Genomic DNA, 72,089 nt, shown 5'->3' on the forward strand with positions numbered 1-72,089 from the left:
AACCACTGTTAGTACACGTTACTTATCTTCATATCATGTTTACACTGCTAGTTTTAGATTATTGATACTTGACAACTGTTAAATTACCTATATTCTTCATTTTCAATTCGTCTTCAGTTATTTTATCACTTTAATATAACTAGTATACTAGTTTTTGCATTTTGGGGAATAAATATTTATTTTATATAATTAAATTTTATAACTAATCATTAATAAAAAAATTATATAGTAATTAAAATTGGTAAGAGATAAATATTTTAGAATATATACATTATATTTAAAATTTATATTAAAACTTTAAATTTTAATTTTATTAATTATTATTTTCACAAAAAACTATTAAAGTTTTTTATACATAAAAAACTATTAATGTTAAATTCAGAGATAGAGTTAAAAAAGGTCATAAATTATAAGGGACAAACAATTACAAAAAATAAAAGAAGAGTAGTTTAATATGATTGAGATGGATTTTTTTGGCTAATGATGGAGATAATGTATGTATAACTTTTATTATTCATAAAAAAATTCATTTTTTATTCAACTGTGATTTGCTCTCAAACTTTTTTAAGAAATATTAAAGTTTTTCTATTTCTTATTTGATTATCCGTCATACACTATTTAATAATTTTGTGTAAGATATAATTTATGAAGTTGTTATATTATTTTTTGTACAATTTTAATATTATAATTTGATTTACCACTATTTAATACAAATATAATAATGTAGATTTTTTTGTAAATAAAGCCAAAATTTATAGTTATTGTTAAGTGAAAAACCTTTTTTATGTTATTAGTTTTAAATTAATGTAATTTCAGTTATTAGAATGCGATGAAATTTATTTATGAGTATTTAAAAATTTATGAAACATTTATATTGAATATGTTGACCTTTAATTATTTTAGGAACTAATCAACGTGCTATTGCTGTTAGCAATATCTTTTGTATCATAGTTTTGTTGTTATTTGTATTAATTTAATCCTATTTTAATTATTAATATATTTTTTATTCATTAAAAGAGGAATTTATATGACACGTATTATACGGTCAATTCGCTTTCATTTATGTATTTATGCATTATGTTTTCTTCTTGATTATCTAATTAAATATATTTAATTATTATTACTCTAACTATTTTTTAGTTTAATTATATTTTTATGTTTTATATCAACGATTTTTAATTGTTTAAAAACTAATTTGTAATATTTACTTTTTTTACATATTAACACTAATTTATACAATTTAATAATTTTATACTTATTATTTAAATATAACACCGAATTAAATTTAAAAAATTGAAAATATATTTATTTATTCGTTTCTACTTGGTGGCTCTAATTGAAAGCACTGCAATCACAAATTGATAACACAAAAAATTATGCTTGTTGATGTTTGTTGACACAAGAACTATTGATTTTATTTTACAAATAATAATAATAATAATAATATAAATTTATTTTATATTCCTAGCACTCAAATAAAATGTTATAATTTTATTAACAAAAATTCATATCTTCAATACTGATAAATGAAATAACTATATAATATATATTTTTTGTTGAGAAGTAATTATCATTTGTGTTATATCTAATATCTAATAATCATTAGTGATATAATATTTTTATGTATATTTTACTATTTTTTTATTAAAACATTCTTGAAAAAAAATATAAATAAATGTTTGGTCATGTTTTTTCTTTCTTCAAATTAATCATATGAATGTGAATCACTTCCAACATTATTATGATTATATACTACAAAACTAAACACATATCTTTCTTTTTTTCGAGGAACTAAACTCGTATCTTTAATGATTATAGAGTTGGGTTAATATTTTATATTTTCCTTTTTCTTACCACAAATATTTTTTAATATTAATAAATATGAGATATCTTTTTATATATAAAGGATGTGAATTTGAGGTTTCTAAAGTAAAAGACACTTTAGAGGATAAAATAAATGTCTAATAAATCTAAAATTTATCATTATCTCAATAGTTGAATTTCTAATAATGATTTTATCCTCTTAGATGCATTCTCCCCAGAGGAGCCAAAAATTCAAATGAACTACTTTCTCTTTCACTTACATAACATAGAGAGTGATACTTTTACTTTTCTTACTCTTTCAATTAGACATATGGATGCTGTATGTCTTCTCTCCTTTGTATTTGTATTTTACTAGTTGTTTTACCAGTGCAATGCACAAGATATTTAAGTTGTGCAAATAAAAATAATAATTTAAATATTATATTTTATTTTAAAATTATATATGATTTATTTGTTAACATAATCACATCTCATGAAAAGAATAAAAAAATTGATGATTATTTCACATTCTTTTATCATTCTTTATAATTTGAATTATTATATTTTATAATATATAATGTTTATAAACAGGGGTGGAATCAGAAATTCAACTCGAAGGGGGCAAAGAAAAAGATAATTTAATAAATAAAATTTATTTTTTTGCATACATAAAATATAAAATATAATATTATATTTATATATCTAATATTTTTTTTATAAATAAATAGAAATATAACTACATCGTGTATAAAAACAATATTATCTTTAATTTTTATATAAAAAACAATAGATGCATTTTCTAGCTCTAATTACAGAAATATATATTTATTTTCAAATATATTAATTGTATATTATCTTTTATATCTTTAATTTATTATGGAATTTAGTAACAAGACATTCAGCTATTTCACAGGTAGATATTGACCTATTAACATTTTAAGTAACGCTCACAATAATAAAAAAACAAAAAAAAACTATTCTTTTAATTACGAATAATGTTAATAATCTAAATATTATAATTTATATTGACATTGCATATGATTTATTTGTTTACATGATCACATCTCACGAAAAGAATAAAAAAATTGATGATTATTTCACATTCTTTTATCGTTCTTTATAATTTGAATTATTATATTTATAATATATAATCTATATAAACAGAGGCGGAGCAAAAAAATCAACTTGGAAGGGGCAAAGAAAAATATTATTTAATTAAGGTAAAATATGTTTTGGGTCCATGTAAAATTTAAAAATATTAATTTTGTCCTCATAAAAAATTTTGAATTAATTTGGTCTCTATAAAAAAAAATATTTTTGCTGGTCCTCAATGATAATTTTATTAGATGATTCCTTGATGTAGTTAGACTTAACTATTTTCTTTCTACCTTCCTAATTACACTTAGAAGACATTAGAATCTACTATTAATTCATCTTCCCCCTAATCTCATAAAAAGTTAAAAAAAAATCACCTAACAAATGACAAAAAATTGTAATTTTTGAGAAGTTTTAGTTGCTAGAAATTGTTTAATTTATTTTGAGAGTTTTAATCGTCATAAATTATTTAATTTATTTGTTACCAAATTACTCGTGTTGTTAATCATGTCATATTTCTAACGAATTTAGCATTGAAAACCAACAAAAATATGTTTTATTTTTATAGGAATCAAATTAATGCAAAAAAAATTAAGAAGATAAAATTGATACTTTTAAAATTTTATAGAGACCTCATACATATTTTACCCTTTAATAAATAAAATTTAAATTTTTTCATGCATAAAATATAAACAAATTAATATTATATTTATATATCTCATAATTTTTTATAAATAAAAAGAAATATAAGTACATCAAGTATAAAAATAATATATCTTTAATTATTTATATAAAAAAATAGATGCATTTTCTAGCTCTAATTACAGAAATATAGATTTATTTTCAAATATATTAATTGAATATTTTCTTTTATAATTTATTATGGAGTTTATTAACGAGAGACACTCAACTAATAGATAAGTAGATGCGTTTATTAACCTATTAACATTTTAAGTAACACTCACATTAGTAAAAACAAATTAACTATTATTTGAATTACGAATAATGTTATTAAATATAACTATTGCTCAAACTATTTAACTTTATGACATTATGAATTAAAAATTACTAACTAAATTTTTTTTCTTATTTTTTATAAATTAGTTATTTGTTTCTTATATTTACAATAAAGTTAATATATGAGAAAAAAATTAGCAAGATAGAATAAGTTTGAATAATTATATGCGGACATCTCAAATATTCTATTAAAATCTATAATTTTTTTTATCTCTTTTTAATATATCATGTTACTTATCATATTTACAATTTTTTCTCTTCTCTCTTTTTCTCCCTATTGTCAACTAGCATTAAGTTCATGTATTTTTTTTTAATAATTTTAGTTTATATACAATAATATACACAATTTAAAAAAGGGAAGGGGGGGGGGGGTCATGACCCTTGCTAGTCCCCCTCCCTCCGTTAAAAAAAATAATTTATAATGATGATATTTGATAGTATATGAAATACAGTTAAAAAATATGATTAAAATTTATATATAATGATGATAATAATAATATTGTTGATTAGGGACTAATCAATTGAATAAAAATCAGTGTTGATTTTGTTGTAACTACACACAATCTTAATAACACAAAATCCTAATTAAAAAATCTCTTAAGTTAACCTTGAGCCGAACTCTTCACTAGTTTTTTTTCGGTATGATTTGTCACTGATAGTTGCTCTCATTCTTACTTCTTTAAAAAACATTTGATGACTTAGATTAGTAAGTTTTATGTAGGCTTTTTTTTGTTTTTTTTTTTAATTTCAGTTTAAAATCTATAAATACGAATTTTTGGAATTTTTAAATATTTGTTTATTGTTGTGTTTTTTTGTTTTTTCAGCTTCTCTTTATATATGCTGTAAAAGATAATATTATTGATCTTGTCAAAGAGGAGGTACTTGGTCCTCTAAATTTCTCTCAAAAATCATTATTTACTTTAGGATTTTGTCATAGGAATTATAATAACTTTATATAAAAAATTATAATAAGTTGTATTTTGTATGAAATTGTCTTAAGAATTTTTATTTTGTTAACTCTTGTAATTAATATTAAAATTTATTTATAAAATTAATATTTAAATGATAGTTAAATATAAATAATTTGTAACCTCTTATTTTGATTTAATCTATCATTTAAATATTTATTTAATAAATAAATTTTACTATTAATATTAATTACAATGCTAACATAAATTATTTTTAATTATTTATGGGATATCATTTAGGAAAAATATCAATAATTAAAAATAATATTTAATTCAAAAACTATGCTTACATTAGTATCGTCTTATAATCCTTACTTTCAGAGAAAATTGATCCCTTTCTAAGACGGTGGTTTTTGACCCATCGTTGAAAGATTTAACTTTCCACGACATCGACTTCTACGACGGTCAATGGTCATCTTTGTATTTTTTTTCGATCGTCTTAGAAAAACTTTTTTCTAGTAGTGTAAGGGCATAGAACAGTGAGATTTAGGGCATAATAATAATAATTAAGGGTATAATAATAATAAGAGTCTTACAAATAAGTATTTTTGAAGTATTGATTAAAAAACTAAAAGGAAAATATATTTATGATAAGGATCATAAGAGAGCATACAAAAATTCATGGAACACAATTTTGTGCATCCTAATGTTTTTTTTTTCTTTTAGTTTTTTAACTAATGTGTTAAGAATAGTTAGTTAACAACAACAATGATTGAAAGACACAAACATGAATAGAAGGGAAGGAGAAGAAAGATAGTAACCCTGACCCCAAGCTCTGAAGCAATGTTCTTGTACATGGCAAAGCAATAGAGCTCAAAATCCAAGTAAGGATATTTGATTCTTTTTCTATTAGGTTCCGCGAAGGGAAAGTTGGGAGTGAGAAAAAAAAAAAAAAGGCTCAGTGGTTGCTGTTAGACTGCTGAGTGTTGATGGCTGTTCTTTGCTTTTCAACTCTGGACTCTAGCACCAAGTAGGTTATCCATATTTCATAGAAAGTAGGGGTGCAGAGACAATTAAGAGGTTTGCCTAGAAGTAGCCACCCTCAAAAGAGTGCCTAATAACTCACTCATCAAGCACTCTTGCGCCGCACAGACCAACGAAGCTAAGTGATCTGTCAGACGTTGTGGAATGTAAAAATAAATAGGTACGAGAGAGCCTTCCGCCTTAGATGGAAGGACCTGTCGAACAGAACGGAAGTGATCATGAAAATGTCATAACGCAAACATTGCTAAGATAATTATTAAAAAACAACTATATTATCTGAATGATATTAATATAAAAAAATATCAACATAACATACATATATATATATATATATATATATATATATATATATATATATATATATATATATATATATATATATATATATATATATATATATATGTTTGTACAAAGAGAAAAAAGAATGTCATTTATAAAGACATGATTGAAACTATAAATTATAATCTTAGAAGTCTTTTCTTGATATATTAATTTTTTTTCATAAAATACTGTATGTAATTTTTTTTATAAATATTGTATGTATTTAAATAATTAAGTATTGCATAACATTACGTGAAAAATATAATTTAAGTATTATTTATTTTATATTTATATTTTTTTTTCTTCATATGATTTATGGAAAGAATAATTAGATGCGTTGGTTAAGTATGAATAAAATGGACATGCTGATTAAATCTATAACTTGACAAAAAAGCAAATGTGAATTAAATGGACAATAGGAAAAACATATAGGGTCTGATGTGGGAAAAAACTTTGGGTTAGGTGAGACTTACTTCCTTTGGATTTCACTCATCTAGAGTGAGAAGAATACACTTTAGTGGATATTAGAAGAGTCAACTCTTATTTTTAATTAATGAGCAAATTTTAGTGCTAATGATTATGAACCTTTTAAGTTCACTTATTATACATTAACATTTTAAAAAAAAACTATTTATACGAATTTAATTTAAATACATTTTTGTAAAACTTTTGCACAATGTCGTTTAATAAAAAATAAGATTATTGATTTTTGTAATAATAATATAAAATTTTATTAAAAAATAATTTTTAATTAGTTGATAATATAAAAATTTGGCGGATGATGAAATTAATTTTTGTTATATTTTTTATTATATTGATTTTCTTCACTTTTTTTTTAAAAATGTATATGCCTTGCTTGTTTAAAGTAAAAAATCTATAATATTTTTTATAATAATAATAAAATAAACAAGCTACACAAATTGTGACAAAAATACCACCAAATACATAAATTTAATCAATTTTTCAATTCTTGATCTAGCCATCACACCACGATGTACCTTTACCTAGAAGCTTATATTTTTCACAATAGCAAAAAAAAATCTCAATTATATTGACACCTCAAATACTATCATCTGTAGCAAGCCCTAGATAACCATTAAACAAAAGAAGGAGGAGAACATATACAACTATAATGGATTTCTCCAAATAATAACTTCAAGCTATTAAAAATGTAGTATCAAATTATAATATAACAAAAAAAGTAAACACAAATTAGGATTTCTCCAAAAGAGTTTATATAGAGGTGCATTTACGCGACAATCAAGCAGTTAAAAATTAGGGTTGCATTAGTCATCTCAGTCCACGCGCCCTCTAAATCAACACAACTAAACAAAGTGTTTAACATGATCCTTTAGTGACTTTTCCAGCTACAGAATTTGATGCCTCTATCAGGACACCACACACTGAAAATTTACTCTCCTCTTCTACACTAGCATTACAACCATGCCTAAACTTCTTATCTTTGTGCTATTGTGCGCAAGCACCCAGTGCGGCTCGATGACAGAGATGCAAGCCTTGATGTCGATCAAGCTTAATCTCTTGATAATTATTGTTCATACTTACAATTTCATTCTAAATTCAAAACAATTATGTCACTTTCTTCTTAATTATTGCTATGTTTGGCCCCATTTAGTTAGGATTTACTTATTATTAGGAGTAAGTTTCTATCTAGTTAGTTCTAAGAAAATTTTATTAGATTTTTATGTGTTTTTGAATTGAAGACTGCTCACTCAATGAGTAGACCAGTTGCTCATCTGCTAGCTAAGCGGACATCTACTAGTTAAGCGAGCAAACCTCACTGTCAAAGGAAGAATTGAATTTAATTGTAATTCGATCAGCGAGCAAACTGAAGAAGACTTTGGAACATATTGTAATTGACTTAGTGTGCAGTTTCTTGCTGAGCGAGTTATGCTTGTGCAAAAATCACAGAATAGAGTTTCTCACTCTATTCAAGGAACTTATCATTTGGGACACAGAGGGGGACCTTGGGTTGCTTGTGTGTGAGACTATAGCTCTCCTCCACCATTCATCCTCATTCTTTCACCATTTCTTCCATTTTTTGTGCTTTTTCTTGTAATTCTTGGTTGCTTCTTATGACAATGAGGAGCTAGTCTCTTTGTTGTTGGGGATCATCCATTTACATTGTCTATATGTTTTTATTATCATTGGAAAGTGCTTTTGTGTGCAACCGAGTGGGTAAATATTGAAGAGATTTACACCAATAAGTCATCAGCAACCATATAAGTGAAGTTGATATCACACTTTAACCCAAAAATCTCAAGGCTCAAGTTTATGGGTCTTATGATCACTTATATAGTGCTCAACCTTTTCATTCCTACAAGATGTGAGACTTCACCTCACACTTGAGGGGGAGACTATCATGTGAATGAGACTCACACTTGAGGGGAAGACTGTTGGAGTACAAGTGTATGGTGAAGTTTCACATCGTGTAAGAATGAGAAGGTTGAACTTCATATAAGTGATGGAAAGACTCATAAACTTGGACCTTAAGGTTTTTGGTTAAGGTGTAGTGCCAAATTCACTTATATGATTGCTCATGATCCATTGGTGTAAATCTCTTCGGTGTTTACCTCTCTTGGTTTTTCAACAGCTTTGAAAACTAATATTTGAGAATAATGTTTAATGAATGTCTCATCTTGGAGATAAAGTGATGTTTGTTAGTCTTTTAACGTTCCTTGTTCTTACACAAACCATTTAACTTCATTTGCTAAGGAATTATGAGTAGAGTTAAGTGATTTAGCTTCTTTTACTTAGGGAATCAATGTTAGAAGACTTAAGTGGGTTGATATAGCACTAGGTTTTCATTAAATGGAGAAAAATCATTTACACTACTGAGACGTTGCCTAGTATCCCCAAATACCACCAACTAATTTGTTTAATTGTTGGTTTTAGTTGTTGCTAGCCAACTGTTCGATCTATTACTTAAGTGAAATTTGTTCTATTTTGACCCATTTAGCTTAGCATTTAGTTTTAATTCTTGAACTATTTACTTTAAGACAACATATTTCTTTGCCTAATTGTTGAATTTACAATAGTCTGGTATAAATAAGTCTCTTAGGAGATAACTTTGTATTCATTTTTGAAAATATTACACTGATTTGGTATGCTTGCCAACGATGTAACACCTTTGCGACCTTCTCAGTGTAGTCAACTCCATGTGACTAGCATGGCTTTCAGTGAAAAATGGTTTTCAATAAAAAAAAGCAACTATTTAAACTTATAGTTAAGAAACCCTAGTGTATTTCTATGAAGTAAGTTTTGTGGAGACAAAGGAAGCAAAATGAAAAAAAAAAAAAAAAAATCCTTGCACTATTGTGGCATAAGGGGCAATTCTATTTGCGCAAGTATTGCTTTTTCTAGTAGGGATTTTTACTTTTGCATCTAGTTCATTTCATTTTGGATGTTAGTTTTTTCCCCCTTATATTAGTTTGAAGAGATATTATATTTTTGTTTTTAGAATGATATGATATTTTAGTGTTATTTTTTTATCTATTATCTCATTTAATGTAAACTTAAAGATTATTGTATTTGTAGCACACAGTTATATCCAAGTCAAGAAAAAATGTTCAATACATGTGTTTTCTACAAAAGAAAATAATATCAATTTTTTAAACTCAAAGTGAGGATGTTATTCAGTCATTGATTAAAAATTTAATTGTTGAAAATTGTGATAAAATCAAAGTATATATAACAAAATCTAAACCTAATCGCAATCTCAACCCTTAATTTCCTAATAAATGGATATTATTGTATTTTATCCTCTTAAGTGTACCCTTCTCACTTTAAAGGAACCAAATCCAAAAGAATAACAATATATTACTATAAGCATCGATTTTAAGGAAAATTGGTAACATAAAGATCTCGTTTTCAAACTTATTTTAGAAAAAAGCATTAGGATTGACAATACATAAATATAACTCGTTATTCAAGCAACTAGGTAGAATTGCTAAAACACCAGTAAGGCTTGTTGTAAGCCCCTTGTCCAACTTGATTAGCCACTCTTTGTTGTTTAAAATAATTTGCTTCATTTTTTGTGTATATTTATCTAATTTTTCTAAATTCATGTAGATTGAATTAATTAAATTCAATAACGCAACTATATATATTTTGCAAGGGAACCAAAAATATTAAAAAAAAATTGCAAGCAATCAGACATGGTCATATTTGTAGGGACTTTAAAATATATTTAAATCCAACTTTATATATTTTGCAGGGGAAAAATATTACAAGGACCAAAATTATTTTTGAATCAAAATTATAATTTTGGTATTTAACTGCGAAAAAAATATTACTATTTTATGGTTAAAAATTTCACTTGAATGTATATTAATACATATATTTTTATAATTTCACACTATTTAACAACATTTACATATTTCAATTAATAATTACCCGATTATTATTAATAAGTTCCCATTAACATTATTTTTTACCAAAGTTACCTTTTTAAATAAAGTTCCAAACACAAATCACTACTCATAATTTTGCTTCTGACAAATTTAGAAAAAATAAAGTTCAGGCAAAATTAAGTTTGTAACCTGTAAGATCCAGTATAAACACACAACTTGAAAAGTCCAGCTAGGTACAACATGTCAATGTCAGTTGATTTCTTAGCACATTGGATGTTAGCTATCAGCCACACTGATTAGCAATGTTTTTGTAGATGCGTGATTGTTAAGATTGGCTATGCTATGAAGGTGTATGTGATCTTCGTGTAAGCTACGTATTTTCACCGTATGAAACTATGACCTAGAATTTGGAAATGATACTATTATTTGGTTTACTTGTTTGTACGCATTGACAGTTGTCAAGCGATCTGTAAACGAGATAACCATGTTAAAAGAGACTGGAAATTTAAAAATAAAAAATCCCATACAAACATATACCCGTGTACATGACTCTTGTTGATGTTGAAAAGGACTTTTTGAATTGTAAGCTTCGTTTCTTATAAGATGATTGATTAAGGCTGTCTAATTTTTTTACGAGGTTGCAAGTATTATGTTTATGAAAAATAATCCCGTTTGATTAGGTAAAATTATAATAATTAGTAACAAAATTCTTCTTTTAAGCACGTAAATAGTTACATATTTAAGATTAAATTCTTGTATGGGATTTAAATCTAAAATCACTCATTAATTTAAAACAATTTCATACTAATTAATTGACGTGTTTTGTAATATTAAGGCGGTGTTTCATTGCTCATTACACACTTTATAAGGAAAAAACATGAATGGAATGTTGGGTGTGCATGTGTTAGACCAAACCTTGGTTACCGATTAGAAAAGTTGTGGACTATACTTTTTCTAGTAATAAATCAAGTAAAATTAAATTCTCAAAGATATTTAATGTCTAACCTTTATTAATAAAAATTCTACATTAAGAAGAGAAATCTTGGACGAAATCCAATAAGTACTTGACACAACACGTAAATAAGGAATATTGTATATTCCTGTATTTTTGCTTTCATAATAGAACCTCTTCTGTCAAATAATAAATTAAAAAAGTAGAAATTCTTATTCAAGTTTTAATTGTCTAACCTGCCTCTGGCAACAAAAAATTGTGTCTAACCAAGGTTTTTAAAACCGGATCGACGAGACATTAAATTAGGGTTGAATGCTTCAACTGTAATTGAACTGAAATGTAGTTGAACCGATTTTATATTTTTTAATATTATATAATACTGTAAGTGATAAATTAATATAAAATTATAAGAAATTAGGATAAAAAAATTATATATTAATATATGACTAAATTATACGTTTCATAAGATAAAAATTAATAATAATTGATAAAATATTTTATATTTATGTGAAATATTTAAGTAGTACTTCTATTTATTTTAAAATATTTTAAATTAAATAATTTTTTTTGAAAAGGACAGGTTCAACACTGGTTCTTTACCGGTTTTCATCAATTCTAAAATGCCCTAGTATTTTAGAGTGTTTGAATCGACCACCACATCAATTCTAGGTTCAACTTGAATCAGTCAAAATTTCAAAATATTGGTATAATCAGCCTAAAGGTTGGCCACAAAAAAAAAAGAATAAAGAAAGAAAGAAAATGCTCAAGAGTAGCAAGTCTTACTATTATTTATTATTAGCACACGGCCAGCATTTGATTTTGTTGAAGTGGAATAAAAATTCTTCACTCCTGATGTTTTTGTGTGGGCTGCTTAACGAAATTCTGGTATGGCCCTTTAAAATTCACTCTCCAGACAATTAGATGTCGTGAAAGTCTCAAATACTATTATTATTATGAAATTGTTGGAATAATTCACACATAAATGCACACTTTTGAGGAGGCAGAAAATTTACACCCTTGCTTGAAGGATCACACGTTTACCATGAATCCAATATAAGGTCAGACACAGTTGTACCTGTAGTTGTAGGGATATTAAACTTGCTCCAAATTCTACATAAGCACGAGCCAACGAAAACATAAAAGGGATTTTTTTTTTAATGGAAGGTAAAAAGGAAAAGAATCAATAGAGAAGAGTTGTCATAGACAAGAGGTCTAAGTCAGTTGATGGAATAGTTGGTGTGAATTATTATAAATCCTTTAGTACTTATCTTCGATTCTTAGGAATAAAAAAAAGATTTATCACAACAAACTTAAATCCCAAGTTTCATAATTTAGACTTACCTCTGTTTGCATGGATGGTATAAGAAGTTTACATAAAAACTTATTAGCACACATGTCAACTAAAGTTTATTTATTTTTTCATTTTTTAACTTCCAAAATTAATCCAACCATACCAAAGTCAATGATAACATTAATTATAATAGCATGATTAGGACTTTTCGAATTGTTCTTAACAGTTAGAATCAATTATAATAGAAGTGACATGCTAGCCACACGTGTCTTCTACTATTCACAACATTGATTTTAAAGTAACACCAAATTCTTTTCACATGCACACATTCAAATAATAGTATAAAAGTAACTACACCCTGTAGTTTCAACATCAATTATTCTACAGGCTGCACCCTAAAACATCAATTATTCTACAGGCTGCACCCTAAAACACCAAAAAAAAAGTGTGTGGTTTTAGTTGTCTTAAATGACACACTACCCAGTTTTTGACAGAAGATACCAGTGTAACATGAGACAGCTGACAATGAAATGGACCTCTTGCTGCCAAGTCACTTTTGCCAAGTATTAGTTGAGTATGGAATAATATACCTGAATCAGTGTCAATAGTAATCTCCTCCAAAAAAGTAAAAAAAAAAAAAACAAATAAAAAGAAACATTTTATTAAACTTAGAAAACGTGTGTGTATACATTCAGAATTTACAAAGAAGGAAAGATGTGCTTGAGTTTACATGCCTATTCACTTTCTCCCAAAGTCCAACTCAGACATGAACACCTTTTTAACTACTAACAAAATTAGCAAGAGAACAAGAGTTTATGTGCAAAAGATTTATCTGATAAACTCTTCACTACCCTCAAAATGACTAGAACAACATGGTTAGTTCAAACATTGAGATTTGAGACCATCACCTAGCTGATGAGCCACCAAGAGAAACAGAAGCAAGTGATGATGCCCAAACCCGGGCGCTCCTCACCCTTTCATGAAAGTTCCTGGTCTTGCATAGTCTTAGCTTGGTCCAAATCCTCTTGACATCAATTACATTAAGAACACGTTCCATCACTTGGCCAAATATTTGCAAGTTCAAATGAGAAGCATAGGAAGTCCAGAATGCTTTGAGGCGTGGCATAATCGTGGGAAATACAAAGAGAATAATCCTTAAACAGAGAAACAATATAGATAATGCCAAGTAAGGTTCCCTGTTAAATATTTCTTTGAGGGAGAAGCCCTTCATAGTTGAATGTTCATCACTCAAAAAGTTGCTCGGTTGACCAACAACAGCATTGTCCTTGGCTTCTAATCCTGAGATGAGATATGGTAAGGTCATATTATCATTTATCGCTCATTGGAGTTTGAAAAACTCTGTAAATGGCTCTTGTTTTCAACAAATTACAAACACCAAACTATCAAATTACAATAAGGTGAAAAATGGTGGTCCAGGAAATTCTGCCTGAAATTACAAACAAGGTTCAGGATATGCTTACCTGTGTTTCTCTCATAAAATTCTACAAGGGAGTTGAGATTTTTTGGACCATGATATCTCACCCTAGATGTCTGGTTCACCAGTAAGATTGCAGGTAAGCTATGGATTCCATATTTTGAATATAAGCTGCAGGAAAAAACACATGAACATTAAGACATTTATGAAGTTTGCCAAATTGATTATGGCATATTCTACCAAATCCATCTACACATTACAAAGTAGCATAACATACCACCAAAGAATCTAGTTTAACATTATTTCATGGAATAGCCTGCCAAATGCAAGCTGAGGCACTGCTGAACAAAGAATGGACCTGAATACTAAAACTAACATACGAACCCTAAAGTATGTATGTGGCATACAGAGAAGGAAATAAAATTCTTAGTTATCTAGATACTATAGAACAGAAGGATATATTTCTTCAAAACCTGGGCAAAGCAGAAGATTGCTCAAGTGCTACATGTTGTACTTGAGGAAACATGGAACTAAGAATCTCAAATTCAGGAAGCATTCTGCGTGAAAAACGACACCAGGAAGCATAGAAGAGTATAGAAATGTATCCAACCCTCTTTCTGCCAGACAAAACCCCTTCTATGAAATTCCCATCCACCTGAACAAATCAAAACAATAAATAAAATACAAGACACCAGAATAGGCATAGTTATACAAATTAACTAAATGAATAACCAAATCGGCAAAACAAATCAATTTTCAAATTAATGAACTATCAACTTCAAAGAAAAATAAGCATTTTCAGGAAACTCTAAAACACAATGACACATTAGAATCAAAGCCAAAAACCATTACTGGCCCAGGCACAATCTGTGCTTTATCTTGCATTAATGGGGGAAATTGAGTTCCAACATCCCTTCAAAAGGAGGCTGTTAAGCCATGTAATTCTTCTTACTATTTTGCATCAACTTAATTACCAACAAAATAAACTGCAATATTTTCAGAATTGGCACACATCAAGTAATGCTACACGGGCCATTTAAACTGGTTTTGTATCCAGTTCTACTTGCACATGAACAGACAGACAGAAAAGAAAAATCTTAGCAGAAACGCAAGCTGCTGAAAGAAAACACAAACATAATAATACTGTTTTCTGACCAGTTTTTGTCTATGAAAGGGATGCTCTTCCTACTGTTTTAATACACCAAAAGATATCTTCTCCTCTCTCTTCCTGGGTTTCTCTACTCTCTTTATACATTTCCACTTGCTGGTTCTGATACCTCAATTAATTCAGGACGGGCCTGTTAAATCCTAGAAAACTTGTGCATCATGCGCATAAGTCCTTGAGTACAGTGCAACTATATTTTCAGGGTAGGTGATTAAACTCTACGAGTCGGAGAACGGGTCAAGGTTCGTGATCATACAAGTTCATGTGATTCGTGAGATTGTGGTTCGTGATTTGGCCTACCTAGATCAATTTTTTTTTCTTCATTTGGGGGGAAGGGGGTATGAGACAGTGCAAGATTCAAAACGGATGAAAATTAGTAAGAGATTAAAAATTAACAAATAAAGTAAATTGTTTCTTGTGATTGTTAGATGCATAAAATCAAATTAATAATATAAGTCTTAAGTTCACTTCAGTCTATGAAAAGAGCCCATCCATTTAAAATCGATTTGCTTTTAAAATTAAAATTGGAAAGTGATTACCATAGTCTAAATTCCTATCAATAGGATATAGCCCAATTACTCTGTCAGAAAAATCGAGGGCAATTGGCCAATAACAAAGTTAAATCTCAGCTACCATGTAAAATTTAGAGTCCGCTTGGTATCACCCTATTATAGGAGATTACGGATGAATTTTTCATACAATGTTTTATAAGGTGAGTTGGATGATTAAAGAAGGAAAGAGGGAAAAGGTTACAAGTTCGATTCCCTCTACTAACAAAAACTAACAATTAACATTTTCCTATAAAAAAAATGTTTCATATATATTTCATCCATAAATTTTTCACCCTTTTTTAAAACTAAGAACGACCCTTAAGGCAATCTTTTCTTATTCTTTTTAACCAGTTGCAAAGATGCATTATTCTTTACAAATATACAAGGTTATAAGGTCTTTTCCTCATTCTCAATATTTTAGTTTTCAAGACCAACAAAAATATCAGCAGAGCAGGATATAAAAGCAAAATATCTGGTTTCATACAATGAAAATCTCACACCAAGGAGAAAGATTGAATGTAATTGATAGCCATTAAATGAGCTATAATCCACTAAAACTTAAAAAGGGAAATAAATTTGAAAATTCAAAGTCCACAGTGATTAAGGATTTTAGCTGAAGCATTTATTCATAAGAACAAACAGAATCACCTGGGACAAATATGAAGACTTCTAACACTCAGTTTGGTAACCTGAGCTTCACCAGGTAAACTTAACAAATAATGAGCAATGAACAAACTATAGGTTATATATATAAATGGACTTTGAATTACATCTCAGTCTAACTACAAGCTTAGAAGTTATCACTTATCACATTTTTAAACATATAGCCTATGGTAATGAAAACTATATTAAGAGACATTGACTTTATCAATAATGTCAGTTTCTTTTTTCACCCTCAAATATTAGAATCAGGAAAAAAAATTAAAATATCATCTATTTTCTTAACTGTAAACGGCATACTGTTTTTGCTGATAGATTATGAAACAAAAGGCTCAGCAACAGCAGAAAATAAATTTGAGACATTATTTGGGCATGTCTGCAGTTGCAGTGTAAATGACTTGTTTGAAATCATCAAAATGTCATCTATTTCCATGAGGAAAGTAATTATTGTCATTCAAAAGATTTGAGATTTCACAGAGATTACATTTTTCCTACAAGAGATTTTGATGATAAGTGTCTCATCTTGCATTCAGAAGATCCTCTAGGAGATAATATAATAGTATTTGCCAAGTTTTTTTTTTTTTGACAGCATAGTATTTGCCAAGTTAAATAATGCATTACATGACAAATCATCTGTAAAACACTAATGTTAAAACTGAGCATTTAATGCAACCTCCCCATCAATGCTATGGCCTTGTTTGGATAAACTTCATACTTATAGGAGAAGAAAAATAAGATGATAAATGTATTGAGTTTCTCCATAAGTTAAAATCAACTTATATATGTTTTTAGAGAAGTTTAATGAAAACAATTCAATAAAACTTTTTAATAGGTAAGTTAATTTTAACTTTTTTTTGTCCTATAAAAACTTATGGAGAGCTTCACTCAAGCAATTAAAACAAGTAAACTCTATTGATAGACAGAAAGGTGATCTCCCTAGATTGTTGTGGAGGGAATCAAATGGATGCCACATGGATGCATTTCAGTACAAGTAAAATCAATCAATTAGACCTCAGTTTTCAGTCTGCTAAAAACAATAGATTTTTTTTTGTTTATTTAGATTCCTAGGATTGGACCACGGAATAATACCTAGGAAGGAATCAATTAGATCCCCAATCTTAAACTCACAGCAACTACTTCTCTAACTAACCCTGATACTTATATAATATCCAAAAGCAAAAAAAATACAAGACTAAATTTTGTCCAGTTGGTAATTTTCCTTCTCTATAGAGCTAATGGAAGTTTTCTAGGACCATAACATCACAATGAATTCCATCATTTGATTTGACTTCGAAAAAGCAGTTCTAACAAACATATATCAACCAAATACAGAAGGAAATTATCCCAACACACTATCCTACAATACTATACCCTCAACTTTCCTCTATAATCACAAATTTCACAAAATGATTCCCACGTAGCTTGGCAGCAGATGATAGCCAACAAAACACCTAATTAATATTCCGATTCCCCATTTTCAAATTATCAAACCAGAACCTTATTCTCCAAACGAGGACACCCATGAATTGAAACAACATCAATCACAAGCGAAGCATTGGCATAAATCAAGAAGCCACGACAAAATCAAATACATCAATCATATCAAGGAATAATAACAAAATCCAATAATCAAAATCACACAAAAGATCAAAAGAACACTTTAAAAAAATTGAAGGGACAGTGATAGAGAAAGGTACCCGAAGAGGAGGGTCAGGGGAGACGGCAAGGGAGCACTGAGATTGAAGCTCATAGAGAAAGGAAGCAGAAGGTGGAAAAGGAGAGCAATAAGAGGATGGTAGAAGAGAGAGACAAGTGATGAAGAAAAGAAGTGAAGTGGCCATTGAAGGTTGTAGAAGCTAAAAAGGGTATGTTACTTGTTATATGTAGAAGTAGAAAGAACAAAAGACTGTTGCAACACAAACCAACGGGTTTAAAGGAAATGAGAAGCGTGTGATGTTGTGTTTGTTTGTGCTATGTTGTTGTCTATTATGGTGTCTGTATCTTTAGATTGAATAGTATCTGGTACTGTTGATGGTGTGGAGTGGCATATACATTATTGGTGTGGGTTAAGGTTAGGGATGGTGATCGTGTAGTGGGTAAAGAAAATGGCTAAGTTTGGTTTGGTTTGGTTTGGTACGCTGATTCTAACACAAGGAGTCCTAAGGAAGTAGGAAGAAGGAACCTACTTTTGCAATCTACTACTACTTTTCCACCTCATTTCACTGAACAATATCGCACATAAAGGGTCTACTTTTCTTTCCTTGTTTTAAAAAACAAACGAAGTTTTAAGAATGTTCTGTCGACATTAAAAAAAAAAACTCTATTTATTCGAATTTAGATCTTCTCCGGTTATATTTCTCTCGAGCCCTTCTTTATTTCTCTCTCTCTCTTTTTTTTTTCTTTTGGTTAAAATATATTTTTTCCTTATAAAATTAAGAATGTTTGAATTTTATCCATTAAATTTTTTTAGTATATTATATATTCTCATAAAATTGAAATATACCGAATTTTGACTTAGAAATAAATTTAGATAAATTTAAACTTATTATCATAAATTTTTTACATCGATTATAGATTTAATTGATGCAAATATAATATCTTTTATATTGATTATATACATACAATCAATAATGTAAAAATGTTATATATCTATGTTTAGATATTTAAATATTTTTGCACGGAAAATATACTAAAGTGTTTAGCGGAACAAGATCCGAATATTTCAAATTTTAGAAGGACAAAAATAATATTTTAAATTTTTTACTTTCAATACTCTATCCTCTCTTCTCTTGTTTTTTCTGTTGGAGAGACCGAAGAGGATCCAAATACTTATTATTCTTATGGTCAAATGAAATCTTTGCTACTTTTCTTTATACTCAAATCTAATGAAAGAAGAATGTAGAAACATATTCTCAGTGTGTCTAAGAGTAAAACAATTGAACCCATAAAAAAATATCTGTGTGCTATTAATTTTTATATAAAAAAAACCATGTTGACAAAAAGATGAAATATATGACTTTTTCATTTAAAGTAAAAAAATCACTTAAAATTCACTTTCTGATTTATTAAAATATAATAAAATTATTAAACTTTTGTGAAACCCACTTCATAGTTAATAAGTCTCACTCATAATTATGTCATTTCTATTAAATTATAAATAATTATTAAGAAAACACATCAATAGTATCCCTATTTATATTGATATTCACTTTGATAATAATTTTAAGAGATATAATACACATACAAAAATTCATATAACAATTTGTACAATATTATTTTGTGTTTATCTCTCTCCATTATTATCATATGTAATAAATGAGGTGTAAGAGAAAAATAGACACAAAAAAAATATTTTGTAAATTGTTATATGTAACATTTTTCTAATTTTAATACATATAGTTAATCTTGTTAGGTACCTAAGTATTTATTACAATCATTTTTACCATGTATTTTCACCTAATTATAAAAAATTAATGAATACAAAAATATTGATAAAAAGTATAAATTTCATAAATTTATATTTTTTAATTGGAAGATACATATAATAAAAGTCAAGTTTCATAAATTTTATTTTTTAAATTTATTTTATATGTATGTATGGTTATGGGACAAGTAGATATCATGGTAGTTGTACTTAGATGCATTTTCATCTAATTATCTGAATAATTACTCATATCTATACTCATTAAATAGATAATTAGATAAGTAATTTTTTGCAATCAATTGATAAATAAATGAATAAAAAAGTATTTATTGAAGTATTTATCAAATACATTGCCCATTATGACTCTGTTTGGATAATTTTTTGATAAAATTTATAGGAGAAGAAAATGAAAATAAAAATGAAATAAAGATTAAATTACCTTATATATAAACTAATTTGTAAAAATATTCTCGTATCAATTTAATAATTTCTACAAAATTTAATATATAAGTTATGCATAACTAATTTTATCTTGTAAAAGAATTTATTTCATTTTTTCTTATTTTTTTCGTATTCATTTGTTTTTTCATCCATCAATCAGTGGTAATGTTTGTTTTGCAATATCCTTTTAGCCTCTCATGAACTGGGGTTAAATGCCTCTTGCGGAGCGTACCATTGCGTGTTTGTATTGAACATAACTTTAGATAAAAGCTTTACATGAAACTTTTAAAACATTGAAAATAACTATAAATAATTACAATTGAACGTATCTAACTGGTGTTATCCTAGATCTTCCCTTAAACTTTTATAAACAAAAACTAAACAATTAATACTCTAGAAATGCAAGTAAATATGGAACTAGATTCATCAAAACCACAAACTGTTAGCTCTAGTCTGGGATATTGGGATTGATCATGTTTATAGATATAAGCAAATTAATCGTACTGTGAATACTTTTGCCAACCTTCGTTTCTACTAAGACAAAAAAAAAAAACAAACAAACTGAATAACACATTAAAGATGGTAAAAAAAAGTTTACTAAAGTTTAACTCTTTTTTTTCTGTAGACTATTAAAAAATGCATTAAAAATATAAAAAGTAAACAAAGGTTCTATTTGTGGACTTTCTGATCTAAGGAATTATTATAATTGTACTAGACCGGAGAAAGGAATTACTTTATTCTTATTCTTTATTACATCATTTATAATATTTAATTTTTTTCTATTTAAGAAAGAACGATTAATGTGTCCTCTAAAAATATAATTTGTCATTTTTTACTTTGACATTTATTATAATCCATAGGTAGTCACAACCTTGAGTGGGGAATCTATATAAAAGTATTATAATTTTAGTTACTAGACCTCTCATTAGTGTCCTCTCGATACATGCACAAGGTGATTAAAGGCTCAGGATTCTCATCTTATGGGATCCCACAACTTTTAAGAAATTTGGAAATTTTTTTTATTAATTTCATTTTGGTGAACTTTTGTGTATTATTTTTTTTATAGTGGAATTTATAAATTCATGAAATTTTTTATCGATGAATTATTTATGAAATACATTTCCGTTATTTAGGGGTTTCTTTTTTAATTTTTGCTTCGGGCCCAAAAATGTCTAAGATGACATTGCCTCTCATGTTTGTTTTCTTCTACTTGTGGATGATCCATTTAAGTTTTGACAAACTAATTTTTATTCGAGAACCTACCCCTATCTTCCCTCCTCTTTAGTCTGGATTTCTCTGTAATAAGTTGGCTTTATAAATATATTTATAATTATAATATATTTTGTGGATATATTTGTCAATAAGTTATATAATTAAAGGACAAAAATGTTAATAATTTGTTAAAGTAGGAACGTATTTGTCCGTCACTTTAGTCTTTGTGTCCACATGAGCATAAATTTCGTGACATTTTTGTCTCTAAGTGCTAGATAAGCAAGTTTCCTAACATTGACGAAGGAAAGTTAACGATGAGACAGACTTGTTTTCCTATTTACACTTCGGAAGACTAAATTTTGTTTTTTTATATTTTAGAGATGAATTTGTGAGCGCCACATATTTGTAGGGACAAAAATAATGACTATTTATCCTATATTAAGATACTAAATGTTCATATTACCCTTAATTAGAATGTCGATTTTGTCCATAGTCGTTTTGGGTCGCCGGTATGACGATGCTCACTGTCGCCGGAAATATTGTCCCTTTCGTTCCTCAAATCGTAGCATGCACCCAATCTCGTTTCAGAGCGGCTTTGTGACTAAAGATGGTTCAAAAGAGTTGGTCGGAGGCCATGTTGAATCTGAGACCATTGCTTGAAAGTGTTCGTCGAGGAAGGTGGAGTGATTTTTTATTCGCATAGGTCAGTGGCTTAGCGAATAGTCGTTGCCATTTCCCGTCATAGATTCCGGCAATGATGGTGCACAATGACTCATAACGCTAAACACAAAGATGAGTAGATGACTACCACAAATATTCAGTGATTTTACCATTCAAACTACATAATTCCTCCGTGGACATTGTCCTGAATAAAAAAGTGACCATTTTTCTGTTTTCATAAACAAAACTGACACCTTCAATCGTTCACGAATCTTGAAAACGATGAGCCTCACAACAGCAATGTAGTTTGATTTAGTAGCAGGCTCAGAGGATGTGTATCAAACACTTGGTGTGCAATTTTGGATGTGAGACTAAAGGCTCATTGTAGTGATTAACATGGGAACAAGTGTCTTATAATTATTCCCATGTTTATCAGTTGGACTGTTCAAAAAACTATTTTGAACTGAATTAAAGAGAGAACTAAATTGAACTTAACTATTTAAAACCGAACTACTTTTGTAGAAAATTGAACCGAACTATAAGTTTAGTTTTGTAAAACTAATCTATAAAAAAATAGTTCAGTTTAGTTGTTTTGTGAATTTTTTTGATTGTTTTAAAAAATGAGGATTTGTTGGACTAAGGCACATGGTAAGCAGTTCAGTCTCTCTCTGTGTAATAAAAAAGAGAGTGAGGATTCAGATTTCAGAGATGGACACAGCAAAAATGGGAGAAAAAAATAGAAGGAAGCTTAAAGCAAAGAAACAAAGATGAACGATGAATACATTTTTTAAAAAAGAAAGCAAAAATCAAAATAGGAGGGCTAAGAAGAAGCACGAAGATGGATGAAAGTGTAGAAAAATGAAATAACACAGCGACAGGGATAGAGACAGAGTGTGTTGAAAGTAGAGAAGAGAGAGAGGCATGGTTATGGGGTCTTGTGGATTTGTGAAGTCAGATGCCTACTCGAGATAAAGATGAATTATTATGTTATCAATTTTAGTAAATAATTATTTTTTATTTTATTATTATATTTATTGTTTTATTAAATTATTAATTTAAATTTTTGATTAAAATTAAATGTTTGTTATCATAATATTAATTATGATAATGAGAGATAAGTTGTTTATAATTTTAATTTAAATTATTTTTTATCGTAAGATTACCGTGAATATGACATCAATAATCCAGATGTAATGATCTTTATTGGATAAAAATTAATAAATCTCATCTATTAAATTACATATATAAATGATGTATACGTGCAAGTCAACATCATTGCTCAATTAAGAATTCCTAATAATTAATATTACCTATGTCAGTAGGAAGTTCTCAAGAAGAAACATTGAATATGATTAAATACTTATAGAGTTAATGATTAATAAAAAAAGAATCTATCAACTTTAGGCAACCGATTTAAGCTCTATGTAGATTTAAGATTTTGGTCTCACGATAATTGAATGAAAGAATAAAAGAGTTTTTTAAATCATTAATTAATTAAATATAATGTGTTAACTTATTAAAGTATGACGGTAATACTATATTCTAGAGTTAACCTATTATATTATTCTTCTATTAGTTCTTAGTAAAAGATGCTACTTCATGGATGTTAAGGAGTGTTGTTAGACACATACTTTAATTAACTATTAATATATTACCGACTTAGTATTAAACCTACATGTACACATTTATATTGTCTGTTTTAATATAATTTAGACCTAAAATAGATCCTTTTTTATTCCGTTGTGTGTGAAGCATGAGCTTGCAGAATGAAAGCATTCCAAACATAGATTCAGCTAAATTAGAACCAAGATTATTAGAAGAAGAGCTAACCAAAAGCATGAAGCATGAAGGGCAATCATGTTTTTCATATCAAAGTGCATATATAAAAAATTATGAATGATTAAAAGCATGGTTCAAAGAATGTATTTAGTCAATGGATAGATATCGGAAACTACACATGACTAGAGTATCATTAGAAGATGCATTGTTGAACAAAATAATGAAGACAAAGGAGTCTATGTTGTTCATAAGCATAAACCAAAAACATTCGTGTTAGAAATCATGCTCCAGTGTTCAAAAGCACTAAACCTAAAGCAACAAGCTCGAGAAAAGACCTACAAGTATTCAGAAGCACAAACTTGAAGAAGACATAAGTCCTCATCTAATCAAAGAAACCACAAAGCACTTCAACAATCTTCATAAGACAAATATAAAAAGATATGTCATACGGCAACCACTAAGACACAACAACTATCACCAACGACTTCAATTCAAATTTAAATTATGCAAGCTGTCAATGGTAGAAAAAAGAAGAAGAACGTTTTCGAATTATGCAACTGTCAACAATACAAAAAAAAAAAAAACATGAAATCTAAATTAGATGTAACTCTGTTAAGGTGGACCAATATAACTTTTTTGTGTTGTATCCTTCTATATTGCTTCTCATTTGCTTATTCTTGCCCCATACATATTATAAGTTTTGGAAAATCTTATTCTATAAAAGTATAACTTCAATATTTTATCAAAATATTTTTACAAAGTCGTTTTAACTTTCAAAAGTGGCATTCACTTTACACTGACCAAATCTGGTATAACAATATGTTATTTTCTGAAGCAGAATTTCATATGTCTAAACTTGAAGTCTCTTCATTAGATTATTTGTTTTATCCAAGTATCTTAGAAGGAAAGTCTTGTTCCTAACCAAACTTCTTATCACCAAGCAATAGCTTGAGAAAAATAATCAAAAATAAGTTATTTTTGCTTGTGCAAAGAAGGCCATGTGAGTTCGTTTGTCATTATTCATCTCCTTTCTAGTGACTAGATGATCACTTAAGAAAGCACCTCATCCAAATTTAAAAGATAAATGATAAAAAAATAAGATAAAGAACCAAAAATATAATTTAATCCTTTTTATATAAACAATTGAACTATAGGAAGCTGATTTTTGTTTTTGTTTATTTTCAAATATTTCAGTTAGTTCATTTTCTCTTATCTCCTACATTTTTTTTTATCTTTTTTCTTTTCTAACAATTTCTCTTGACATGCAAATAAATTATCAGAGTTTTAAAATTGTTGTGAGGTTATGTTTTGCATAAATTCCTTCTCAATTCCCGTCCATTACATTTTATAATTCTACACCTTGCTTCATCAAGAGATGTGAATAGTGTGAAACGTTAAGGAAGTCTTGCAGGATTTTGAGATCAATGCAATAAGTCCTCCAGAAATGTGATCTTATCTTTGTTGCGTTTTGATTTATTTTTTTTGTGTGTGTGAATGAGTGTGATGTTATCTTCAACAAGCATTATTGAGTGTTTAAATTATGCGATTCCTACCGTTTGATTTAAGTCAGGTTTAGAGCTACTCTCAGTAGCTTTCACCTTTTTTTTTTCTTCATTTTGATGTGAAAAAACAACTCATACTTATGTTATAACAACGTTGAACCAAATACTCTGTTTAACTGTTGTTCTAACTTAATATAATCATTATATATTTTTATGTACTTCCTTACTTTAAATTTTAGGATAATTTCATCAGGCTCACTTACTTGCTCTCCTAAGGTCCTAGCCATAGTAGGTGAGAAGCAATACGACTTAATCAACTCTAACATTATTACTCGGATTTGTCACAGATACGTGATTAGAGTTTAATTTCATTTTTTTTTTTTTAACTGGCGACTGGTGAGTTATGAGGGACACAAAAGTGCTCTCACCGTTATCCCAAAAATTTTAGATGCATAAGTATGATTCATGAAAATTATCAAACAAAAATTTACTCTTTCGAGACATTACTAGCAATTTTTTTTCTTAACCATTGACAACTTATCAAACATTATTAATTATTGATTTTGACAATAGACATTAAAAACTTATTACATAGGTTAATCAACATACAAATAGTACCTAACAACTTGTCAAAAGCTATCAATGCTTGGGAAGGAGTTATCTTCAAAACCTTCAATGAAAAGATCAAATGCATTTAATAGAGTGGAGGCACATCCTATCCTCCTTCTTGTCCAAGTAATTTTGAAGCCAGGAATAATCTCCTAATGAGAAACATAAATTTGTTGAACTTATATAACAAAATTAAATTCAAACACTAAATTCCCATAACTCCTCCTCCACCTAGGGACATGGAGTTTGAAAGGTTGATTGATTCAGCCTTTCATGCTTCAAAGATCTATGGCAGTGAATAGTGATGGTTGAAGTCACAACTGACCTGGCCAAATGAACCAATCATAAAGAGGTCTAGTGTGCCCAATGTTCTACACCAAGTTAGCCCACATAAAAGTACAGAATTGCATGGATAGAACCATACTAGAAAGTTTCTTTATTAGCTTTGCTGTGTCTTCTGAACATTCTCAACAGCAGGTAACTCTTATGATTGTTATTTTGTTATCACTGATTTTGGTACAAAGGCAAACTGTACTATTGAACCATCTTGTCAGATACCAAATTTAATGGACGAACATGCTATATAGAAAAAGAAAAAAAAATCACCAGTGGCTAATTATCACTAAGCATATTAAAAAGCATAGTAATCAATCAATCATTACAAAAATAAGAAGTAAAAACAGACGTTATCATTGATTAGACCCTAGTCCGCACAAATAAAATGTCTATCTTTTTAAGTTCAATTTTTCTAATCCCTGTGGAGTAATTTTTAATCCTAATCTAAGCATTGTAACTGTCACTCAATTAAAACTAGACTCTTGTTTTTGTTTTTCGTTTGCTTTGGCTTTTTTTTTCCTGACTGATAAAAAAATCTATCACTCAATTAATATCATCCTACAAGTGGTGTAATAAAAAATCTGATACATTTTAAGAAAAATATCCTACTTAACAGTCTTAATTGAAGAGAAACGTGGAAGAGCAACGTCAACAGTTGTATAGCTGGTACAGCGACTGGAAAAAGATGTGTCACGAATACAAGATAAATAATGCATAATATATATAGATATTCCCGGAATATATAATAATAATAATAATAATAATAATAATAATAATAATAATAATAATAATAATAATAATAATAGATATAGATATTCCCGGAATATATATATATATATATATATATATATATATATATATATATATATGTTAACTATGAAATATTAGGACAAAACTGTATACAGTTATAGAGATTTTTTCTGACATGCAAATCTTTATTAAGTGGATTACTAAGAAGAAATTTTAATTTTCATTGAAAAACAAATAAGAACTTGTGTTTAGGCTTTGTCTTAAATAATATATATATCGAAGCCAGTGTAAAATTTTGTTAATATTATCATTTAACATTAAATTATTCCTTCGGATCTTATTTATAAAATATAGTCAATCATTTTATTTTTCTTGTGCATTAATTATTTTAAACTAAAAATATCCTTATTTATTTATTTATAATTAAATGTTACTTTCAATTATTACTTTATATCTCTTATGAAGATTAAAAAAGATGAATAGGTTCTCATTATTGTTATGAAAAAATATTACAAGACAAATTTAATGTTAATATTTAAATTAACTAATTTTCTTAATAAATATAATTTAGTCAACTATGTCTTATAAATAAGAACCGAGGAAATATTACATGTAAGAAAATTATTAATTTTCATAATAATAACTTTAAAAATTATATCAATAATTTGTAATTGATTAAAATTTTGGTTAGGTTTTGTAGTTGTTGGTTGAACGTATAAAAACTTTTATACTCATCAGTGCATGTGCATGTCATGCCTGTTTTGTGCCGAGCCATGACATGAAATAACAGCAAAGGAGACAAGGACTCTTGCCCCCACAGATAAGTTGCAAAACCGACCCAAACAATGGACCCTTTCAACCCCACCGATCTGTTATCTTAGCTCCAAATGAGGGTCCCCCACTTCATTATTGCAAAACTCTCTTCAATAATTTAAGATATTTATCAACTGTAAAAGAAGTTTGTAACCATTTGACTTTTTAGCCATCCTTCATGTGCTAATGTTTATGTCAGGTTATAACTCCAAGGAAATAAAACAAATACCAAAGAATCTTCTTTGCTTTCTCTCCTTTGCACTTTCCTCCTCTTCCTTGTGATTTTTGTTTGCATCACAGGGAGAAACTGAGACACAGAAGATGAGAGAGATAATTAGTATTCATATTGGACAAGCTGGAATTCAGGTGGGGAATTCATGCTGGGAGTTGTATTGCCTTGAGCATGGAATTAACCCTGATGGCACCATGCCTAGGTACACTGCCTTATATGATCATTGCTGTTTTATGTGTTGTTTACATGAATTCTGTATTTGGTAGGTTGTATCTTCATGTAATTTGGCTTGATTCTTTAGGTCTTTTGAGTTTGGTGTATTTTCTTTACTCAATTTTTGGCATTGGATATAAGAAAGATTAATTTGATTGATTTTCAACTTGATTGTGTTACTTGCTCAGTTAGATGTAACCTTAAACTTGGTATATTTTCCAAATTGCTTCTAGGGTCCACTGTTTAGCACTCTGCCAAATTGGAAAACTAGGAATATCACTTCAATTTGGATCAACATATTACTACTCTGCTCTGTAGTTATATGTTTAAATGTAATTCTAGAATCTTATAATTTAACTTGTTCATGTTGTTTCTATCATTGTTTCCCATTAATTGGTTGAGTTATTGTGGAGTCTTGGTGGGGTGTTAAGAGTATAAAACCATTTGGAGTCCAAATTCATATCGAATGAATTTTATCACTTTCTAGTTTCTAAGCTTCTATTTTCTCATTACTCTAAAACCAGAACTTAATTTTTGTTTAGACGAATCCATTTTTATTATTTTTCATCTTTTCTTTTATACCAATAACTTTCATTTCTATCTGCTTGCAGTGATACCTCAGTTGGTGTAGCACATGATGCTTTCAACACCTTCTTCAGCGAGACGGGATCCGGCAAGCATGTGCCAAGGGCTTTATTTGTTGATCTGGAACCTAGTGTTATTGATGAAGTAAGAACTGGTCCTTACAGACAACTCTTTCACCCTGAGCAATTAATTTCTGGCAAGGAAGATGCTGCTAATAACTTCGCAAGGGGACACTACACTGGTAATTCAATTTCTGACGTAGATCAAAATTGGCGATTCTCTTCCTTGTTTTAGCTGGAAAATGCCATTTACTGTGTATTTATGATGCAGTTGGAAGAGAAATTGTTGAACTATGCCTTGATCGTATCAGAAAATTAGCAGACAATTGCACTGGTTTGCAAGGATTCTTGGTTTTCAATGCTGTTGGTGGTGGTACTGGTTCTGGTTTGGGATCATTACTGTTGGAGCGGTTATCTGTCGATTATGGGAAGAAGTCTAAACTTGGCTTTACCATCTATCCTTCTCCACAGGTATTTTATTAAAATCATTGGAAAATAACAAAGAAAGTAAAATGATCTGTTTGTGGTGCATCAAACACTTGTTAACATCATTCTGTCTTCGGATTTTCTAGTCTTTGATTCAGGACAGTATTCCTGTAGGAAATATATTTCTTGCCTGACTAATCAAATTCAAATGGAAACAAATCCAGTGAAATATTGTAGGATGTCCCCTATTTTATTTTTGAATATTCTAAGATGCAATGTAACATTGTCACAAAGTAAACTACCCACTAGGCTTAAATTACTATAGATACAGATAACTTTTTCTCATTTGTTGCTCTACATTCTCTAGGGATTTCTTGGTTTTGTTAACTTGTGTTTTATTGTTTACTTATTAATTGTTTGTATGTGTATTTTGTTATTGATTATCCATGTGGAATGCCTTTATGATAGTACTGTTTATCATGCAGGTATCTACTGCAGTTGTTGAACCTTACAACAGTGTCCTTTCCACTCATTCTCTTCTTGAGCACACTGATGTGGTTGTGCTTTTGGACAACGAAGCTATATATGATATCTGCAGAAGATCATTAGATATAGAAAGGCCAACTTACACTAACTTGAACCGTCTGATATCTCAAATTATCTCTTCCTTGACCACTTCCCTGAGATTTGATGGCGCGATTAATGTGGACATTACCGAGTTCCAGACTAATCTCGTGCCATATCCTCGTATTCACTTCATGCTTTCATCTTATGCCCCTGTAATATCTGCTGCAAAGGCCTACCATGAGCAGCTATCAGTTCCCGAGATCACCAGCGCTGTTTTTGAGCCATCAAGTATGATGGCTAAGTGTGATCCAAGACATGGCAAGTACATGGCATGCTGCCTGATGTATCGCGGAGACGTTGTTCCCAAAGATGTAAATGCAGCTGTTTCAAATATCAAGGCAAAGAGAACAGTTCAGTTTGTTGACTGGTAAGTAAACTTCCTTGTAATATCATATTATGAGTGATAGTTTAGAATGTGTTCCTTGCCTAACGGTTTTTTTCCTTCTATTGTAATTCTAATAACATAATACTTTGTCCAATAATAGCTAGTTTGGGGACATGTTCTTTGAAGTTTTCCATTTTTTCTTGACAAAAATCTTATAGGGTGATTTTGATGGCAAATTTCAGGTGCCCTACTGGTTTCAAGTGTGGTATCAACTACCAGCCTCCAACAGTGGTACCAGCAGGTGATCTGGCCAAGGTGCAGCGAGCGGTTTGTATGATAAGCAACAACACAGCTGTTGCTGAGGTTTTCTCACGCATTGATTACAAGTTTGACCTCATGTATGCTAAGAGGGCATTTGTCCACTGGTATGTGGGTGAAGGAATGGAAGAAGGTGAATTCTCTGAAGCCCGGGAGGATCTTGCTGCCCTTGAAAAGGACTACGAAGAGGTTGGAGCAGAAGGCGAAGAAGAAGAAGAAGAACCCGATGATTACTCAAAGTAGTCAATCATTCATCACCAGCTACCTTACCTACATCTACCTTCTTTCCTCTGTCTAATGTCTATCCTTGTCCATTGAATTTTAAGCATCTTTCTGTTGTGTGCTAGCTCTGTTAGTGTTGGGTGAGATAATTGCTTTCCTCATGAGAAGCAGTGGTTTATTTGTCAGTTTGAATCACTTTTAAGTTTCAGTGAAAGAGCAAAATAAAGGATAGCGTAGGAGTGCTGCAGTTTCCATTACTTAAAAGAAATCAGATGTTTATTTTATCTTTTGCAATAATATGTTTAAAATATAGCAAAACGATGAGGGACTAAAGGCATAAATTTTGCAGATAAACTATAATAATGTATATCCAAACTTTCAAATGGTGATTGTCATCTAAACTAGCCAATGTATTTCCAATATTAAACCACAGCTCGTGTGCTGCAAATCCAAAGAAGGCACTGTTAACATAATTATATGCAACTCTCTTCTGCTGAGCTTTTTATGACTGAAAATAGGCTGGTGGAAAATGAAGAGGTGAAAAATGGTAATGTATTTGGGCACAATATGTCATTTAATATCATTTCCTAGTTCCTACATTCATACTCACTTCAACCAATTACTCCCTCCAATACTAGTACATCCAGAAACAAACTATCTTGATCAGGAGAAATTCTGTATTGCAAAACCAAGTTTTTGAGGAAAGGAAACAAGTTGAAGGTCTGTGGTTCCACTTCTACACTTCTATGCTATACAACATTAAAGGAAAATCTAGTTACACTACATGGTCTTTTTGTACATAAAAGGTCAGGTATATAATATATTAATTTCAAATTCGAAGGCCTAAGCAGAATTGGAGGATGCAAGCTTTTACCATAAACCAGTCGTAGAGCTTGCCTACTTCGTATTGGATTATAACCCTTTTATTTTTTCATTTTAAAGGTAGAAGACTGAAAAATTACTAATGTCGTCATGATAAAATAAATCCTACCATTTGTATTGAACATTAGTGGAAGACTAGAAGTCCACCATGCCATGAATATTAATCATAATAGCGGTGTTACATAGCATGAAGCAAGCCTCTTTTTGTTATTGAACAAGTTACTTGTTTGGTCAAATTTTTTTGACTCCTACGCCTTTGCAGGCTCCGCCCGAGCAATTCCTTTATACTTAATCTAAGACCATACCTAAGACCAGGTTCAGACGTGATTTGTCTCCACTCATGTTCTGGAGTGTCATGTATCTATCAAATTTGACTTTCTCAACAAAATAAATGTCATTATCTTATCCTTCACTACAAACATTTATATTCCTTTTTTTTTTCTTTCTAAAAGCAAGGTATCCCTATAGTTGGAAGTCATGAGACTAATCCTCGAAAGATAAAGATCATCAAAGTGGGTTTTGTCTCTTCCAACAAAGTTTTTTCTATATGTACGACCAGGGAATTGAACCCCTGTCAACATGCTTAAGGAATCCCACCATCTACCAACTTTGCTGGAGCCTAGACCTTGTTGGTAATATTATTTTTCATTCATATTTCCTTTTCTTTTGTAAATATGGTGCTGAATTATTCCTTGTAAGCATGTCTTTAAGAATGGTTCTTTATTCTTTGGTCTAGAATTTTTCACATCATTTTTTATACCTCCCATGGAGTTTGTCTCTTCTTCCAACTCTTAAGGCCAACTTCTTAGATTCAAACAACCACTGTCTAGTTTTTGCCCTTACTTCAGAGTTTTAGCAATTGGTAATATCTAGATGGTTGTTTTGGAGTGCTATTCTCGATAGCTAAGTCTCAATGCAGTCTTCACGAGCCAAATGGAAGAGAATAAAGGATAAGGATTAAGAAAAGTACAGTATTAAAAAAAGAGATTCTGGGTCCACAAGACTGAGCAAGATGTTACCTTATCCTTGGATGTGATGGGTAATTTAATCTTAGTCCTATCACTTAATCTCCAAAGTTATTAAATAAAGATTCCAAAGTCAATCATTTCTATGATGGTTCACCCGCTAAGGTTTGGGACAAGAGAATGAGACAAGTTTATGCATCCATAATTGATTGGGTAAATAACCATATAGCCAAATCTGATTACCAAAAGGCATGAGTTATGCAAAAGCATTGGACCAAAATCTGAGAAGATACGGAACCATATTTTTCATTAATTGTTACTAACAAAGCAAGCATAGTACTTGTCCCTTTCATGTAGGAAGGAAATTAATGTGCGTGATTTCTATTGTTTATTCATGTAAATCAAGGTGAATAGTCATTTTGATTTTTGCTCTAAGATCCAAGATTCCAATTTGCTTACTTTGCCTCCGAAGTCTAGATTTTCATATCACACAGGCTTATTCCTAGAAAGGAGACTTTGATACAAAAAGATTTGAAGATTTACTTTTTGACATTTAGGATGTGAAAAAAGGAACATAAATGCTTAGACTTTTTACATAATAATGATTGAAAAAGAGCTTTCACAAAATGCAACTCATGGATCTTCCTGCTGACATTAAGCAGTTAGAAAAACAAAATTATATCTCACCAAAGCTATATTGTTATTGTAATATTTCAATCAATCCTTAGATCCCACACCCCTTCCTCAAATCTTCAATAATAGTAAAATAAATAGGACATTGAGAAGGAATAATTGCAGGATCATTTAAACCTTCAAGATTAACAGAACAATGAGCATAAGGGTGGAAGATCCCAGAGAGTTTCATTGGAGTCCTGAACAGTTTCCATGTACTCTTGCACCCCATTAATTGCATAGAGTGAAGCTGATATTTGTCTTTCAACTTTCATTCTTTCAAATTCTGAAAGATCCAAATCAGCTGCATTAGTGAGGCCATCATCAATCTTTGGTATATCGAATATTTGAGCCATAGGGAAACGATCAAAGACAGGTCCAAAACACCATGAAGTATTGGACTGATGACCTGACTCAAACTCCTCCCTGCAATTGCTCAAATCTGGTTTATAGGCATCATCAAACAGATTTGAACTTTGAGTTGTTACGGTAGAAAGAGACTGGTCATTGTTGTCATTTCCATTGCTTGAATTACTACTAGTACCAGTGCTAGTAGCACTGCTAGTAGTGCTAACTCTTGGGGCAGGTGCATTATTAGCATTAGCATTAGCATCTTCCTCTTTTTTGATACCTTTTCTGTTGTTAAGAAGATTTCGAATTCGAGAAGCAAGAGGGGAATCCAAGGAGACATGAGTGATGAAGTTGGTGCGAGTGTTGGATCCGCGAAGAAGGCACGCGGCTTCATCATAGGCTCTTGCTGCTTCCTCAGCTGTCTCAAATGTGCCAAGCCACATTCTTATCTTCTGAGTTGTGTCTTTGATCTCAGCTACCCATCTCCCTGAGGGCCTTTGTCTCACCCCAACAAATTTGTTGGTGTTGTTGTTTCTGCTTCTCCCTTTGAACTTGCCACCTTTGGTGATTGCAATGCCTGATTTCTGATGCTGCAGGTTTGGTTGTTGGAATTGAATTTCCATCACAAGTTTTATTAAACAAAATGGTGTGAGTTGGAGAAATTATGATGAAGATATATCAAAAAGAGACAAGAGGAGCAGAAAGTGTTTCAGCTCTCACAATGTTGATGGAAAGCTGGATATTACTTAATTTTCATGTTGTTTGCAAGCTGTGTGAGAATATATATATATGTGTGTGTATGAAAAAGGTGCCTAACTTTTCAGCAAGCAAGTGGGATTAATATATTACATATTTACATGCACATCTTTAAATTAGTTAATTGTTTAATTTTTTGAAAGTGTATTTTAAATTTTACATGATGCAGACAGGGTGTCCTTCAAATTCAATACCCCCCTTACTTTTTCAACTGAATGACCGCGCCTATCTCTACGTGCGTCTTTTGTGGGCATTGCATTACTGAAAGAGTCAAGCCTCAGTTTGAATGTATGTGCCAAAAACATAATCAATTTTTTATTTATTTATAAGAATTGATATATAATCACTCAAATAATTAAACTAGACTCCATAGATAATCAATTTAATGTAGTTTTAGTCGTACCTCTAATCTTTTTTTCTTATTTAATGTAGTTTTAGTCATATTCCTATTCTTCTTTTTCTCTTCTCAAAAGTATTGATTCTAAACAACCAGGAAAAATAAATAAAATTAACTAAAGACCTGCATTCTAAGTTCCAACAATGCCTCTCCCTGGCCCTAAAATGGCTCAGATTTTTTCTTTTGTTCTAGAATTTTCTCATAAGGTACGATATGGTCCATGTCTATCTATTTATTTAAATATATACCGAGTATTGAAAATATTTTTTAAAAAAGGTCAATCTCTTAAATGGATATTAATACTTAAAGAAATTAATCTTTAACTCCTAATCAAGAGATACTAAGTAATAAGTATTGTATCAACAAGTCATTGTTATGAAAAAAGATTGAAATTCCACAATAAGTTTCTCAGCAGGAGGATTAATTATCATGAAAGTTGGTGAATATATTTTACCAATGTCATATTTAAAAAAATAATAATAATTATTGTTTTATTACTTTCCTACATCTTGAAAAGGTCATAAAATCACGCCTTAGGTCAACATCCAATTTGGTGAAGAATCCTAAGGGCTACCTAGATAAAAACCAACAGTGTAAAAAAAGGAAATACTAAGAAAGTATGCTTTAGAGAGATAGAGAATACCAAGTCCTTGCCCTCATTCTTCCCCACATTTTTGCTAGGTCAAACAGTTGAAAGTATGGTAGTGAAGGCATGAATAGCTGCCACTTGGAGGCTCCAAAATGATCCTTCAGATGCACCCATGAACTAAGAGATCATTGAAGCCATGCTTGGCACTAAGGTGGTCACCTCACCTATGTGGCTACACATAACAATAATAATATATTAAAGATTCATGCATATATATTATATCTTATAATATCGTGCGTGCTGCGTTTGTTGTAAGTTGTACCCCTCTTCTCACGTCACCAAAGACATTTTGTTCCCCTCTATTATGTTTTATTCATAGATTCTTCTTCATCATGTTTCAACCGATTCCAAGTTTTTGATTTGTGTGACATTGTCCTTGTCTACTTTGTTGATTAAGACAATTAGCTAACATCAGCTAACCTAAAACAACTATTCTGTCTAAGTTAACCCTCGAAATGTTTTCCTTTTTTCTGCTTATTTTTTAATTATAAAATGAAATTTGAAAATAACTAGATATTGTATGCCACTAGAAGTTTTACAATGGATCTCACGTTAGACAAGAATGAAGATATGGGGAAAATGACACAAGTTTATTGTGCTACTATTAAAAGTAGCAATCCAATATGGTAATGTTATCTTGGAAAATCTTTCCGAGATCAAGTTTATGATAGCATTTATCATAATGACCATAATAATTCATTAATCATGTTAGCAATAATTGTGTCCTTTAACGTAGCTTGAAAATTTATTATTATAAAGCAAAAGGTACGTAAAGAGATTAAGCTTCGTCAATTTGAATAGTATGGTAACTTTTGGTACTAATTTGAATAGTGTGGTATGAATAATAGCTCTACAAGTTTAAATGATATGGCAAAAAAGATAAATTAAATAAATAATATCAAATAATTAATAGAAACTTAAACTGCCATGCATAATAAAATAAAATAAAAATTGCAATAGTACTAGAAAAATGTAACTTCCCTATTATCTGTGAAGAATTGTTAAAGAGAGGAAAAAAGGGAGAGTCCAAGTGCCCTGTGTTCCTTTTAATGAACAATATTTTTCAATTGTTAATAAAGAGGATAACATTGAGGAACGTCTGCAAGGAGATGCCTGATGTTAGATGCTTCAACTACTGATGAGATAAAGGGGACCTTCGGATTTTGAATGAGAATCTTTCCCATAGAAAAACAAACCCAAACAAATCATTTTCTCTAATTTTCTATGCATCATTATCCTTTAGTTTCCTTGGTTGTTTATCAAATGTAGCCTTTAGATGTGTTTTAAAGTTATTAGCTCATTCAAAATAATCTAACTCTAATGTCATTTCAAAATTTTTTAAGGACAAAAATGAATTGAAATATAAGCACATACTTAAAGTCAATGATGCATGCTCAGGCTGTTTTTAATATTTCCCACCCATATACTTCCATATTTGATACCTACTACAACTACTACTAGTTCCTCTGATTGAAAATTGAAATGAGTAGTACTTGAGCGTAGTTAATTATGTAGACAATGGAGAGACAAATACATGAACGTTAATTGATATAATATAACCCCTCTAATATGATAGGAGTCGAATTTTTTATCATTTTTGTCAACACATACGAGTATTCCGACAAAATAATATATGATTTGATCCATTGACAATTCTGAAATGCTAAACTGCTATCTAATCATAAATTAACATATACAACAATTGACATCCGATTTTTCTTATTGAATTAGATCTTTTAGTTTGGATCAAATTTACATAGAACAAACTTTTATACACGGAGAGGATCAATTTTCAGTTTTACTTTTGAAAAATGATGCAATTCAGACTAAATTTATTAATGAATTCTCCATCTTACTCAAACTATCTACTTTCCTATATTTTTATGAAATTAACATCCATACTTTAGTTATGTAAAAGTACATTTGAGAGCAGGAAGACGATTGTAAAAACTGATGAATCATTCTTCACTAAAATGAAGTGAGATAAACATGACATTTTATATATATATATATACACTAAGTTTACCCTTCCCTTCTTTCACTTTGCTGCATATGAATTATCTCATGCAAGAATAAAAATGCCTCTGTACTAAAACATTTTTATTCTTCTCACACTTTATCGAACCAAACAAATGAAAAAAAGAATAAAACATAACTTTCAAAGTAACTTTTTTTTTTCAATCCAAACAAGATGGTATCTAGCATGTTCACACTATGGATGAGTGCGTTTTTTTCTTTTTTTTCTTTCCAAGTTTGTCCCTTCACGGTTTTCCAACAACGACAGCTAAGATTTTTTTTCTCCTCTCCGACCAACATTACTGTTTCAGTTCTTGGTTATAACCAAAATCGACCTTTGTTGTTGCTTTAAAACAGATCGCATCGCTTTGGTTTAAGACGTATGTGTTGGACATTTTAGTGTAATTGATCTCTTTATTATGTTAAAATAAGAGTGCACGCTTGTTTTAATGTAATAACGAGATGTTCGGTTTAGGCAAATTTTGGAAGTTACATGGAAGTTACTAAAACTTCCATCAACGGTTGGAAGTTACATGGAAGTTACTAAAACTTCCATCAACGGCAGTTTTTAAAAAGAAATAACTTCCATCAACCGCCAAAAACCACCTGTTCTTTGATCATAAACAATCATTCTGGTTCAGAAAGCACAACGGGTGACAAAACATACAAGACCAAAACAAAACTCTTGAATTATAATCTTCTGATTTTATCCGATTGAACAATTTTGGTTGAACCCCGAAATTTGATTCAATCTGAAAGTGTTATACACGACTTCAGATTTATCCAGTATCATCTCGATTTTTCAAATTAACCAACAAAAGATTGAATCAAATTTTTCGAGATGACGAACGATAGTTCGAAGATAACAAGTAAGTTTGCGAAGTTGGACAAGTTTGAAGGGCAGGATTTCAGAAGATGGCAGAAGAAGATGCATTTTCTCTTGACAACATTGAAGGTGGTGTATGTGCTGAGTACACCGATGCCGGTGTTTATGGAAGACGAAACTCTGGATCAAACAAGGAAGCGTTCGAAATAGGAGAACGACGATTACATTTGTCGTGGACACATTCTGAACGGTATGTTTGACTCTCTCTTTGATATTTATCAAAATGTTGAGTCTGCTAAGGAATTATGGGACTCTCCAGAAGATGCCTCAAGTAACAAATTCTTAGTTAGTAATTTCTTTAATTACAAAATGATTGATTCGAGGCCTGTTATGGAACAATATAATGAACTGCTGCTGATTTTGGGTCAGTTTACTCAACATGATTTGAAAATGGATGAATCCATTGCAGTTTCATCTATAATTGATAAACTGCCTTCTTCTTGAAAAGACTTCAAGTATACCTTGAAACATAAGAAGGAAGAGTTGACTCTGGTTCAACTCGGTAGTCATTTCATGATTGAGGAGTCGTTGAGGGCTCAGGAAATTGACAAAGTCAATGATAAAAATGTAGCAGGTTCCTCTTCCGTTAATATGGTAGAGGAAAGTGGAACAGTTAAGCAAAATTACAATGCTAAAGGTAACAAACGAAAATTTCAAGGAAATAAGAACAAAGGTCCAAACAAACAGACAAAATTGTCATGTTGGAAGTGTGGGAAACCTGGTCATTTAAAGAGGGATTTTCGGGTGTTCAAAGGAAAGAACAAGGCTGGTCCAAGTGGGTCTAATGATCCTGAAAAGCAACAAGGTCAGACTGTAGTGAATAATTTTAATTTGAATACGAATTCAAATTATGTATCACTAATATCTGATGCATTCTATATGCAGGATGATGACGTTGCTTGGTGGTTTGATTCGGGAGCAACAAGCCATGTGTGCAAAGATCGTCATTGGTTCAAGGAATTTAGACCAATCGATGATGGCTCTATTGTGAAGATGGGCAATGTTGCAACTGAACCAATCCTAGGATTAGGTTGTGTGAATTTAGTTTTTACTTCCGGAAAAAGTTTGTATTTGGATAATGTCTTATTTGTACCTGGTATTCGTAAGAACTTATTGTCTGGTATGGTTTTAAATAATTGTGGTTTCAAGCAAGTACTTGAAAGTGAAAAGTACATCTTGTCAAGACATGGTTCGTTTGTTGGATTTGGTTATCGTTGTAATGGAATGTTTAAATTAAACATTGATGTTCCTTTTGTTCATGAATCTGTTTGTATGGCCTCGTGTAGTTCTATAACTAATATGACAATCAGAAATTTGGCATGCTAAATTAGGACATGTTCATTACAAAAGATTAAAAGATATGTCAAAAACAAGTATGATTCCTCCTTTTGATATGAACATTGAAAAATGCAAAACTTGCATGTTGACCAAGATCACTAGGAAACCTTTTAAGGATGTTAAAAGTGAGACTAAAGTCTTAGACCTTATTCATAGTGATTTGTGTGATTTGCATGCTACTCCATCATTAGGTCATAAAAAATATTTTGTTACTTTTATTGATGATGCATCAAGGTATTGTTATGTATATTTATTAAATACAAAAGATGAAGCTCTTGAGAAATTTAAAATTTATAAGAAAGAGGTAGAACTTTATAAAAATGGGCTAATCAAAACTCTTCGTACGGATAGGGGAGGTGAGTATTATGATCCGGTTTATTTTCAATCTACTGGAATAATACATCAAACTACAGCTCCCTATACACCACAACAGAATGGTGTAGCCGAAAGGAAGAATAGAACCTTGAAAGAAATGGTGAATTCCATGTTATCCTATTCGGGTTTAAGTGAAGGATTTTGGGGTGAGGCTATGTTGACAGCCTGTTACTTGTTGAACCGAATTCCTAACAAAAGGAATAAGGTTACCCCATATGAACTTTGGCACAAAAAGACACCAAATTTGAGTTATCTCAAAATTTGGGGATGTAGGGCTGTGAGAACTCAGCATAATTTGGCCGATCATTTAACCAAAGGGTTAAGTAGAGATCTCGTGAAAAGGTCGGCTGTGGGATTAGGATTAAAGTCCATCTGAAATCTCTTATGTTAAGATACCCAATTCCCATCTAATATGACATTAGGTGCTGAATTCAATGTGGAAAGCTTAACATGTAGAGATTGGAACACATCATCGAAAGTATCCCAAAAGGTATGTGTTCGGTTCTGCAAGTTAAGGAGGTTGAAGTATAACTTCTCAATGGTTCTTTTGAAAAATTGCATTTGCAGGTGCAAGAAAGAAAAGAACTACCTATATAAGCATGAAGTTTAGCCGCTTCAAGAAGCTGGGACTTGGCTTTGATATGCTTATGAAGGATAGGGACACAGGCTAGTAAATTAGTGTCGAGCAAGAGTAATGTTATAAGCTATTGTGCAAATTATCTTCATGTATTCATTATGAATAGAAAGGGTTCAATCCTTAGTGACACCCTGATATTCGAATATTTGAAACGTGTAATTTGCTAAGATGAAATTCAATCGTCACAATATTTCATCTATGCAGTAGTTTGTTGTATGTTATGACTTTGGTGATTTGATCGGTAATTACACTAAAATGGGGGAGGTTTGTTGGACATTTTAGTGTAATTGATCTCTTTATTATGTTAAAATAAGAGTGCACGCTTGTTTTAATGTAATAACGAGATGTTCAGTTTGGGAAAATTTTGAAAGTTACATGGAAGTTACTAAAACTTCCATCAACGGTTGGAAGTTACATGGAAGTTACTAAAACTTCCATCAACGGCAGTTTTTAAAAAGAAATAACTTCCATCAACCGCCAAAAACCACCTGTTCTTTGATCATAAATAATCATTCTGGTTCAGAAAGCACAACGGGTGACAAAACATACAAGACCAAAACAAAACTCTTGAATTATAATCTTCTGATTTTATCCGATTGAACAATTTTGGTTGAACCCCGAAATTTGATTCAATCTGAAAGTGTTATACATGACTTCAGATTTATCCAGTATCATCTCGATTTTTTAAATTAACCAACAGTATGTGAACGTAGCGACACTAGATCTGTTGTAGCAATGTAAGACCACTTAGTATACGACAAACAACTCACGCTTACAACAAATTTTGAAACGGAAGACAGCCAGCCAATGGGAGCTCTGCAAGGATGACTTGGTCTTCAAGCAAGAGGAGGAGGAAGTGGCAACAACGAATTTTTTTTTTTGGGGGGATTTTAGACTTTAGATCTCAATTTTGTGTTGCTTGGGTTTTTTTAGATCTAGTTGTGGCTCAAAAATTTCTGTTTTCTCCCAAATTTCAACCCAAAACACCATTTCTTTTTTTTTTTGGGGAAAAATGTAAATTATATTAAACCCAAAATGATACAACAATAAACGGGGCATATTTCGCAGCTAGAGAAAATCAAAAGTCTCCCTAATACAAGAAAGTCTATATCAAGATGCTAAAACAAATGCAACAAGTGTGTTTGTCTATACATAAGAAACTTAATCTTGCTAATAACCTCTATTACAGAAAGTTGATAATCTTCAAAAATCAGCTTGGTCCTAGACAGTCAGATGCAGTAAACTGTAATTGCTATAGTCAGACAACGTAATTTTTCTTGAACACCTGATATGGATCTGCCTCTAATTAAAGAGTCAGTAATACGCTGTAAAGAAGTGAAACACCTGTGGAAAGGAGCCAAATCACGAATGTGAGGCCAAACTTGGAGAGATTTCCTGCAAGAAAAGAACAAATGAGCATTTGACTCATCCTCATTTGAACATAAAGGACAGAGGGAACCCTTGTTCAAAAAAGCAACTTTGTCAAGAGTAAGCAGCCGGTTCCTTTTAGCAAGCCATAGAATGAAAGACATCGTAGGGGGGATTGCTGGGTTCCATATAACAGAACACCAACTAACAGTTGGCTTGACACCTCTAATGTATTCATAGACTTTGCCAACAAGCAATTGTTCATTGGTGCTCCAAGATTGAATCCTCTTTTTGGCCTCTTCCGTACTTAGCTCTTTGGAGATAATAAAGTCCCTTATTTGAATGATTTTCTTTATCAAAACTGAATCTGATGAAGAAGTATTATAATTCCACACATCGCTCCCTCTGAAATAGTAATGGTGAACCCACCGAACCCATAGAGAATCTTTCTTACAATGAAAGTTCCACAGGATACGGGAAAGAAGCGCAAGGTTCCAGTCCTTGAGATTAAAAAGGCCTAAACCCCATTCTTTTTTCGGAGAACAAACTACTGACCAAGCAACCAAGGGCTTGTTTTTGCCAATATCCGCTTTGCCCCACAGAAAATTACGGCATGAAGCGTTGATCCGGTCCAGAACAGATTGCGACAAAAGAAAAATCTCCATCCAGAAATTCACAATTCCTTGAATAACTGTTCTGATCAACTCTAACTTACCTGCATAAGATAAAGACTTCTTGCTCCATCCCTGAATCAGGCCAGTCATCTTGGAAAGCAAGGGAGCATAATGACATACATTTAATCTAGATGATAAAAGGGGAACACCCAAGTATCTAAAAGGAAAGTCACCCAAGCTAAATCCAGTAAGCTGCTGAATATGAGAAAGCTCATGAGGTACCGACTGAGTATATGGCAGATTTATCAGAGCTGATGGAAAGTCCTGAAACCCTACAGAAGTGCTGAAGCTTGGCAAACATAGTTGACACAGAAGGGATATCTCCTCTAGATAGAAGCATAATATCATCTGCAAAAGCCAAATGAGATAGCTGAATACCTGCACAGTTGGAATGAAATTTAAAATTGGCATCATTCTTAAGGCTGCTAAAACACCATTTCTTTGTTGTACCGTGACTATGGGAAATAAAAGTTGGGTAACGGTTAACGTTTGGCATGGAAGAGCATAGGAAATTTGGTGTATGAAAGAAGAAGAGCATTTTCTATTTGTTGTTGTGTTGATGATGCTTTGTTATTAGTTGTTGTTGTTACTGGTAGATATGACACAAACAAGTATGTAATTCCCCATTCTCATCCCTATTTCTTCAAAATCATTTCCATATCTATTCTCATCTCATCCTCGATAAGTATGAATTTTTTTTTTCTTCATCCTCGTCCCTCCCTGCTGGATATGAGTATACCATATATGTCTTATAATTAAAAGATTTTTTTTGCAAAAGAAAATTTTAAAAAAAATGAACAAAGCTAAAATTATTTTTATAAAAAAATGAACAAAACTAAAAAAAGTTGAATAAAATAAAAGTATTTTAACAATTATGTGTCTAATACAAGACAAGTAGGTACATATCCATTCCCATTTTAAAAAGTTGGATATTACCTATACTCTAGCCAATCAAAACAAAGATCATCTATCAAAGTCTAGACGAGAGTCGTGATTCATAAATGAGTTTGTTTGTCATGTCTAATGACTTGAATAACCTTGTTTTCTAGAATTCAAAGAAAAAAAAACTTTATCTTCTAGAAAATTTATGTAAATTTGTGAGTGGGTTGATTAAATTTTATAGTCTTAATTTTTTTCTTTTTCAACTCCATAATTCATGCTTTCCCCTCACCACCACCACGGCGGTGGCATCACCATTTTCTTTGTAGAAGCACAGAGGACATGAAAAGATGAGGAAGCTTTCTGGTTTTTCAATACTTGTTGCTAGGAGGATGAAGGTTCATCATCGGCAAGGTAGACAGCGTAGCCAAAGGGTGGAGAACCATTAATGAAGATAGAGAGAGAGAGAGAAGAAAACAGTGCAAGGTAAATCAAGAATAAACAAAAAATGAGAAGAAAAAAATAAAAAGGGAGAAAAATGACAGCCATGGATTCAAAATTTATAAAATTTAACGGTGAAGAAATACTTTTGCATGGTGCGAAAGGAGTTATGCTTGTGCACCCTAGACACCGTGTCTCCAAACAAACCTAAAGTTAACTTTTTCGCCACCTACAGCTTTCTGCCCTACTCATCTCTATTTTCTCTATCCTAACATAGGATACGTGATAGGAAGGAAAAGCGCAGGGAAAGAAGCATGCAGATATACAAATTAATTTAACTATGACAATTTGCTTCCAACATCCAAAAGAAATGACCCATCAAAACTGTTACAACTCAAAAATAAACAAAAGAATGCTATGCGATTTGCCTGAGCCATGCATGACTCAGGGTCACGCCTCGTCCCCATCATCCACAGACAGGATCGAGTCACTGTTCATTTGAGAATTCCTTCTGACTATAACACAGTATACACATTTCACACCAAAACTGTTTCCCATCCAAACCAACTCAACAATGCTCTGCCTCTGTGACAAAGCCATACCTCAAGTCCTGGCTTGCATAACCAAGTATGGAATCAGCAATCATGAAACACGAACCAGACGCAGCTGCTTCTCAAAAAAAGACACTCCAATGATGCTAAGGAATGAATTTGACCTGACAAAGCAGCTTCTGAAAAGGTAACTATGACATCCCATGACAATAGACACGCATCTTCTGACCAAAACTACTAGGATGATAGGATGGACTGAAGTGCAAGCTGCTGCTGAGGCTGCAAGGATGACCAGGTTGAAGCAAGGGTAGAAGGTGGTAAAGTCTGTTGAAGCTGCCTCAATAAATTAATCATCCTACTAACAGTCTGTTCGGTAGCCAGATCATTTCCCGCACATAAAATCTACATCATAGTCGATGCAAAACAAACATTTTATAAGGGAAAAGTGGATCCAGAATCTGACAGCAGTAACTAAGAGAACTAGCATTGAAAGTACCTCGGCAAAAACTGCAACAATTTTGGAAAGATATTGATTGTTGGGACCTATAAGTTCTCTATCAGATCTGAAATTGAATGGAAGTGTGTATCAATACATATGCCGAATATTGAAGTCAACAAGCAACAGGAACAAGAGGAAGCAGATTAGGTAAATAACAATAAAAAAAAAAACATGTTCGGGATCATAACCCTACCTTTCAACCATTGAACAAAGTTGGTCATGCACAACCTTAGCTTCAATTAAATCACCTTTTATAGGCAAGCAACTTAGCCAGGCAGGAACAACCTGATATCAAGCAATAATGATTGAAGTTAGAAATCAAAAACACAGGCAGAGGATTTTTCTCTAAACTTTCATTTCCATAAGGATTTAAAAAATCAGTGTCAGAACTCAGTACCCATCTTAACCTAAAACCAAGATTTGCAGCCTATGAATTTCAGAGAACCCAGCAAGTGATTGATAATAACAAATTATGAATAGAATTCATCCCATAATCAATTACTGGACTTGAAGAAGAGTTTTTCTGATGTGAATGACTTGGGCAAATTCTTCTCTAAGCCTCAAGAATTTATAACAGTAGAAAATTAAATACCTTAATCCTTAGGTTTAGCTGTTTAGGGATTGAATAAACTTAATATAGAAAGCATAATCTTTCCTATTCTATCAACAACTACCATGCAAAATAGAGTTCAAAGTCTTCAATTTAATTATTCACGAAAATATTAATAGTTGTCTGTGTGTGTATCCAGAAACAACAAATCCCAAGCAGCAGTTTTTCCACCGCTGGAGAAAACAGAGCCTGCCTAAGAAGCCCCAAAGTAATTTCAGCAAAGGCTGAAAGATGACAGCCCTCCAGATTATCAGGATTCCATCTGGATAAAAGTCAAAACCATACTCTAATGATAAAAAACAAAACAAAAAAAAAAACATTATGAGATGCAGTGGCATTAAAAAATACTAACCCAAGCACTTGACTACCAACCTATACTTTTTCAAATGACATTGGGATCACAAGCAAGATTAAGTAAACAAGAACAGCATTTTAAAAGACTGCGGAGACATGGAGCACCAAATTGTAAAATACCTGTGCTGCATTTATGCTATCACGATGGAATTGGCATATTTTTCCAAGAGCTGAGACGGCATTGTCATATGCCATTATGTTATCAGCATGTAGTGCATTTGGATGCCTTATCACAGCATCTAACCTTGAAAGTGCCTCTGCAATAGAACAGAAACATTTATCCAAAAAATATATATAGTAAGGCATGACAACAAAATAAGCAAATGGTATTGTGCAACTAACCTCCAACAAGGGGGCTGAAAACAGATCCACCAAACTCAGCACAAACACCAACACCATAAACAGCAGCCTGCAAAGAAATTTAATTGTTTTGTTAGATAGTGCCTCAATTACGTCCCAAAACTGAATAAGCAACATTAAAATATAATAAACCAAGAAGGGGCAATGAACCTGTCGAACATCGGGATATTCATCATTGCAAGCTTCGAGTAAGAATGGAAGAAAAGAATCATAATATCTGTAGCAACAACATAAAAAAGCATTTAGAACAATCATTCAGAGTAAAGGGAATAAAATAATTTTATGCATGAAATTGCAGACAATCAACAATAAGAACAAAAGAAAAGGGGACCCCCAAAAGGAGAGAGATCTTACTTAAGAGCGGCTTCACGACCGTGCTCAGCAACATCATCAAATATACAAATGGCAATTCTCCTTTCCTCTGAGGTTTTGTCTTTACCCTGATTATTGAATATCAATAAGGGAGAAGGGGAATTAGATCAGAAAACAGAATGGCAAATATGTCTAAGCAAATGGCCACCTGTACAAAACTTAAAAAGTGTGTGTAGTCAACATACATATTAGCAAGCAGATTGGTAATAAATTAGCAACTGTCAACAATCCAAATTATTTTACTTGTGGACCAGGGAGGGGGGAGTCAGCACATCAACAAGTTCCATTAATAAAAACACATAATTTCATACAATAACATTTCAGGAGGAAGCAGTGTCATAATAGTGCTAGTACACACAAATAGGAAACTGACTGCCTTCATAGGAAAGAAAAGATAGTTTTTCCTTCAAATTAAATGCCTATAGAGGAAAAAGATTTGACAAAAAACAAAAGATGGAAAAACAATGAGAGGAAAGAGAATACAACTTTTAAGCAAGAACATAAAAAAACTTCAAGACACATTCAAGATACATTATTAAAGGAATGAAAAGAAACTTACAAACAAAGGTGTTAGGTATGAGGACAGCTCATCAAAGAAAGGCAAGAAAGATGTCCTGAATGTTTTTATCAAAGTTCCCAAGCAATCACCAACCTAGAACACATTGATTCAAAATAAGAGCTAGAACAGCACATAAAAAAAGTATTTAATGAAGTGATTCAGATCACAAAAACAGATTACTCAGCATACTTGATCAAAAAGCTCCTCTTCTTGCTCATTTTCTTCATTGAGTAGTTCTCTTTCTTCAGCATCAAAGTCCTCTTCTTTGGCCCTCTCTGCTCTTTCATGTTTTCTTGATGAACTGGCCGTAAGGACTTGTTTAATCTCATCAACAATGCTCCGAACTTGCTTTTCATCTAGATGTGATCCAGAGACCTGAGAGCAAATCCTAGCCAGCTTCAGTTTAAAACAACACCTTAAAGAGAATTGATGACTTAAGAAATACAATAAACAAAATCACTGAGATTTTAGAACAGCATAATATAGCACACACACCCAAGTCCTACCATGATGCAGATAGAGACAAATATTGACACAGATGGACAGATTATTTTCCTAATCTTCTATATACATGCAGAATTATATGGCAACATAAAAAAATCAGAATAATTTTATTGCAGTTTCCTAGTAGAAATTCATTCCATTTCCAGACTATCAACAGAATATGCCATTTCTGGATCACTATCCATATTTTCTGCTCAAACCACAAGTGATTGAAAATATCAGGATAAGAATGTCATCAGGAATTGAGGATAACTGTGACTTGTGAGTATGGAATAATGTAACAGGAATTTATTCTAAGTAAACAGGAAATTCTTAGTATTTTGGGGTTATTAGGAATTTTGCTTTTGGTCCACATTATTTGACTTTAATCCCTATAATATTTTTGTGTGCGTTGAATTAGTCTTTGTAATATGATGACTATATCCTTATTTTAAGGACTAAAATCAATATAGTAAACATATTACAGGGATTAATTCAACAAGGGCAATACTACAGGGATTAATTCAACATGGACAATACTACAGGGACAAAAGTCAAACAAGGACCAAAAGCAAAAAATCCTATTTTTCAGGGATTAAAACTGAAGAATTTTTTGTAAGGACTAAAACCGAAAATGGGGTACATAATGAGGACTGAGCCTTTAGTAAATTAGCATTATTTTGAATTTTTAGTAATTCTGGATGGCCTAGTTATCAATCTATGCCTAAATCGCATGTACCGAGTTTTGGGAAACTTAAACTTGATTTGAGAACTGAAAAATTGCTTATAGTTGTTTCTCCATCCAAACTGTACTCCCGCCCCCCCCCCCCCCTCTTTCTTCTCCAGTTCTACCCTTTTCTGTCCCTCTCTCACATGTGCTCAATTTCTTCTTCCCTTTCCTTTCTCCCTTACCGATTCCTACATGAGTGTTGCAAAAGAATAAACTGTATTTTATGATGTTTATACTTTATAGGCACTGCATAGAATGAGCAAGAATAAGTAACCACGCCACTAATATCCTATTGCAAAAAGTCAGAAAAAAAGTTCCCTAATTATTCAATCCATGCTACATTTCACCATCTTGTAATACACAAATTCTATTCTATATAATCCAAGACACAACATTACAGAGCCAGAGCACACCTCATGGACAGAATTTTCTCCCATAAATCATTTTGGGTATCAATTTTTCCTTCACTTGCATAATTATTTGAGAGAAGGTAAATAGGATTGTATATAACGGAACTGTAACATAATTCCAATAAAAAGATGAGTGTACAAATCATCCATCCAGATAGATGAATGTTACAAACCTGTATGCATTCATTCAATGCATCCAACATGCTTGCACAAATTTCTACTTCTGGCTCCTGGAAGACAGCAAAAATATATATTGATACAAAGCCAAAAAAACAGCAGAATAGACACCATAGTAGATAGGCAGGACTTTAACCTTGTGTAAAGCCTCCACCAAATTTGGTATTATATAATCAGAAAGCTGTTTCACATAAGTCTCATCACGACCTTGTGATTGTCCCTTCACTACAGCTGATTTTGCCGAGGACAACAGTTCCGGCATGGCTATAAACAAAGCAGACAGGTGAATATTTAAAAAAAATCAAAAAGGGCTACTGGAAATAAACAAACTACAAGTGAGATTTTGGTTCTTACAGAGCCAAGAAAATACCTGAAACTGCTGCCTTCCTAACTTCTTCATGGAAGTAAAATTTAAGAAGAGGAACCAATGTGAAAGCAACCTAGATAATTCCAAAGTTAGCCTATATAATATTCTGGACTGGAAAATGCCAACAAAATATAAAAGTCAACCTGGTCAATCCAAGGAAAAAATCCTTCCTTCAACTCATCAGCATAGCAACATAGCATGTTACAAGCAGTGGCCTTCTCCTCCAACACACTAGTCTTAATGCCTATCCTTTTATCCCCAAGTGTAATTGTTTCAATGCTAAAAAGAAGAACAGCCAGATACAAAAGTATTTAAAAACAAAACCAAAATATCCATCAGTATAATCCATATCTATTTCTTCTTCATTTTCAGATCTAAAAATTGCAACTCCCTTTTCCTCTATGCTTATTCCCTTTTTTCTTCACATATGAGAATGAGAGGCCATATAATGCATGGAATTTCTTTTGCTTAAAATTTAAGCCCAAGATGCCATGAGAGTTGAGAGACCACACCACATGTTCTACAAATTAGGCTGAAAACAACTCCTTGAAACCTAAAAAGTATTTAACTAAAAATGCATGCCTATAGACAAGTATAAAGGATCTAATACATGGAAGTATTGACAATGATAGTCATACAAATATAAATAAATAAAAGAAGCATATGTAGCTCACATTATCTCAAATGGACAAAATAAATTTTTTTTTGAAATAAAGACAGATGTTGATTGAAGCTCAAATACAGGGAAGGACAACCCAAAGAAATGAAATGAAGAAAAAATTGAATATTAAATCATGTCATGCCATGGATATCAATCAATTATGACAATGACATCAAATTCAGTAATAATAACTGAAAGGGCACCTGTCATCATCTTCATCAAATTCAGTATCAGAATCCGCTGATGTAATGGTCACATCGGGCTTAAGTTGTGCAGACTGGAGCAAAGGAGGCATCACAAAACCCATATATGGGAGAAAATCCTGCCCAAGGCACTTGCAAAGCCGTGCCCATGCCTGAAAGCATGGCATCCAAGTGAAAATTTGAGATTCGTAAGAATTTTAACTAAACGACAAAATAAATATATATTTCCAAGTTGATGCAAAAAGCTTGTAAAAAGACCATACTTGTAACATGTAACTTGCAGTTGGATCATCAGCATCCAGTTGAGATTGTTGCAGTGACATCAAGACATCCATGACCTAGTAAAGGAAAAAATGAAAACTATACATTAGCACACTGAAAGTAAACAATGAGTAAAGGAAAGAAAATATAAAAATTACTACTTCCAGAAATACATATGAATTTAAAAAGAAACACAAGAAACAACACTCTGAACTAAATTAAAATCCACCTGTTTGGCATCATCCCTGAACTTCTCCTTTCCAACAGCCATTCCTACCAAACTAATGCACTCCATTGCTTTGGCTCGAAGCATACGATTAGATTTATCATTTGCGTTCACCAAAATAGCTTTTAAGTATGGCATCACAGCATCATAATACTTCTGAAATTGCACCTGTTAACATGGCATTTCACGTATTAAGTATAAAACTTAAAAGCATTGTCATTACTATGGAGAATATTGGCTACATAAAGCACCTCTGAAGAATCTGCAACAGATGCTAAGGCTGTCAAAGCCCCTTCTTGAACCATTTGCTTCCCATTCTAGAACATGGGCAAGAAAAGAAAATATAACTACATATTTAAACACTAATCATCAGAAATGCATAAAATAGGAAGCATGCATGTCAAAATATTTATTATTGAGTAATTATAAAGCACTTCACAACAATGGATTGAACAAAATTTATAGGAGGCTTACCATTATGAAAAAAAAATTACAAACCCAAGTGCATGATTTGTTTAGCTCAAAAGATATTAAGCAATTATTCATTCAAAACAAAAAACTCCTAAACATGCTCTAAGGCTTACATTGCACTAACCAAAATACAATTAAGATTAAAAAAATTAAATATAGGGCAAATGCAGTTCCACTTGGAGAATAAAAAAAGAAGCCAAGGAGAATCCATAAAGAGCTAATTCCTTCAAACCAAGATGTCCAATCAAGGAAAACACCATATGATCTCTAGAAAGATATTATTATCCAAATATTCTACAATTTTCTTGCCAGCTAGATATCAAACAACAGTCAAATACCTGCAGGAGTACCAAAAGTTTGCTCACAATCCCATCTAAGTAAGGTGTTAGGATATCTGGGGTACAATTCTCAGTGAAATTTAGCACTGCAGAAGCAGCATGAGCCTGCAACATACAAGTCAAAAATGATGGAGCAGATTAATGAGTTTCTGAATGTAAATGAAACGAGTTATCAAAGATCAAGAAAATGAAGATTCATATTTACACAGACAGAAGTCCAAAAAATAATGGCACTAAACAGCAGATCCATCAACTGTGAAGACAGACTTTTGGGGTAGAAGAACTCTAATATCTCAAAGAAACTACTCATATAAACCATATTCAATTGATGAAAAATAATAATAACAGAATACCCAAGATGTTGAAAAATGCATAACCCAGAAAATTCACCCCAACCATTTAACTTCCTTAAATCTAAATGTCCAATAAGAATTAGAAAAACCTCTGCACAAAGCCTTGAGAAAACTGAGCATAGTAATAGCAGTAATTACTAGTTTTCCATTTACCACCAGAACCTATAAACAACACAAGATGATAACTGCATGAGATTTCTTTGATCATACGCGACCAAACTCAACCATTTCATTAGACTAAAATGTCGTATCTCCAGCAAAATGCATACATGATCAAGAACAAAAGAAAGAACACAAAATAGCATATAGTGAAGCTAATTTATAGAGCCCATCTTAGCATAATATGAATGAGAATATGCAATGTCACATAACACAAATTTTGAACATAATTAGAAAAAAAAAAAAAAAGGAGAGCATGACCAGAATTATTACAACAGGAGACAATGTACCTAATCCATATAAAAAAGCACAATACAAACCTGTACTCTTGGATTTTGAAAATCATCCATGGCTCCAGCCAAAGCCGGAAGCACTAAGTGGTGAAATTTAACCTGCAAGTCTGGCCCCAAATCCGTGGACAACTGCCCAATTGCATTTATAGCTGCCCATCGCACTCGAGGGTGAGGATCACGAAATGAATTCAAAATCATTGACAATACCTGCTCCAGATTCTTTATCATAACCTGCACCATCAAATACCACAATGTTAGAGACAAACACAAAAACACACAGAAACTAAGGGATTTTTTTCCCAGCTTAACAAGAGCATCCATCCACACAATGCATAAAAAAGTAACAAGGCAAAGTTACAGAATTCTAAGTCTTCTAATAATAACATACAAATTAAAAAGTAACGTATTGCATACCATACCTACATGAATCACATACTGGCACCCGTACACAAAGGTTTAAACACAACAGCACAACGTAGAAGGACAAGAACACCAAAAACACAGTAGCAACAAACGTAATAAATAGTGTAAAAAATAAATTATGAAAGGCCAGCATCACCTGTTATCATCACCATCACCGTCAAAGATCACAATACACAACAATTTAAGAGACAAGCGCGCACACAAATCAAGGGATCTTTTTTCACTGCTACCTATAAACACTCATCCGCACAATGCATAAAAAACAAAGCATGAAACAGAAAAGCAAGAAAACACCAAAAACACAGTCCCGAGAACCTAGTAAACAGCAAGCAAAGATACCTTGGAACAACCCTCGGCGATTTGCGCAAGAGCAATGAGCGCAGCATGGTGCTTTTCCCACTCAGGAGCAGCCAAGTAGGTGGGCAGCAACTCAGAGGCAACCGGCACAATGGTGTTCCCACCGAGCGAAATCGAAAGCCTATCCAGACACTCCTGTCCAAAGCCATAGTTACTCGTCTCGCCGGCGTCCTCATCCTCATCCACTGCACCGTGCCACGCAGGATCATCCTCGATATCAAGCACCAAATTCATCAACACACCAAAAAGCTTCCTCACAAACTGTGGAAACTTCCTCATCATGCCGGGAGCACGCTCCCTTGCCTCGGCGAGAGTAACCACAAACTCAATCGCCAAGTGCCGTGTTCCTTCCTCCAAAGTCTCAGCTTCTGCGACCTGTAACATGGACCCCACGACGTCGACAATTTGTCGCCGGAGGAAGCGCGGCTCGGTGCCAGCGAGCTCGATGAGAAGCTCAAGCGCCTCCTGAGCGACGGCCTCCTGGCCGGAGTTCAGCGCCTCGGTGAGGGTCTGCATCATGAGAGGGAGGAGGTCTTGGAAGCGGTCTCTGTCGGAGGAATTCGTGAGGCATTGGATGAAGTTGATGGCGGCGGCGAGGGCGGCGATGCGGACGTCGGCGGGGGTGGAGGAGTGAAGGGAGCGGAGGAAGACGGAGTGGAGAGTGGAGATTTGAGGGAGTAGGGTTTGGCCGATGTAATGAGCCAATTGGGCGAAAATAAGGAGCGAGATTTCTTGGAGCCTGGGGTCGGGGGAGGTGACCCACTGGAAGAGGAGGGGGAGGAGGTCGGGCCAGGCGGCAGAGTCGTCGGGGAGGGTGGCGGCGGCGAGCTCGGAGACGGTGTCGCAGAGCTTCTTGGTGATGGATTTGAGGGGCTCGTTGTGGAGGGAGGAGAGGAGGAGGGAGTGGAGGGAGGAGCGGGCCGGGGGGGAGAGGAGAGGCCAGAGGAAGGAGTCGTGGTGGCGCGTGAGGTGGCGGCGGAGGAGGATGGCGGACATGGTGCGGGTCTCCGGGTTCGGGGAGGAGTGGAGGAGGTGGGCCAGGCCCAATAAGAGGGCCTCAGGGCGGGCCTGCTTGCAGAGGTTGAAGAGGGACTCCGCCTGGGAGCGCTGGTCGTTGGAGGAAGACATCAATTGGGAGATTAGGGATTCCAGGTGGGCCGAGTCCGGGCCCAGGATTAGCGCCACTTGGGCTTCGCTCTGCTGAATCGAATCGCTCGCCATCCCTCTCTCTGTGTTCTGAAGAATGCGAGGGAAGACGAAAACGCCAAGGGTTTGGGTTTGTGTTGCTGAGGGAGGGATTTTAAATGGCGGGTTTCGATATATCCGTTTCTCTCAGGTTCCTAACCTACGGTTTTTTTACAGTTCCAATGCGCTTTCCCTTGCGCCGCGATGCTTTGAACTTTCAATCATTTCTGTGTTGGATTAAAAAAATTATATTAAGATTTATTTTTAATTTGATTTAATAATAAAAATATTTAAAAATAAGTTATATTATTTTAAAATTAACTTTATTGATACTCATTTAAACACGTACTATGCATGTTTGGATATTCAATGAAAAATTTATTTTGGGGTAAAAATACTTTTACCAAATCATAAGGATTCTTACTTTTAATTATATTCAGGTAAAATTAACTAAAAAATGAATTAGTATATGAAGAATATTGAAAGTTAGTAACTGAAAAATAAGTTTATTAAATTATAAATATTTGATAAAATGAAGTATTAAAATAAATAAAAAGTATAAAATAATATAATCATAATTTATTTTAAAAAGTAATTAAGAAGTTAAATAAATATATTAAGAATAAAATTAAAAGTTAAAAACTAACATTTAAAAAAATATTATTTTAAATAACATTTTTAAAATATTAAAAGTTACTAAAAACTATTAAAAATATATTTATTAAACAATCAAATAAATTTTTTAACTAATAAAAAAATAAAAACTAATTAAAATACTTTGTTTATAGCAACAAATTCAATTGCTGGCATGGAGTACCTCTCCTCTCAACACTTTTTGGCTCGTTGTTTTTGGTTAGTTGACGCTTGAATTAAATAATGAGCAATGGCGGTGGGTTAAATATTTTTGTACGATGATGCTTCAGTCTTGGTTGGGGATTAATTAGAGAAGTTAATTACACATGATGTCATATTTATTACTACTTCATCTGTCGCTTTTGATTTACTACATTTTAGCAAAAAAAATTAATGAAGAAGCTTGTTAAAAATTTAAAAGAAAATTATTCTAATTAAGAAATATTGTTGATGTACTTTTGTTGTAGTTTCAAATATGTAATTTTTAATAAAAAAAATAATATTAATTCATTATCTAGATTTTTTAGAATACTAAAAAACATTTTGATTTCAATGGTCATTTTATAATACATGCATAGATTCGTTCAAAAAAAATTAATACGTGCATAGTCAGCATAGATAGTATAAAGATTTTATTTTATTGTTCAATTACTTGCTATTATATTAAGTTTTCTAACTTTTATAATTTATTTACAATACAAACAAAAAGATTTCCATATCACATATCAACTGTACAAAGAAAATTTCTTCGCTCAAAGCATTTTGAATTTTTGATCATTCTATAGTATCCATCCCTTTGGCCATCCATAATTACAAAATGTGTTCACAGTTATATTAAAAAATTTTATAGTTTTGTCTGGTATACATCAAAATTTATAATCGATAATTTATAAATATAATGATAAAATTTGACAAGTATCATCTGGCCATATTTAAATTTTAATATATTAATAGACACTAGAGTTGCTAAAATAGATAGGTCCGACCCATTGGCTCGTTGGAGTGGACTGAGCTATAATGAAAAAATATTAATTCAAATAAAATTGAGTTTAAACTCAATAAATATTCGTTTGAATTCAATTAGATCTATTTTGGTTTAATATTTTTTTTCTTTTAAATTTGTATAAATTTAGACAATAAAGAGAATAAAACAGATCAATATGACTCGGCAGAACTGATTATTTTTTAAAAGTCAACAAATTTATTATATAAGATAGATTGTGATTTGATGATTATATAAAAAAATTTATATTATCAATGCATAATCTTTTTTCTCTTATTAGAGTAATGATTAAGGTTATTTAGTATAAAATTAGTTGTGTTTGTTATCATTACTGTAATAGTTAAGGTCATAACTACAATAAAATGTTATAAAACTAATTGTCTCTTTGTTGTTTTTATGACAAAAATTAATATTATTATCATTTAAAATAAAAAAATAGTTTCAATTGTATGTGTAAAAATAGTAAATATTTTTTAAAAATTATTACCTATTAAATGTTAGACATATAAAAACAATTTTAATGAAAGAAAAAAAATATTACTTATTAAAATTTCTTTACTTTTAGTTACTTTCGGGTGCCCAAATGATGTTTTACTCAAAATAATAATAAGGGTTAATTAAGTTTTTAGTCCTTTATTAATTTTTTGTTAGCAATTTTAGTCTTTCTAAATTTTTTGCCCATTTTTAGTGTCTTGTTTATGTTTTTTTGCTCAAAATTTGTTTTGCCAATTTTTAGTCTTTTGTTTATTTTACATTTGGGATTATTTTTGAACAATAAAAATAAATGAGAGACTAAAAATAGGCCAAAAGTTTTAGAGAGACTAAAAATGATAACAAAAAATTAATGAAAGACTAAAAGTTGTTAAAAATATTTTGAAGGATCGAAAATTATAATATAAAAAAGTTGAGAGATTAAAAATTTAATTAACCCTAATAATAATAAGCATCAAAGAGTAAAAAACCGGTGTGAATATAACGGGCCTAAAAATGAGAGAAATTGCTTTCTGCACTTCCTTTTTACCTTCACGTGTCCACAAATAACAAAAATACTCTTCTTGTTGTCACCCTCTCACTAACATTTGTCACCCTCTTCACTACCGCCACACTCACCCCTATCTCTAATATTCCAAACTCACCTTTTCATTGTTGCCCTCAACAACTCATCCAAACTAAACTCTCCTCTTCATCGTAGCCGCTCATGCATCAATGGATGATGTGTCCACCATTTCAACTAGAAATGTAAATGAGTCAAGTTACTCGAGCTGACTTATTAAATGCTCGATTAAGCTTATTCTTTTAATTAAATAAACAAACTCAAACTTAACATTAAGCTCGATTATATAAATGAACTAAGCTCAAGCTTTACAATTTCAACATTAATAGCTTGTGAATAGTTTATTTATATATAAAGAAAGAAATATTAAAATTACATAAATTCTACAAAATATATATATATACATTGAAATCACATAGATTCAATAATATCATACCACATGTTTAACACATATTTTTATTTGTAGATTATTATATATTATTAAAATATATTTTTTATAAAATTATTGATAAAATAATTTATTAAATACTAAATTGATAAAGTTAAAAAATAATTTAAGATTTTTTTTTTGCAAATTAAAAAATAATCAAGTTTTAAATGATCTAAACAAGCCATGTCCAAAACTTTTAATTAGGCTCCTTTAAATAAATGAGTTAAGCTTGAGCCACCTACTTTCTTTCACAAGCCAAACTTAAATTTCAAATATTCGGCTTAACTTGGTTCATTTGTACCCTTAACCTCAACAACCACCTACTAGTTGTGAAACTTGGGCTTTGGCGGCACATGCGAAGCGTGTGAGGTGTTGTTCACATGTTGAGGAATTCGCGACAGAGTGTGTCGACGACTAGGTGAGGAGGGCGACGATGATTGTGTTGGAGAAAGGATTGGGTGAGGAACTCACGAGACAATTAACCTTCCACAACATGCTTCTTAAATAAAGAGTTGAAATTGTTGTTACCTAAACTCAACCTCACCAAATCGTCATCCAAATTGGTGCGAGGAGGATGAAAACAGAGAGAAGAGAATTGTTAGGAGTGGGTGAATGAATGAGATGCAAATCTACACAGTTTTAAACAAATGACTATTCAATAATACCTATGCCGATGCAAATCTAATAGAAAAAACATAAATTATTTCAAAATATGAAAAAATCATATACCGGAATAGCTATTCTAAAATAAGATTCTAGAATACCTTTTCGGAATGTGAGTATTCTGGAATACCATTTTTATATTATGGACTTCTAGAATAGATCTTCTAGAATAGGTATTCCATGATGGGTGCAGGAAGTAACTTTTTAAAATGTACAATCTATATGATGGATCGAATCGAACAGTAACACTCTTGACCGGCCCAAAGTTTCTGCGTGGATGTCACGGTGTGTCTGTGTCAGGTTTGGTTTCAATTACCTCTTCTTTGCTTTTTGTAGCATAGTACCGGTATATCCAACGTTTGTGTTCGTTTTATTCTTTGTAATTGTCTCTGTCTATTTCTTCCATTCTCATTTCTCTCTCTTTCTCTGTTTCCACATGCCATGGTTCGTTCTTCCTTGCTCTACTACTACTCTCAACGCCGTCTTGCAGGCTCTTTCAGGGGCTTCTTCTTCATTCCCACAACCTTAGCTCTCTTCACCTCTTTCTTCATTCTCTTCTACATTTACTCCACTTCAAACATCTTCACCCATCACAACCACCACCCTTCCACTTCACATTTCAAACCACACCCTCCCTTTTCCACTACCCCTTTTATTGCTACCACTCCTCACTTCGTCCCTGTCTTCAACCACAATGCTTCCGAGTCCACAAAATCTCCTCCGACTTTCCAATTGGGGTATGGCCTCGGACCGCAAAGTCAACGGGGTCTGCCTCTGCCACCGCAATTCAGCTCAAAGGGTACGCGAAAGTTTCGTTTTTTTTTTTCTTTTGTTTTCTGTTAATATGCTTCTGGGTATAATTTTTCATGTGGCTTTCGCGTTGTTTAACGAATAGGCCTTGTTTGGATAAGTTTCTCAATTAGTACTTATAGGAAAAGAAATTAAGGTAAAATGAATTAAAGTAATTTTAAGTTAAAAGTAGCTTTTGGGAAAGCTAAATGAGAACTTCTATAAATTTGCTTATACTTAAGCTAATTTTAACTTACGAGAGTAGCTAAATGATTCATTTGTTCATTTTTGTTCAAGGAGAATTTGAGAATGTTAGTAGGACCAGCAGATACCTGCACTATGCTGTACTTGGAACCTGGATTTTGTTTGACTTCTGCATGGTATTGTGTATTCTATGGTGTAGATGAAGGTTACATAATTGATACTTGAACATGTATAGTTCTAATATAGAAAGATTCAATTTATATTACTAATTTGCTAAAGGTAACTGAATCCAGAATTTCAGAAAATAAATGTTATTTATATCAGCATGTTCAGTATCTTAGTATGAAGAATTTTATTGTAAAATATAGAACTTCTAGACTCAAATAAACCTTGTGAGATGATATCCTCTTCCACTTTCACCTGTTCTGTTGTGGATTATACTCACTTTCTGCGTTCTGTTTTACACTTTAGTTAGGATTTAATGAATAGTAGCTTATCTTAACATTTCCATTATTCTTTCATATAATGATGCTGCTAAGCTTAGCTACATTAAGAGATTTAAGCAAGATAATTTGAAGGGTTAAAGTTGTATCCTCTTTTTCCAATAAGGAGCTACCACATTTGATTAACTTTAGGTGCTTCATCATAAAACATACTGCGGTGTTAGTGGGTTCAGTAGGTTGGGCTGATGAAGCTACAGTCAATGTGTATAAACTTTACTGTCTTAACTCCAGTGTGCAGGGAATGTTGTGTTTTTTATGGTTCAGGAAAATTTGAGAATAACGACGTGTTCCATGATAGAGATGTCTTTCTGGAAGACTATAAAGAAATGAATAGGAGCTTAAAGATATATGTTTATCCTCACAGGGAAGACGATCCTTTTGCAAATGTGCTTTTGCCTGTGGAATCTGAACCCGGTGGCAATTATACCAGTGAAAGTTACTTCAAAAAGGTACTTATGAAGAGCCATTTCATTACAAAAGACCCACCAGAAGCAGATCTTTTCTTTCTTCCCTTTTCCATGGCAAGATTGTGGCACGATCGAAGAGTTGGTGTGGGAGGTATACAAGACTTCATTAGAGACTACATTCATAATATCAGTCACAGGTATCCATATTGGAACAACACAGGTGGTGCCGATCACTTTTATGTTGCTTGTCATTCAATTGGAAGGTCTGCCATGGACAAAGCACCTGATGAGAAATTCAATGCCATTCAAGTTGTATGCTCATCTAGTTATTTTCTAACCGGGTACTTTGCTCACAAGGATGCATGTCTACCACAAATTTGGCCAAGAAAAGGAAATCCCCCTAACCTTGTTTCATCAAAGAGGTAATTGCACTTCTTCCTCTAGGTAGTAAATATTCTGAATCATGCATGCTCTAGAATGCACGTTCTAAACCTATCATGTCCTTTGTGAACTATTTGCTCTTTTATAGAGCAGTTTTTGAAAGTGTTAGCTTAACCATTGATATTAAAGGGACCAACCAATAAGCTAAAAATTAATTGGGTTCATGTACTGCTGAATGACCTGCAAGCATATGATTTCAACTCTACGCCAACAATCAATTAGTTTTGCTGAATATTTCACTCTAAAATTAGAATCTTCAAGAGTAGATCCTTGTAAAATATTTAATCTCAGTTAATGTAACTTTTTGACAGAATACAATTGACTTTGTCTTGTTCCTGCAGTCCACCCCACTTAGTGGGAAAAGGTTTTGATTGTTGTATCTGATAGTGTAACTGAAGCCAATAAGAGGATAATTTCTCAAACATTCATTACATTTTTGAATTAAAGGAATCTTATTTCTTCGGTGCAGTAGGAGGCATGGAGAGGAAAAAGGAAAACAAAGTCTTATCAATCTATAAATGAAGCTTCATCACAACAATGATTTTTTTTTTCAGTATATCAAGTAAAACTCATTTTGCTGTTTTTTGTTTTCGAATCACAGGAAAAGGCTAGCTTTCTTTGCTGGAGGAGTAAATTCCCCAGTACGTGTAAAACTTCTTGAGACATGGAAAAATGATTCAGAAATCTTTGTGCACCATGGAAGACTTAAAACACCATATGCAGATGAATTGCTAGGTAGCAAGTTCTGCCTTCATGTTAAGGGCTTTGAAGTGAACACAGCTCGCATTGGAGATTCTCTATATTATGGTTGCGTTCCAGTGATCATTGCCAACTACTATGACCTTCCATTTGCTGATGTGCTAAACTGGAAGAGCTTTTCAGTTGTTGTCACTACCTTAGATATTCCCTTGCTGAAAAAGATCCTCAAGGATATCATCAGTTCCAATAAATATTTGATGTTACAAAGCAATGTTTTGAAGGTGAGGAAACACTTCCAATGGCATTCACCCCCGCAAGACTTCGATGCATTTTATATGGTTATGTATGAATTATGGCTTAGACGAAGTTCTATAAAAAATACGTGGGTAGATTCTTTCAGAGTTTAATTTATATGTATGCCACTGTAAAATATTTTCACACAAGCATTTAATAAGAATTTACTTTATCATGGTTATATCTTATTGGAAGTTTGTATAAAAATACTTTACACTAATGGTGCATATAAAACTATACTCATGTAGTAAGTTATTGTGAAGGTAACTTTGTATGATAGCATCATTCAAGAACCAGTGATTTTACATTATTTGTATTCTTACTACCAAAGTGGTTCTCGAGGCAATAGAGCAAAGTATCACTTTTTATTGGACAAAGTACAATTTGTTTGGTTTGTTATGAACACTTGAATCATAAAGTAACATCAAATTATGAAGGACGTTATATCTATCATCAATTAATGTCGTGTCCTTTGCTTGGTAAAAGAGTTAAGACGAGCTAGAGGAATACATATCCAATTCTCTCACTCTCTTATTGGCTATTGCCGTATCCGTTCCTTGTGTTTTAAGAATCTGACAACAGTTGCGGCCACACGGACAATCTTATGAGTTACAAGGGTTTTCCCACACACACAAATACTTTTTTTTCCTTCAATTTAACCCTTTTTCAATTTTCGTCCTTATTTTTAGTTTCTTATAAAGTATGTTTGTTTTATTTTTTCATCTTTAAATTTCTTTAGATAATACTTTGAGTGATGAAAAAAATGTTATTTAAAATATTTTAAAAACAAAAAATAAAACAAAGGATAAAAACAAAAAAAAATTATAAGGACAAAAATAAAAACATACTAAACAAAATTAATATGTTTTGTTTTTATTTAAATGCTAACGATGCTCTTTCAAACACTCTCTTCTTGAAACTTTCTCTATGATTAGTTATCATTTATTAGAAATCAATAATTTTATTATTTCTTATCTAATGCTTTTTTTTCTCCTATATTATTAAATGAGAAGTGAAACATCTCAGTTATATTGTACAAGGAGGAAATGCAAGAGGGAAAATTACGGAAGATTATGTCAATTTCGATAACAACAAAACATATCAATAAAATATTACGAGAAGAATATTACTAAAATAATTGCTTTAATTTCAGTATTGGAATCATTTATTAGAAAAGCAATAAGTTGAAGGAAGACTTTACACCATAGAAATTGAATAAATAGTGTAAATAGTTTTCATACTATTATTTAATTTGAAATTATCATAATAAATTTATTGATTTTAATAATAGTTATCTTAAAATTCATATTTCTTATAATTCATAATTCATAATTCATAATTAACTAATAGTATATTTTATTTACACTGACAAATCACAGTTACATAAAATATAAACTCGAAGTGGTTATTCCACGGATAGAACACGCGAAGAGAAAAAACGCACCGTGAAATTTGGTGAATGACGCCCTCACTTGAGACCCCGACAAAACTTTTCGTAGAAATAGAAATGAAAACCGCTTCATCGACATTTCCTTGCGTACGCGTCAATGCGTGTGTAACCGACACGTCATTAAATGTCGCACTCAATGGATCTGGAAAATGCTATAAATACCTCAGACACAAGCCACTGGTAAGTCACCAAACGTTCCAGAAGCTGCTTCTTAGTTTCTCCAAACCCAAACTTTCACCACAGGTACGTTTTACTTTAAACTATTCAATATTCATCTAATCCTCTAGCTTCATCCATTCATTAAATTTATCTTCGTTCAGACCATGATCTGTGCCTTAAACCATGGAAAATTCAGTTAGCTGAATCTGAATTTATGCATGATTAACGGGAATCTAATGTTGATTGATTTTGTTTGAAATTTTGTTTTTTTTATTCTTGTGGTTATGGTTTGTTGGATTGGCTTTCATTTAATGAGATGTAAAAACTGAAAAGTGTTCACAAGGAAGAGGCAATTCAACTACGTGTAAGGAGGAATTAATTTGGATTTGGAATCTGGATGCTTCTGTTTAAAAGAAAAAAAAATGTTGGATTTTTTACTGCTATGACAGAGATTTGCATGTTTAAGCAAATTAGGATGTGTAGCATTGATGTGTCCCCTGTTTGGTATCTTTTGTGCTTGGATAGGAATATGTTATTACTGTTTGTTCGCTAATTAATTGGTTGAATCTATTGTTGGAAATTGTTGTTTATCATCTCAGATCTTGTACAAAATTTTAGTGATACAGCTTCATTTTTTTTTAAATGCAGTTTGTTTTGGGTGATATGTTATTGTTGTATGCTTTTTTTTTTTTTTGGTCTTAACCCCATGCCAGAAAAAGAGACTCTAACTAATTCGGAGTTTGGCCGGGAGGTAACTAAAACTTGACCAAGAATTGTTTCTACCAAAGATTGAACTAAGGTTCGACCTTAATTTTAACACATTAACCACGTGTACCCAATCATTTGGTTATTTTATGCTTTTGTTTACTTGCCCAAATTGAAGAAAAACAAAATGTAGAGTCAAACTGATTGGGAATTATTTTGTTAGATATTGCAGTTTTAATCAATTTAGTTCAACTTGATTAATGGTTAAACTGAGTTTGGTTTTGGTGTTTTCTAATTCCCTGTCTAAGAATAGTGAAAGTTGTTTGTAGCTGGTGATTGGGAATTATTTTGTTTGATATTGCAGTTTTAATAAATTTAGTTCAACTTGATTAATGGTTTAACTGAGTTTGATTCTGGTGTTTTCTAATTCCCTGTCTAAGAATAGTGAGAGTTGTTTGTAGCTGCTCGTATTTTTATATATCAATTTGTCATCCTTATATTTGATGCTTGGATAGGTTAGCCTAGAGTATTCTGTATGAACTTGGTTGATTTCCATTTGCCTAGCTTGGGCTGTGTGTTATGTCATTGCTTTTGAGGAAGGTATATTTATTAAACTGTTGATTTACTCAGTATGTTGGAGTTTAACTAATGTCTTGCAAGTAATTGTTTCAAGCAATTTATTTAAATAATGGCTTGACTTTACTGTCACCTGTGCATGTTTCAGGGACCTGTCAGATTTAGTTAACGTTTTTACATCATCACTGTGTGAAGATAATATAGATATGGAAATCTCCCATGACATCAAGATCAAGGATGACAAGCTAGGTGGTGTGAAGGAAGAGAAGATTAAGGTAGAAGTTGAACTGAAGAATAAATCAGTTGAGAAAGAGCATACAAAAAGTAAAGAAGAGAAGAAACATAAAGATGAAGATAAATCAAAGAAAAAAAAGAAAGAGAAAGGGGAAGAGGAAGATGAAGAGGGAGAGAAGAAAGAAAAAGATGTAAAAGATAAAGGGGAGGATGGTGAAGAGAAAGAGAAAAAGGAGAAGGATAAGAAGGAGAGGAAAAAGGAAAAGAAGGACAAGGATGACAAAACTGATGTAGAGAAGGTTAAGGGGAAAGAACATGATGGGGAGGATGCTGAAGAGAAGAAAGAAAAGAAGAAAAAGGAAAAGAAAGACAAGGATGACAAAACTGATGTAGAGAAGGTCAAGGGGAAAGAAGACAAAGAGAAGAAGAAAAAGGAAAAGAAAGTCAAGGATGACAAAACTGATGCTGAGAAGGTCAAGGGGAAAGAAGATGATGGGGAGGACAATGAAGAGAAGGAGGAAAAGAAAAAAAAGAAAAAGAAGGAAAAGGATGACAAAATTGATGTAGAGAAGGTCAAGGGGAAAGAAGATGATGGGGAAGATGAAGGGAAGAAGGAGAAGAAGAAAAAGGAAAAGAAGGACAAAGATGAAGAAACAGACACATTAAAGGGAAAGGGAAAAAATGGTGATGGTGAAGAGAAGAAGGAAAAGAAAGAGAAGGAGAAGAAAAAGGAAAAGAAGGACAAAGATGAAGAAACAGACACATTAAAGGAAAAGGGAAAAAATGACGAAGGCGAGGATGATGAAGAAAATAAGAAAAATAAGAAAAAGGATAAGAAGGAGAAAGAGAAGGATCACAAAAAAGAAAAGAAGGAGGATGGAAAAGAAGAGGGTGAGAAAGAGAAAAGCAAGGTTGAAGTTTCTGTAAGGGATATTGATATAGAAGAAACCACAAAGGAAGGTGAAAAAGAAGATAAAGAAAAGGATGATGGGAAGGAAGTGAAAGAGAAGAAGAAAAAAGAAGACAAAGACAAGAAGGAGAAGAAGAAAGTTACTGGAAAGGACAAGACCAAGGATCTTAGTGCGCTGAAGCAGAAGCTTGAAAAAATTAACGGAAAAATACAACCACTCCTTGAAAAGAAGGCTGATATAGAAAGGCAGATAAAAGAAGCTGAAGCTGAGGGTCATGTAGTCAATGGGAAGGACAAGGATGAGGTACAGTAGCTGTTTAGGATACACTTATACTATCTTGCGTAATATGCAAACTATGTTTGCTCTTTTTAAGTTGTTTTGTGTAATAAAGTTGCCTTTTTATTTGAGTGAGGAGTGATACATTTGTACATTCTTATGCTTCACATGGGATCGATTTCATTCCCAACTAACTCCCTTTGTCTGTGAAGGGCTGTGCTACTTCTAGAGCGTGCCTAACATGTAAACTCCTATTCAATGGAGGCATTACTTAATATTCAAACATCCGACAATCTATTTCTTTAACACCAGATTCAACTAATAACTAAGATTTTATGTTCAAGGTCAAGAAAGCAAATAATGAAAGGTCAATAGCGAATAGCCATCTAGAGAATCAATGACCAGTTACTAAGTATTAAGGTATGTGGCTTTTGCAGTATATGACAAAAAATCTCCACAAAATCAAGCGGGTCTATTTCTTAGTATTTGTTTTTACTCAGCATTTATGCTCCTCAATGAACGAAATCACTGGACTAACCTTTGCTCTCTAAAAGTTAATGAAAGATTGGTATGTGTTATCTGCATAATTCTGCTTTCTCTATTGACCAAAGATAAAAACAACTCATTCTCACATATACCATACCAGTTACCGTTTTTTTTTTTTTTTTTTTGCATTATGTATATCATGTCACATGCTATAATCTGAAAAGAGAAAGAGTACCCATGTCTTTGTTTTGACAATATGTCACTTACAGGGTTGTGGTTAGAGAGGCAAGCTAAATGAAGTTCTCTTCTTTGTCTGTAACCTATAAGTCATGTTATGAATAAACACAACTTCACCCTGAATTATGCAAAAGAACAAATGATTCAGAATTTAATGGCCCTTGATCTTCAAATGTATTTTCATTGTTATCGGAAGAATAACTTGATGCCAGGTATGCATCGTGTACTAATAGAAAAAACCGTATGAAAGTTACCAACAAAATATGAACCTAACCTTTTTACAACAGAATCCAACTAAATTGTGTAGCCTTGAATGGTTTTGCTTTGGCACGCTAGAAGCCGTCTAGTTTCATTAACTATCATACGAAGGCTAGAGACAAAGTATGGATGATGAAAACCTATACAATTATGGAAGAAACATAGTGCCGGCATCAGTTCATAAATTTCATTCCAGCTTGGCTAATAACTAATAAGGCTTGAAACTATCTTTCACATCCAATATTTTATTGGCAACAGTTTGAATAAGGCTTTCTAAGTTCTGAAATTTATTGCCTTACATCGTCAGCCAAGACATGCACTGATTAATTGACTAACTTCAACCTAACCAATACGACAAATTCTTGCCGAAAACCAATCTCTATTGGATATTTATTTATTTATTTCAAATTCTGGTTCAAAATTATCTTTTGATTCTTTTTATTATTGGGAGACATCACAAAACAATCTCATGGGAATAGTGACCAACCTACGAGGTTGTCCACTATAGTTAATTCTAGGAACCGAATGAGGCCACCCCTTCCTCGTGGGTATGGAGGAAGTGCAGTATTTCCTATGGTGACACCTGTTGGAATTTAGGTAATTTTTATTTTTTATGTTGAAGCTAAAAAGAAAAAGTATGTCTTATCCTAAAATAATTATCAAAGGTCCTAAGATTTATAATATGTTAGATTATTAATGATAGAGAAATACTCATAGGTGATTTTTTATCTACGCGCTCTTTTGAGGATTTGTTACGGAATATTGTAGAAACAATGGATAACTGACTAACAGTATAACCGGTGGCTTCATGATTTTTCCTCAACTGGAATCTCTTTATTTCTTTGTAGAACCTTCATAACTTTTCAAATGAGCTTATAATGAAATGATAAACTTCAACTTTATTTCTATTGAAAATCCAAACAACAAAATATTTGTAAATCATAAGATATAGAACATAAGTAAGACTCTCACTAAACTAAGGTACTATCAGGAATTACATCCATGTGAGTATTATGCTCATGAAAACTTTAATTTTTAGACCTTCAGTAAGTGGATCAGCTAACATGAAATGAGTCCCTATATGTTCTATGCAAATTTGTATTTTTTGAATTCTTTATTTAACAACGAAATATTTTATGTCAACAAACTTTTACTTGGTTAAATTCTTAATAATACCGCTAAGATATTATTCCAATAAACACCCAATGACTTCTTAATGTTGGCAACAATAGACAAGCTAGTTACAATAATTTAGCAGTTATAAATTTTAGTATGATGTCTCATAGCAAAAAATATTAACTCCACCAATATGATTAAATGTGGATCTTATGTGGAGTGATTGCTATTAAGATATTCAATAAAAATCGACGTCAGAATACCTAATGATCTACTTCTAGACTTTCGACATGAAAACATGTAGTTTTTTATTTTCTTCGATTAACACATTATGCGCTTTACTACTTTCTAGTGTTGCATATCAAGATTACTCATATATTACCTTATGACTCCCACTAAAAATTAATTTAGGACAATAATAAAAACAATAAAAAAATAAACTTAAACCTACATGATAAATTGCAATATATCTGTTTTGCAATAATAAATCGTATGATGATAATAGGATGTCATCAACATATAATACCAAAATAATAAATTTATTCCTACTGAACTTTTAATACACGCAATCATCAATCAAATTTACCTCAACACCATAATAGAGATAATCTTGATGAATTTTGTAATATCATAGACGAGAGACTTATTTAAAAGTATAAATGGATTTCTTTATTTTTCATACCATAGACTTTGGATCATCTTAAACAAGATTTTCTGGTTGCATCATATAAATTGTTTCATCAATGTTTCCATTTAGAAATGTAATCTTTACATCCATCTATGCAAAACAATCGTCAAAATGATCTACAATATCATTATAGTCTTAAGAGAGTCTTTCTAAGAAATAAAAAAGAAAGTCTCTTTGTGATCAATGTCTTCCTTCTTGTAAAACTTTTGGCGATAAGACAAATTTTATATATCTCAATATTATCCATTGAATCCGTTTCAACTATAGATATTTATCTTCAACTTATGGGTTTCACACTTTCAGACAATTTGAGGATATCCTAAATGTCATATTCAACCATCGGTTTTATTACATCATTTATGACATCAATCCACTTGAGAGTTTGAGCACAACATGACTTGACTAAAGTCAATTAGACCTTATCAGTCAACCTAATGTCATATTTATGTTCTTAAAGAAATATAACCAAATCATTCAAATTACATTTTTTTTCCTTTCGCTCGAGGGTCTTCTTAATGACACTTCTTGAGACTATTGAGTTTGAACTTTAGGTGGTGCTTGAGAGAAAATCTTAGTGTTGTCTTGTCTTTTAATAATGTTAGGAGTAACATTATTATTTAATTACCATATCCGTTTCTTGAACAATGGTAAGTACAAAGACTTATCTATTGTCAATAACATGTTATTCTTTAAAGACAACATTTTTTATGTTTCCTTCCCCTCCAAACTCAATTTCCTCAAGGAATCTTGCATTCCTATCTCAAACATGATTTTAAAGTGGGATTGTAAAACTTATACATGCTAGAGTTTTAAATGTAACAAAAAAACTTATAACTAATTATCTTTAAGTCTAGCTTACCTTCATGCAGCCTATAAGGCATTGTTTCGGCTAGACATCCCCAAATGTACATATGCCTAATGTTGGGATTTTCCTGCCTCACACCTATACGGGTTAAAAGTGACTACTTTAATTGGTACCCTAAAAAGATATAAATTGCATTCTTTAATGTCTTTCCCTAAAGTGACTCTAGTAGAGAAGAATCAAACTTCTTACCATATCTGCATAAGTCTAGTTCCATCATTCTGCAACTTTGGTCATGCTAGGTTTGCCTAACATTATATGTTGTAGAATAATTTCACAATTATTGAAGAAAACATATGGGGGACTCCAAACGTTGCACATGAATTTCATTTTGTTTGTTTATTTTTCCTTTATATACTCAATATAGACTATAAGGCCCAATCAATATAAATGATTCAAAATTTCCTATAACACAAGCATCCAAATTCTCTATTAAGAGATATGACTTATGCGCTTATGTTATAAAGTAACAAAGTTCTCATTTAATTTTTAGTTTTGTACCACCTAAAATTGTTTGCTATAGGAACACTCAAATATCCATAAAAGAACTCATAACTTGCAACATTTGAATCACAAGAGAGACTAACTTTATTATTTCTAATTGAACAAGAATAACTGAATTTGTCCAAATCAAAAATGAAATTTGGTTTAATAAACAGCTCGATATATGTCTCAACCAAATTCAAATGAAATTGAGTCTTTTAAAGCAACATAAAAGTTCCTATAGCTTTAACTGCAACTTTATGTCATCATTCACATAGATGAATCTTTCATTATCATTTGGCGAATGACTCCATAGGTATCATTGTATAGACATGCTTATGTGAGTAGTAGAACCAAAATCTACCCACTAGCGTCCTTTGATACAAAACTAAATTAACTTTAAAACAAATAAAAAATGAGAAGTTTACCATTCTTCGCACACTAAATAGTGTAATTAGGACACTTTTTTTTGTCTCGTCTTACAAAAAACAACAAAGAAATTCCTTATCTTGTTCTCTTGTTTCTTCTCTAGAAAAAAAATAAAAAACTATGCAATATCCTCAACTCTTAACTGACTCCTTTCAAACTCTAAATTTTATACATGAAGCTTTGGGATTTAAATAATATGAGTATTTTAAACCGTAGTAGTAGCAACAACAACAATTGAAAAAAAGAAAATAAACATACAAAGCACAAATAATCTTTATGGTAAATTTCAAGACCCAAACATGATACCTAGCGCACCATTAATCCTCAATCTTTGGATTGAAAAAGACTAACTACAAGTGACACTCTCAACGCATTGATCAAACTTTGATAATAAGTCTTGTCAAACAAATGTTGTCTTTGGACACTCCATTGCTCACATGGAAAAATATATGATAATTACTTCGGTCAAATAATGATTATCTTTGAAATTTTCATTATTCACATGAAAGATCACATTATTTATAATCACCACATGTTTACTATCACAAACATGTAATTATTTTTCCAAATTGTGTCTACCTTTGGGTCAACCACAATTCGCATGAATAATTTCATGCAACATCTATGTAAATTCAATTAAATCAACTTACGCAACAGAGGTTACCTTGACAACATGTTGTTTCAATCCATTTAACCAAAAATACAAGAAAATTTAATATAATAAATGAAAGGTCTTAAAATTATGCAACTTTCACATATAATTAAATTATATAAAAATATATATAACATAACGTGCAAATATTTCGTAGAACAGACCAATCACAGGATACCTAGCACAACATTAATTCTCAGTCTTTGGACAGAGAAATTAATTTGTAATTAGTACTCTCAACGCAATGATCAAACATTGACAATAAATTCTATCAAATAATAGACTTCCTTTCTTTGGACTGATTATTATTCACATGAAAACACCTTATAATTGTCACACATTTATCATCACACGTGCAATATTATTTAGCCAAATTGCGTCTTCCTTTTGACAAAATAGAATTTGCATAAATAATCCCATGCAAAATTCTATGTAATTTTAATCAAATCAATTTTCACAATATGGATTACATTGACAATATATCGTGCCAATCAATTTAGTTAATAAAAAAATACTAGACATGTTGTTAACTCGTTGACAAGTGTAGCAATTCATTTTAAGTAGTACAAGACTTGGAAGTCTGAGTGTTAAATCCACAGAGACTTTGGTCGTAC

The 72,089-nt window shown here is 31.7% G+C and overlaps 6 protein-coding genes and 1 long non-coding RNA gene across 8 annotated transcripts; 4 read left to right on the forward strand and 3 right to left on the reverse strand.

Moving 5' to 3' along the window:
* Window positions 1–13,446: 13,446 nt before the first annotated feature.
* On the reverse strand, window positions 13,447–18,910 carry LOC100795848 (5'-adenylylsulfate reductase-like 5). The gene is made up of 4 exons (XM_003553973.5): window positions 18,310–18,910; window positions 14,710–14,891; window positions 14,283–14,407; window positions 13,447–14,100 (listed from the first exon to the last, which is right to left on the reverse strand). Exons 1-4 carry the CDS (start codon window positions 18,451–18,453, stop codon window positions 13,706–13,708), a joined length of 846 nt encoding a protein of 281 aa, XP_003554021.1. The 5' UTR covers window positions 18,454–18,910; the 3' UTR covers window positions 13,447–13,705.
* A 9,377-nt stretch (window positions 18,911–28,287) lies between these two features.
* LOC100796371 (tubulin alpha-6 chain) lies at window positions 28,288–31,409 on the forward strand. Its single transcript, XM_003553974.5, has 5 exons — window positions 28,288–28,572; window positions 29,195–29,409; window positions 29,499–29,698; window positions 30,139–30,647; window positions 30,848–31,409. The coding sequence occupies exons 1-5, from the start codon at window positions 28,460–28,462 to the stop codon at window positions 31,164–31,166; spliced, it is 1,356 nt and encodes a 451-aa protein (XP_003554022.1). The 5' UTR covers window positions 28,288–28,459; the 3' UTR covers window positions 31,167–31,409.
* A 760-nt stretch (window positions 31,410–32,169) lies between these two features.
* Window positions 32,170–36,110, forward strand: LOC113000413 (uncharacterized). Its single transcript, XR_003265694.2, has 3 exons — window positions 32,170–32,659; window positions 34,941–35,059; window positions 35,850–36,110. It is a non-coding gene; the product is annotated as an uncharacterized lncRNA (long non-coding RNA).
* On the reverse strand, window positions 33,575–34,906 carry ERN (ethylene-responsive transcription factor ERN1). The gene has a single exon (XM_006604176.4). It carries the CDS (start codon window positions 34,636–34,638, stop codon window positions 33,811–33,813), a length of 828 nt encoding a protein of 275 aa, XP_006604239.1. The 5' UTR covers window positions 34,639–34,906; the 3' UTR covers window positions 33,575–33,810.
* An 8,642-nt stretch (window positions 36,111–44,752) lies between the features above and the next one.
* On the reverse strand, window positions 44,753–55,013 carry LOC100797431 (importin-5). The gene is made up of 20 exons (XM_003553976.5): window positions 53,631–55,013; window positions 52,896–53,099; window positions 52,064–52,168; window positions 51,506–51,571; window positions 51,258–51,422; window positions 51,031–51,105; window positions 50,768–50,919; window positions 50,047–50,182; window positions 49,907–49,976; window positions 49,673–49,800; window positions 49,533–49,589; window positions 47,926–48,111; window positions 47,737–47,829; window positions 47,160–47,245; window positions 46,956–47,022; window positions 46,788–46,854; window positions 46,566–46,702; window positions 45,675–45,766; window positions 45,479–45,545; window positions 44,753–45,384 (listed from the first exon to the last, which is right to left on the reverse strand). Exons 1-20 carry the CDS (start codon window positions 54,867–54,869, stop codon window positions 45,220–45,222), a joined length of 3,357 nt encoding a protein of 1,118 aa, XP_003554024.1. The 5' UTR covers window positions 54,870–55,013; the 3' UTR covers window positions 44,753–45,219.
* Window positions 55,014–58,940: 3,927 nt separating this feature from the next.
* LOC100798319 (probable glycosyltransferase At5g03795) lies at window positions 58,941–62,128 on the forward strand. Of its 2 annotated transcripts, none has more exons than XM_014772200.3 (3): window positions 58,941–59,415; window positions 60,344–60,941; window positions 61,562–62,128. In XM_014772200.3, the coding sequence occupies exons 1-3, from the start codon at window positions 59,058–59,060 to the stop codon at window positions 62,064–62,066; spliced, it is 1,461 nt and encodes a 486-aa protein (XP_014627686.1). In that variant the 5' UTR covers window positions 58,941–59,057; the 3' UTR covers window positions 62,067–62,128. The 2 variants fall into 2 exon arrangements, with proteins under 2 accessions (XP_014627686.1, XP_014627687.1); XM_014772201.3 differs by having other exon boundaries at window positions 58,942–59,415; window positions 60,377–60,941.
* Window positions 62,129–63,491: 1,363 nt separating this feature from the next.
* Window positions 63,492–66,570, forward strand: LOC100798848 (DNA ligase 1). The gene is made up of 2 exons (XM_003553979.4): window positions 63,492–63,646; window positions 64,992–66,570. Exon 2 carries the CDS (start codon window positions 65,050–65,052, stop codon window positions 66,298–66,300), a length of 1,251 nt encoding a protein of 416 aa, XP_003554027.1. The 5' UTR covers window positions 63,492–63,646; window positions 64,992–65,049; the 3' UTR covers window positions 66,301–66,570.
* The last annotated feature ends 5,519 nt before the right edge of the window (window positions 66,571–72,089 follow it).

The sequence above is a fragment of the Glycine max genome, chromosome 19 (assembly GCF_000004515.6).
Source record: "Glycine max cultivar Williams 82 chromosome 19, Glycine_max_v4.0, whole genome shotgun sequence".
Classification (NCBI taxonomy): Eukaryota; Viridiplantae; Streptophyta; class Magnoliopsida; order Fabales; family Fabaceae; genus Glycine; species Glycine max.

Excerpts from the sequence above, each read along its gene's own strand:
- LOC100797431 (XM_003553976.5), bottom strand. The coding sequence starts at position 54,869 with ATGGCGAGCGATTCGATTCAGCAGAGCGAAGCCCAAGTGGCGCTAATC. Across the intron at positions 52,169-52,895 it reads TTCAAAATCCAAGAGTACAG|GCTCATGCTGCTTCTGCAGT; the intron begins GTTTGTATTGTG and ends TGTATGTTGCAG. Across the intron at positions 51,106-51,257 it reads TCAGGGATGATGCCAAACAG|GTCATGGATGTCTTGATGTC; the intron begins GTGGATTTTAAT and ends TTCCTTTACTAG.
- LOC100798848 (XM_003553979.4), top strand. The coding sequence starts at position 65,050 with ATGGAAATCTCCCATGACATCAAGATCAAGGATGACAAGCTAGGTGGT.
- LOC100798319 (XM_014772200.3), top strand. The coding sequence starts at position 59,058 with ATGGTTCGTTCTTCCTTGCTCTACTACTACTCTCAACGCCGTCTTGCA. Across the intron at positions 59,416-60,343 it reads ACCGCAATTCAGCTCAAAGG|TGTGCAGGGAATGTTGTGTT; the intron begins GTACGCGAAAGT and ends TCTTAACTCCAG. Across the intron at positions 60,942-61,561 it reads AACCTTGTTTCATCAAAGAG|GAAAAGGCTAGCTTTCTTTG; the intron begins GTAATTGCACTT and ends TTCGAATCACAG.
- ERN (XM_006604176.4), bottom strand. The coding sequence starts at position 34,638 with ATGGAAATTCAATTCCAACAACCAAACCTGCAGCATCAGAAATCAGGC.
- LOC100796371 (XM_003553974.5), top strand. The coding sequence starts at position 28,460 with ATGAGAGAGATAATTAGTATTCATATTGGACAAGCTGGAATTCAGGTG. Across the intron at positions 28,573-29,194 it reads CCTGATGGCACCATGCCTAG|TGATACCTCAGTTGGTGTAG; the intron begins GTACACTGCCTT and ends ATCTGCTTGCAG. Across the intron at positions 29,410-29,498 it reads CGCAAGGGGACACTACACTG|TTGGAAGAGAAATTGTTGAA; the intron begins GTAATTCAATTT and ends TTTATGATGCAG.
- LOC100795848 (XM_003553973.5), bottom strand. The coding sequence starts at position 18,453 with ATGGCCACTTCACTTCTTTTCTTCATCACTTGTCTCTCTCTTCTACCA. Across the intron at positions 14,408-14,709 it reads CAATCTTCTGCTTTGCCCAG|CTTATATTCAAAATATGGAA; the intron begins GTTTTGAAGAAA and ends TTTTTCCTGCAG. Across the intron at positions 14,101-14,282 it reads ATTTTATGAGAGAAACACAG|GATTAGAAGCCAAGGACAAT; the intron begins GTAAGCATATCC and ends ATCTCATCTCAG.